Here is a 71,196-nt window from a genome sequence, read left to right as displayed (position 1 = left end):
GTGTGCCTAACAGTGCCCGGGACTCAGGCCAGCTCCGCCTCGCCCCCGCTGACCTTGGCGCCTGGCTGGCTGGGCCACTATAGTCCCGGACCTTCCCGGAGCCCAAAGATCCCGGTGGGGAGGCGCCCCGAGGATGTCCATCCTGGGCTCCCTGGGTCGTGGAAGTCCTTACAGTCCCCAACTCGGAGTTAGGGAGGGCAGGCGCAGGGGCATGCTCATGTTTGGGTCCTGTTTGGCGCCCCCAGGGGCGTCCCCCTCCCCACACGTGGGCAGCAGGCCTACCACCTCGCCTGGCTGGGCAGCTGGACTCCGTGCAGGAATGGGCCTTTGTTCTTTTTTATCAGGCAGTCTCCACCTCCGGGAATGTTTGAGCCACTGGTGGTTTAAGGAGGGTTCTGTGCCATCCAGATGCCCCTCCTGACATGGTGCTCTCTGAAGGAGGGAGCAGGTCAGGAAGCCACACATGCTATTTCCCCTGGGAATACCAGTGTCTTGCCCCTGTGTGGGACCCGAGTTTTAAGAGAGAGCTGAAGCTCGAGGCACCCAGAGGTAGGGGACACCCACTCCTGCCAGAGTAAGAGGCATCCAGGAGGTAGCTTCCATCAGGGGAGTGACCTGGTGGAAAGATGCACAGAACTCTGATGATTGTGGCTGTCAAACAACATCTTTAGAAAAAACCCAAGAACTTCAGATTTAAGCATTAAGTGGAACACAGTGATTGGGTGACAGCCCCCTTACTCTGGAGACTGACACATCCATGGGACCCCCACTGGAGCTACCTGCCTGAGCAAACAGCTATAAGCCCTTAGCTTACAGTTCACCCTTGGCAGTGGTGATTCCTTGGAAAGAAGGCTGCCCCTGCCTCCTGGGGGTCCACGGGGTGCCCACACAGCAGGGCTATATTATTTTTGTCTCCTCTTATCCCTGGAGATCAGTTCAATTCATGTCTAGTAAACATAAACCAAGAGACTCTCTCTTTAAGAAGACTGCAGATATAACTAAAGATCAAGGTCAGATTTTCATCTTACAAATGCAGCTGCTGCTGCAGAGGTGGTGCTGACCCCAGGCCCATGGGGACTCAACTCACAAAGACTCATGTTAGCAAACACTCTAACAGCATGTCACCCTCAGGGCCAGGGAGAGAGGCTCAGCACGTGTTCTCTCTGCCTCCTGAGGCTGGGCCTGGGAGAAGTCTCTGGGACAGAGGCCAGGGGGCTCATCCCATCAGCATGGCCAAGGGCATTCCTTGAGGCAAACAGAGGCCCATGAGCCAGGTTCTCTGTGACTCAGGAAACCCTTCGATGCCTCTGCGCTTTGAAAGGGGAGTTTAATCTCACTCAGGCCCTTTGCTAATGCTGGGACCACAGCTGTCTTCGGAGGAGACCCCACAGCTGCATCCTTCCTTATGTCCCCTTGGTGACCAGCTCTCCTGCTACCTGCAGTCTGTTCCTGCCTGGATGCTGTCCTGCCCTTTCCAGAGGCCCCCTGCTTGCACTGCCCTTCTGGGTCCCATCCTTCTCCTAGGGAGCAAGACTTTCCCTCCAGCCCCCAGCTGTCCTCACTCACCACCCTGGGGGCCTTATCCCTGTTTACCCCAAGCCCATAGGCTGTCACCAGGCCACAACAACCCTCACCCTCTGCTCTCAGGGTTGGGTAGGGCCTCTCTCCTACCAGAGCCATCCTGGCAGCCCTCAGACTGGCAGCGCCTACCCCAAAGCTGGCAGCCCCCAACAGAGCAAGGAACCACTCCCACCACCGGCTCCCGTCTGGCCCCTCTTTTCCCTCCATTGAAATAAACACAACCTGAAGGAACTCCTTGTTATTACCCCGGGCAGCAGGGAAGACAGCTGCCAAAGGAACGTCTCCAAAGCACCAGAGCAGGAAAGAATTTCACAGGGTTTGGGGATGGAGGCTTCTGAGAACCAGGGCAGAACTTCTGAGGATGGAAACAGGAGCAGCGTTCTAAGCATCTGTCCTGTAGGGTTTAGCAAAATGGAACGACTGACAGGAGCAAGAACAAAGGCCCCCTGAAGCTTCCTTGAGAAGGTAGGAGTGACTATTCCTCAGAAACTCTGCATAGAATTCCCAGCTGGGGTGAACAGAGCTTGGGGAAAATGCTGTGAGAACAGGGGGATTTGAGAGAGTTCAGGAGAATACAGTCTTTCACCTCACACACACGCCTCCCATGTCCTGTGTGCTCTCAAGATGGCGGCGTTGCCGGGGCTTCCTGTGCCCTTGGGATTCACAGGAACAAAGTCTGATCTCAGCAGAGAGCCATGCAGGACTTTCAGCGGCCTTCAGATTTGAGCCTGTGAATCAGACAGTCACCAGGTCACCCCAAATCCATAGCTTGCTCACACCGAGGGAAGGACCATGAGGTTGGTTGGGTAAGGAGGGCTTGTTCATGATGTCTCTGTGGGCTTTACAGAAGACTTTGAGGCCATTAACACACAGATCCTTCCACTCAGTGTTGGACAGGCTGAGAAATCCCCTAAGAATCTAAGAGTCAGCCTGAAAGGTAGGGGCAGGAGGGGGGAGCCCACTTGGATGGTGCTCATGGTTCCCTCCCCCTCACTAACCCTGCTGTTCCATGGTTAATTGACTCACTCCAACCCCAGCCTCCTCTCTAATGGAGCCCTCACTGTCAGACTGCAATGACTCAAGTCCTGGAAAGCACCAAGGCAGCTGTTCACCCAAGAGGGGCAAGGGTAGAGGTGGGAGTGATGGCCCACCCAGTGGCCAGGGCAGCAGCCACCCAGCTGCTGGTTAACTCAAAGGCCACTGCTGGCTCCAGGGAGGCCTTCTCCCAGGACTTCCCAGGCTTTCCCTGGATGAAGGTCCCTATTTAAAACTTTAAAAATATGGGGCTGGCCCAGTGGCGTAGTGGTTAAGTTTGCATGCTCTGCTTTGGTGGCCCAGGGTTTGCCAGTTCGGATCCTGGGCGTGGACCTACACACCACTCATCAAAACATCCTGTGGCAGCATCTCACATACAAAATAGAGGAAGATTGGCGAACATGTCAGCTCAGGGACAATATTCCTCACTAAAAAAAAGAAATTTAAAAAATAAAAAATAAAATCACAGATTGGCCCCCTACCCAAGACACATATAATAATAGTAGGTGTGCTTCTAGTACCTGTTAATAGAGAACACCAAAATCTATAGAAACCTACTCTGAGTTCAATAGTCTTTTTAAACGACATTGTATTACAGGCATCACAAACACAGCCATACATATGTGAAAAATAACACTAAAGAGTACATAGGTGCTTGGGCCACAGATAGACACTCAGATCCAGTCCCCAGGGTCCTCATGGTGGGAACCACAGGTGTATGAAATCAGAGAGTCCTCCAATTCTCCAGGGAGAGCTGGATTTGGCAGTGTACACATGGGCACACACCTCTGCTTCTAGCTAGAACTGGCTCAGAGGATCAGGCTGTAAGGTCCGTGGGGGTCCACGTGATCTCTAAGACCCTCTATGAACCCTTAGATCTCAACGGTGACGAGGCTGAGGCCAGGACTTTCCAGTAACTTCTGAGTCAGTGGTTCCCAAACCTGGCTGTCCATAGAACCCTCTAAACAGTTTCTTAAATATGCAGATTCCTGTATCCACCTCAGAGCAACTGGAGCAGACTCTCCAGGGCTTGGGCCCAGGGCTGTATTTATTAAAACTTCCCAAGTCCAGGCAGCACATGAAAAGAAAACTACGTCAATCCCATATATGTATCCAAAAGCCAAAATCTCAAATTAATTATGGCACGTATAAAGAACATTACACCATTACTCTGTTGGATCCTGCTGAAATTAGGAATTATTCCCTTTCCGGGTGAAGCTTCACTTTGATTCCTTTGGTCTCAGGGAGGCAAAGTTTCAAGACACCAGGAGATGGAGACCAGCTAAAGGGCTGCCCACCCCCAGGCACATCTCCACCAATGGTGTGATTTCTCCCAAGGCTGAATGTCCTGGACTCCGGAGCTCATGGCTCACTTGGTCAAGATTGGACACAGAGGGGCTTGTCTGCAATCCATAGCCAGGCCCTGAAGGCATGACCAGGTGGGTGGGGTGTTCTGAGTGCTGCTTCTATCCCTTTAAGCAAAAATCACATGTCTGGATCACAGCCTGGCTTGGCTCCTCCCTCCTTTGGGACCTGAAGCGTGCAACTCTTCACTGAACAATAAGCAAGATATTTGCACCCTTATGTTCATTGCCGAATTATTCACAATGGCCAAGACATAGAAACAACCTAAGTGCCCATCAACAGATGAACAGATAAAGAAAGTGTGGTAGATATATACAATGGAATACTACTCAGCCACAGAAAAAGATGAAATCTTACCATTTGAGACATCATGGATGGACCTTGAGAGTATTATGCTAAGTGAAATAAGTCAGACGGAGAAAGCCAAATACCATATGATCTCACTCATAAGTGGAAGAGAAAACAACAAACAAACACATAGATAAAGAGATTAGATTGCTGGTTACCAGAGGGGAAGGGGAGAGCCGGAGGGCAAAATGAGCAAATGGGCACATGTGTACAGTGACAGATGGTAATTTGTCTTTGGGTGGTGAACACGATGACGTCTACACAGAAATCAAAATATAATGATGTACACGTGAAATTTATATAATGTTATTAACCAATGTTAACACCATAAAAATAAATAAATAATAAAAGCTAAAAAAAGATAAAAAAGAGAAAAGCAAGCCCAATCTCCAAAGACTGGTGAGACAAGGAAGCACGCAGACCTGCACGATGTTGCTCCCTGGGGTTATCTTCCAGGAAGGGGCTCACAGATTCTGGTGAAACTTGCCTGAGAACATGGGCCCTGGTTTATTCTCTCTGTCTGCTCCCCAAGAAGGAGAAATTGTCACATGCTGGAGTTAGGGTGTCCAGAAGGCTGCCAGAACAATGGCTCCAGGATTGGTTCTACAACAGTCTATCAATGTAATTTAGCAGAGTAAGAGTTTAAAAGGGGAAAACCTTCAGATCTCTCCAAGAGAGGCCAGAAAAACTGATCAAGGTCATACCTACTCTGGATAAAATCTCTTGGCAAACTAGGGGTAGAAGAGAACTTCCTTACTGTGATAAATGGTAATGACCAGAGTAAACCTGGGACTTAATGGTGAAACCTTAGGAACATTCCTTCCACTCAAGGATGGAACGGGACACGCATGCCTGCTCCTCCACCACTCGGTTCTGTCCTGGGGGCTGACCAGCAAAGAAGACAAGAGGAGGAACAGGAAGGGACAAAGCAGTTTCCATTTACAGTGGACCTGATTGTCCACCTAGATAATCCAAGACCAATGGACAGACTCTTAGAGTGAACACAAGCGAGGCTCAAGGTGGCAAGACACAGGGGAGCTCATAGGAAATCATCAGGTGGCCAGTGCCCCAGAGCGGCCAGTGAGAAAAAGTAACATAACTCTTTTCCAACCGTGATGGCAACACAAATTATAAAGAACACAGGAACACATGGAGCAAAGAATGTGCAAGATTTTTAAGGAGAAAACAGTAAATCTCTACTGAAGGATGAAAAACATCTTGATCAAAAGGAGACGCATGACATTCATGGATGGGAAGACTCGGTAGGCTGTTGTGTACATGGATCTGGAGCTTGGGAGACAGGTAGGTGATAAATGGACTTATGGGTCACTGGCATGGGTCTGAGTGATTTCTCCAAGGAAGAACGTGGACACAGTGGGGAAGAGAAGATGGACCCAGATGGAGTGCTGAAGGTCACCAAGCCAGAGAAACAGCGGGGAGAGCAGGACAGTGTGAGGTCACTGAAGCCCAGGAAGGAAGCCGTGTCAAGGAGGGAGGCCCAACGGCATCAAGTGCTGGGAGGTCAGGAGGATAAGGGTAGATTGGGGCTCACTGTACCTGGTAAAGAGGAGTTAATTAGTGACCTGGGAAGGAGCAGTTTTCTGTGGAATGGTGGGATCAGAAGCCAGATTGCAGTGGATTGAAAATAAAAAGGAGTTCCTTGGTGGGGGGCAAATATGGCAGATTAAACATACATATCTACTTTAGTGCTTTCTTAAAACTACACTCAAATCATAGTAAAGGTTGTTTTTAAAAAGCATAAACCTACAAGGACAGGAATAACGAGAGGAAAAAACCAAGAAAATTTTGAAAGCTGGAAATCAGGTGGAGGACTATAACTAGGTTTTCAGACTGAAAAGCCCGCTGGATCCTGAGGAGGCATTAGGGAAAGCCAACCCAGTCTGTAAGACAGAATCCTCAAATGGCTCAGGAATTATTGACACCACAGAGCTCAGAGGTGGGGCTGGAGAAGGAGTCTCAAATAAGAATGGTAGGAAGATCTGTTTCCTAAGAATAAGATCCCTCACATTCATTCCTCCACCCAGCATAGCTGGGAGATTTCTCTGGAGAGAGTGAATCAAGTCCTGCCCCCAGGCCCCAGCTCCACAACCCTCTGAACTGGGGGACACTTCAGCCTGCACCAAATGAGGAGGCGCAGGGCAGGCCACTGAACACAGGGGCATCCAGAAACGTCCGTGCTGGATGCTCTCCTTCTGGGATCCCACAAGGGAGGCCACCAGCCTTTCCCCTTGAGGCTGGAGAGTGGAAGACGCTGCTCTGGGGAATCTGACCAGGCAAGAGCAAAGACTTATAGACAGTGATATTAGAGATTCCTTCACTAAACAGCCCATCCAGATCACCCCACAGTGATGCTCCAGGAAAGCCCACCCTTGCACTCAGAACTTCCAGGCAGCTTTTAGACCCCACTTTAAATATGAGCTGTCACACAAAGAAAGCTCCAGGTCCAGATTAATTCAACCAAACATTTAAAGAATGAAATAATACCAATCTTACTCAAACACAGAAAATGGAAAAGGAGGGGAAACTTCCCAACTCATTCTATGTGGCCAGCATACTCTAAAACCAAAACTAGGCAAATACATAACAAGACAAGAAAACTAAAGACCAATACCCTTATGAACCGAAACACAAAAATCGTTTTTTTTTTTTTTTTTTTTTTTTGTGAGGAAGATTGTCCCTGAGCTAACTTGTGTTGCCAATCTTCCTCTTTTTGCTTAAAGGGAGATTATCCCTGAGCTAACATCCCTGCCAGTCTTCCTGTATTTTTTGTATGATGCCTCCACAGCGTGGCTTTATGAGTGGTGTGTAGGTCCGTGCCTAGGATCTGAACCCGCAAACCCAGGCTGCCAAAGAAGAACACATGAACTTAACCCCTATGCCACCAGCCTGGCCCCCAACATGAAAATCTTTGGCAAAATATTAGAAAATTGAATCCAGCAAAATGTATTCCTAATAAAAACATTAGGAATACACCAGAAATAAGTGGAATTCTTCTTATGAATGCAAAGTTAGTTTAACATTAAAAAATCAAGTGATGCAATTCACCGTATTAACAGAATTAAAAAAAAACACACATGATCATCTCAACAGATACAGAAAAAGTATTTGACAAAATTTGGGAAAATTCAACAACTGTTCATGGTAAAATCTCTCAGAAAAGTAAAAATAGAAGGAAATTTCCTCAACCTGATAAAGACTATCTGTGAAAAACCTGCAACAAGTATCATATTTAATGTTAAAAGACAGAATGGTTTGTCTCTAAGATTGGAAACAAAACAAGAATGCTCACTCTCACCACATTTATTCAACTGGTCCTAGCCAGTGTAATAAGGCAAGGAAAAGAAATAAAAGGCATCCAGATTGAAAAGGAAAAAGCAAAACTGTCTTTGTTTGCAGATGATCTGATTGTATATGTATAAAATCCTAAGGAATCTATGAAAAACTACTAGAACTAATAAATGAGTTTAGCAAGATCATACAAGATCACTATACAAAAATCAATTATATTTTATATATAGCATCAAACATTTAAACAATAAAATTAAAAACAATATCATTTGCTATACTACAGAAAAGGAAGAAAATTAACAATATGTACAAGATATGTATCTAGAAAACAAAACAATGCTAAGAGATTTAATAAATAGAGATATAGACCACATTTAAAGACTAGGAGACTCAATATTGCTAAGATGTCAGTTCTCCCCAAATGGATCTGCAGATTCAATGCAATCCCAATCTTAGACCCGTCAGGCTTTTTTGCTGAAATTGACAAAAAATTTGTATGGAAATGTAAGGGACCTGGAAGAGTGAAAACAATTTTGAAAAAGAAGAACAAAGGGGGTTTACAATACCTGATGTTAAGACTTATTATAAAGGTACGATAATCAAAACAATATGGTATTGGTAAAAGGATAGAAACAGAGATAGGTAAAGACATCCAGAAATCGACCTACACATATATAATCAACTGATTCTTGACAACAGCTTCAAGGTAGTTCAATGAGGAAAAGGATGGTCTTTTCAAAATTTAGTGCTAGAACTCTTGGATATTCAAATGGAAAAAATGAATTTCGACCTTACTTTAGACTACATACCAAAATTAACTCAAAATGGATCGTAAACCTAAATATAAAAGTAAGTGTTTGTGGTGACTTCATAGAACATAACTACTGAAGATAATGAAAATCAAATATATATCTGATAGACATACGCACACACACACACAAACGCATATATATAGAGAGAGAACACCTAATAGAAGATGTGCAAAAGATTTCAACACACAGTTCACAAAAGAAGACATACAAATGGCCAATAAGCACATGAAAAGTAGTCTGACATCATTAGTTATTAGGTAAATGCATATTAAAATCTCAGTGGGATACCACTATTCACCCAGGAGAATGGCTAAAATTTGAAAAGACTGACCATATCAAGTGTTGGTGAAGATGTGGAGGAACAAGAACTCTCATACATTTCTGTGGGAGTGTAAAATGTACAATCATTTTGGAAAACAACTAGGTTTTTACCCAAGAATGAAGAAAACATGAGTCCACACAAAGACAAGGCTTTATTCATAATAGCTCAAGCTGAACCAACCCAAATGTCCATTGACAGATGAATGGATAAACAAATTATGACATTCACACGGTGGGATACTAGGAAAATAGAGCAATAGGAAGAATGAACTGCTGAGGACTCAACAACATGGGTGAATTTCATACAGTTCATGCTGAGCAGGAGAAGCCATGAACAGAAGAGTAGATTCTGTAAGGTTCCATTTATATGAACCTCTAGAAATGACAAATCTCCTCTATAGTGACAGAAAGCAGATTAGTGGTTGCCTGGGGCTGAGAGGTGGGAGTGGCAGGGATTGATTGGAAGGGGCCCAAGAGAACTTTTCTGTGGGATGAAAATGCTCTATATTTTGATTGTGGTGATTGTTACATGGGTGTATAGTTGGTCAGACTTATCAAAATGTATGTGCAACATGGGGACATTTTATTATATGTGATTATACCAGAATAAAGTTGGTTTAAAAATATGAGCTAACAACTAAAGACTAACAAACATCTCAAGAGTGCCTCTAATATGAAATAGAGAGACCTCACAAACAGAAAAGACAACTTGGGGAAAAAAAGAGATTATAAAGGGAGAAGATAGCGTCCACTAAAGTATTAATATCCTGAGAGGGAAAAAGAAGATAACAGATCCACAAAGCAAGAGAAGATCAACTTAAAAAGGAAAATCAGAGCACAAAACAAAGCTCTTGAAAATTAAAAAAAAAAATAAAGCAACAGTAAAAATGAAAAACTCAATAGAAGTGTTAGATGATAAATGTGAGGTTCCTCCCAGAAAATAGAGCAAAATGACAGAGATGGAAAATGGGAAAGCAAAGAAGCTTAGAGCACCAGTTCAGAAATTCTAATACCCAAATAACAGAAGCTCTGAAAAAGTACAGAATAAAAGAGAGGAGAGGAAATTATCAAAAAAAAATAACAACTCTGGAATCTTGACTGTAACAGAGCAATGCTTTCCACATATGGCAGGGAAATTATTTTTAACCCAAATTCTATACCCAGCTAAACTATCAATTGAGGGTAAAGGTAGAATAAAACATTTTCACACGAGAATAGTCTAAAAAGCAATCACCTCAATTCCCATTAAACTATTTCCTAGGAAATTACTAGAGCATGTGCTCCCCAAAATGCAGGCATGAACCAAACAAGGGGCAAGGACTGTATGGACTACAGGAAACCGCAGAGCAACGTGGGGGAGAGGAGAGAACACTCAGGCGGATGATGAGGGAATGGGTGGGGACCAGGTGTTGAGGGCAACCTGCACAAACTAGAAGGCTCTGGGAGATACTTCTTCAGGAGGGGGAAACTGATAGAATATCTGACCTGTCTGACAATCCTGAGACATATTGAGAAGACAACCACAGTATTCAGGTTGAGTTAATGATATATACATAGAAAAAATACACTCTTCCCCATTAAAAATAAACACAAAACAGAAAACCACAGACAATTATTAACCATATGGAAAATAAAACAGCAACAAGAACAAAACCTTAAAAGAAAGGAAAGGAGTCATGGCACATTAAGTGGCTTATCTCTGAGCAGGCATGGAGCCGACTGGGAAGTCTGACTGTGAGGGGAGAAAGGCAGGATTCAGGGAGGGACTTCTTTTTGGTTTGGTTTGATTTGAGTTGTCGTTAGTTTCCTGTATTTTGGTTTTTGCTGTTTCTTTGTTGATCTGTTTTGGTTGGTGTTGGTGTTGGCATTGTCTTGAGGAGGGAGATGTTTGAGAATATGCTGTTGGGGGAGCCTCAGCAGGGAGCAGGGCAGCCACTGAATGTTGGGGCTGGGGGAATGTTGGAAGGAGCCCTGAGGTCCAGGAGTGTGGGGGAGCACTGGCCTAGGGCAGGTGGAGGGGCCCCACGTGATGGGAGGGTGGAGGGAGGTCTGTAGTGTGGGAGGGATGGGGCAGGAAGAAGGAGCCAAGGAGGGACAAGGCAAGGGAAGGTCCTCTGATGGGCTTCCTTTTTTAATTTTTAGAAGTGGGAGGTGAGGGCACTTGCTATGCTGGAGGGGGTGACCAATAGGGGCTTGAGGAGAAAGGTTAATTTCAAATTATGCTTCAGGCCATGGATGGGTCTCCATTGCTGGCTGAGGGCCTGCTGAGGTTGGAGGCAGGGAGGGCGGTGGCCAGATGCACCAGCTCTGCAAGTCACAGTGTTCTCAGCACCCCGGGTAGGAGGACGGAAAGAGAGAGAACCATCTCTCCTCGACCAGAGAGGACGGAAGGGTCCCTGGTGCCCACTCTCTGGGCAGGTGACAGGAGAACAGTCTTGCACATTGTCTGGGTCCAAGTGGTGATGTGGAGGCCCCAAGGGAGCCAGAAATCAGGACACCAAACCCACATGTGCCCGTGTGGTGCTGCCCAAGAAAGGAAAGGGCCTTTGTACATCCTTGTCCCGTGCCCCTCTCCCAGACACCTGACACCTCACGGACCCTGACGGCCTCTGCAGCCACATCTGCTCCTTCTCACAGCTGTCTGTGAAAAAACTTCTCTGGACCTGAAGAGATAGAGTTTGCTTAAGCAAGCCGGGGGCTTCTCACCGCACCTCACAGATTAGGGGAGAGTTCATTCCCTGTAGGTTTGTTCTCCCATCCCAGCAGGAAGAATGTGATCACTGAGAGGAAAGTTTCGAGGTGGAAAGAGCAGGATACTGGTGCCTGAAACACCACCATTAAAGCCTTCCTTGAGGAGTTTTGAGGGTCTCCTCCTAAAATGAAAGCATCTTCGGGAGCAGTGGCCCTTTTAAGCCCCAAAGGTGAACTAGGGCAGCTGAGAACCTGTATCCAGGCAGGCCTGGGGTGAGGGAGTGGGGGAAACAAGTGCCCAAGAGATGCAAAGAATATGGGGGATGCATTAGTCTGTGTGACACTTCCACAAGGATGGCTCCATCCCTGCCTGGGCTCTGGGTCGGCCTGCCCTGGTTCAAGATTTGACTCAGCCGCTTTGCAGTGTCCATAGATGGACATTGTTCACTGTTAAGAACTTGATCCTCATCTGCATGTTGGAAACGATAACAGGATTGTTGTAGGACTGTTGTGCAGTGACAGCAGAGAACATGTGGGGAGCTCTTAGCTTCAGTCACACTGAGAATGCACGCTGGCCACTGGGGACCCTCACGTGTAACACAGCTGAGCAGATGGTGAGGGGCTTTCTCGATCCCTCCATCACCCCTCTCCCGCCACCTTCCTGTCTAGTGAGCCCAAAACCCTCGCCCCTTCCATTACAGCAGGGTGCTGTGCCACAGCATGGAGGGCACCCTATCAGGAGATCCCCCAAATAGGTCAAACATCCTTCACTTCTTAGCATCAGGGGCCAGAAAACTGCAGGACTCAGGTGAGTGGAGTGAAGGGCAGGGCAGCCCTAGCAGAGCATCTGACCAACAGGCCGGCTCTGGGCAGTGTCTCGTCATGCATTCCTGTCACTGTTTGCCCAGGGCAGGGCACAGGCCGCGACGGGGGCCAAGCCCTGCTTATAGAAGTGAGAGGTCCTGGAAATATGCTCTTTGTCCTGCAGTTCCCCTGCTGGCTGTCCCTTCCTGGCCTGGGTGACAGGAATGAGTCCTAGGAGGGGCCCTCGGGGCCAATTCCCTTCCTCCTCCCTCTGCCACAGCCCATCCTGGGGGCTGCACAGAGCCCCTCAGTCCTGCTAGCCTCACTCTTTCCTGTTGGGGTGGGTGTAGGGGAGCATCTGCAGAGAACCCGTCAGGGCCTCTGCCTGGGAGGTGGGGGGGGGGGTGCTCGCAGGCCTAAGGAGCAGAGGCTGGGGATGTAGGGAACCAGGATACCCAGGAGCAGGAGCCGGCTGGGTATGGGTACAGCTCCCTGGAGGATGTGGCATGCCAGCTGGGCAGGGTTTAGGCCCATAGATGACATTGTTGTCATCCTCACCATCATCTTCATCATCATCATTGACATTCATAGCACACTGCAGGCAGAGTGCGCTGGGTGATTTGTGTAGGATGTTTGGGGACAGCCGTGCCCCACACTGTAGCCATTGGTGGATGTGTGTCCTGTGTGATCCACAAGATTGTCATCAGTCTAACCCCAACACTGAAGGCCACAGGGTCTCCCCATGGGCTGCAGAGTCTGGACATTGGATCCTCACACTCATGGGGTGGCTGTTTTCACCCCCGGCCATGTCATCAGTGCAGGTTACTGATTCAGCCCCTGTCTCTGTTGGGCCTCATGCAGGTGGCAGAAAGCAGTGGGGTATCTTAAAAGAGGAGGGCACAATGCCCTGAGGTCCATCCATGTTGTTGCAAATGGCAGGATATCCTTCTTTTTATAGCTGAACAGTATTCCACTGTATGTATAGATACACCACATTTTCTTTATCCATTCTTCCGTCCGTGGACACTTAGGTTGTTTCCAGGTCTTGGCTATTGTGAAAAATGCTGCAGTGAACATGGGGGTGCAGTTATCTCTTCAGGATAGTGATTTCCTTATGATAAGTGAGTCAGACAGAGAAAGACAAATGCTGTGTGAGCTCACTGATGTGTGGAATTAAAAAAAAAACAAGCAAACAAACTCATAGAAACAGAGATCAGGTTTGTGGTTGCCAGAGGCAGGGGCTGGGGGGTCCGGGGGAGAATTGGGTGAAGGGGATCAAAAGGTACAAACTTCCAGTTATAAGATAAACAAGTTCAGGGATGTAATGTACAACTTGATGACTGTAGCTGACAATGCTGCTCTGTATATTTGAAAGTGGCCAAGAGAGTAGGTCTTAAAAGTTCTCATCAGAAACAAAAAAAATTTTGTGACTATGTGAGGGGATGGATGTTAACTAGACTCATTGTGGTGATTATTTCACAATATACACATGCACCAAATCATTCATGTTGTACACCTTAAACTTACACAATGTTATATGACAATTACATCTCAATAAAACCAGGGAGAAGAAAGGAGCACAGCAGGGGCAGGAAGCTGAGGGGGGCGGCGGGCAGAGGAGGGTGCCCGAGGCCGAGTGCCAGCTCCAACACCAACCTGCCAGGTGCTCTACGTGTGTCTCTTGCCTCTGGGGCCTCCTGTTCTTCGTGGGTAACTTCCCTGCCCCCTCTCAGCATGGCTGTCCCCCGAGGGGTTGAGGCTGCTCAGGCCTGGCTACTCAGGCCCAGGTGACTGAAGGCCCGAAGGGTCTGGTCAGATGACCCTGACCCTCTCGGGCCCTCACAATGCACTTCACTTAGTGCTCAGAGGGCTCTGGCAGAAACGGCCTCCTTCCGGGCCGGCCCCGTGGCTTAGCAGTTAAGTGCATGCTCTCCGCTGCTGGTGGCTGGGGTTCGGATCCCGGGTGCGCACCGACGCACCGCTTCTCCAGCCATGCTGAGGCCGCATCCCACATACAGCAACCAGAAGGATGTGCAGCTGTGACATACAACTGTCTACTGGGGCTTTGGGGGAAAAAAAGGAGGAGGATTGGCAATAGATGTTAGCTCAGAGCCAGTCATCCTCAGCAAAAGGAGGAGGATTAGCATGGATGTTAGCTCAGGGCTGATCTTCCTCACAAAAAAAGAAAAACAAAAAAACAAAAAAAGAAATGGCCTGCTTCCCAAGGGACTGAAGTTTGGTTTACTGGATGGGCTATTTTAACCTCTGTCATGGATGATTAAACTTTCAGTTCTGTGAGGAAAAGAAAAACTATCAATCAAGTTTACAACAATGTCAGGAACGTGTTTAATGAATACTGAACACAAAGGGCATAACCATCAACTGCCTAGGGTAGAAACTTCAGGATCATTCTAGACCTTTCCCTCCTTCATTCCCATCATGGTGACTGCAGCTGGCACCTCCTCAACCTTTCTCAGCCCCAGAGGCTTACCTGAACCAAGTCCTTGAGTCCTCCCAACAACCCATAAGGAAGGATAAATATTCCCATTCTGTAGACAAGGGAACTGAGCTGAGAGAGGCCACACTCGGGCTGGCTCAGGGATCCGTCAGAGCCCTGTCCACTGGCTCTCAGTTCACCAACATCTGGTCAAGTCCATCCCACTCCCCAGCCAGCCCGTCTGCCTGTCCCCCCGCTGCTGCCCAGACCCTCAGTGTCTCTCACCTGGACAGCTGCCACTGTCCCACAGGGAGTCCCCGCAGGTCCCCCTGGGTAACGCCAGGCTGCAGCCTCGCTCTCAGGGGCACCCGGGCCTCACAAGCTCCTGAGACCTCCCCTCCCCACCCTGCCTGGCTGGATCACCCCCCTGCTCTGCCTAGGAAAGCCCTCCCTGCCTTCTCTGCCTGGCAAAGTCCCCCTCAACCGGGACACACCTCCCAGGAGGGCGGGGCCCCTGGCTGGGTTTTCCCGACACTGCTTGTGTGCCTTTTGGAATCTTCAGGATCGTCTGTCAGTGTTGTCAGTGTTGTGGATGTGAAGGACTTCCTTGGCATGTCTGTGCCTCCTGCTCCCAGAGAGACGGCGACTCTGTCACGGTGAGATGTGGCACATGAGAGGTAACTTCAGTGCTCTGGAGCCAGACCCCTGGAAATGGAATCACCCCTACTTGCTGTGTGACCTTGGGTAAACCATTTAACCTCTCTGTGCCTCATATTCCTCATCTGAATGGTATCCACCACACGCAGTTGTCACAGGGACTAAGAGAAGAAGGAAAGCACTTCCAGCAGCACCGGCACCCAGTGTTGTTGGCAGTCCCGTCCCTGGTGTCTGCCTCCTAGCAGGCTCTCGGTGACAGTGTGTTGGCTGAAGGAAGTCCTGGGGGCTGAGCCCTCTGCGTGGACCACACCTCTCAGGGTCCATCTGTAGAGCCTGCACTGGGATTGTCCCCGTGTTCCCTGTGGGGGAAGACAGAGGTCCCAGCTAGGAGCCCGGGGTCTGCCTCCAGCGCCCCAGCTCTTAGAGGCTGCCATGACCGGGTGTGACGGACACAGAACACAGGCCTCTGAATCACACCGAGAGTGGGGAAAATCACTTTAAATCTGTTTTTCCTAATTGTGTTATTTTAAATGCTCTGGGTGGATGCCCACATGCGTAGAGACACTTGGCTGGGTCAGAGGCTCTTTCTCCCCTGAAAGTCCCCATTGTGACCCCGAACTGGCCCCGAGTGATTCCCGGAACAACAGCCCTTGTGTGAGCCCTGAAGGCCTGCTCACTCCGCCCATGGCTGGCAGTGCGAGCCCTCTGCTGTCTCTTTAAGGTCAGCATAAGGAGGCCTCAAATCCCCCATTCGGGCTGCTGCTGGGGTTCTGATAAGAGGTGCTTTTTAGAATTTGGTTCTAGAACGTCAGTGAAGCTCAGCTCCTATAAACTGTGTCCTCTCCAGGAGGAGGGCAGATCCAGTGGGACCAACTGTGAGCAGAACAGGGGTCATGGGGCTGGTTCCCAGAGGAGGACTGTGTGTGGATGAAGCCCCTCCCAGGCCCCCCTGCCCTGCACTGGGAAGGCCACCAGGAGAATGCCCCCAGGAGGGGCCCCAGAGCCCCACGAAGCAAGGAGGCCACAGCCACGGAAGTCACAGGAGAGAGCCTCCCACATGTCCCGGGTGGACGTGACCCACAGCTGCCTCTGCTGTGGCCTCCCCTGATGCCACCCTCAGCACATGTTTGTGGGGACCGTGGTCTGTCCTGTCCTGCAAGCTGTGGCTCTTGGTCACATCAGAGACATCAGCTTCTTCTTCATCCTTTCTCAGGCCCAGGGGGTCATTTAGCTCTTTGTCCCAGGAGCTTAAAAACCCCCAGTTACTCACCTTCTTTACAAAGGCATCAGCAGCACTGGGGGCGCCTCTGGCTTTGTGGGGGCTGCAAAGTGGAACTCAGCAGCTGCACGAACTGGCATTGTGGTGACTTTGCAGCTGAGAGCAGCCAGCCCCTTTCAATAAGGACCTGGACTCGGCCACGTGGCCTGCTGCAGACCCGGCCAGTGGTCTGGGGCTGTCCAAAATGCCCGGCTTCATCTCCCTCTGAAGCCCCTGCCCACTGGCATCAGGGCCACTACAGGGTCTCCTCTCACTGTCACTTCCTGAGAGGTCAGGGGACAGACCCGCATGAGGACAGATCTGGGCACCCTGGGCAGTAAGCAGGCACAGGGCCCCAGGGACAGAAGGAGCAGCCCTAAGTCCAGCTCTAGGTCTCCCAGCTGAGTCTGTTTCCTCACCAGTAAAAAGACGGTCATGGCCATCTCCTGTGCCCACGGGGAGGATGACAGGAGGCTATAGAGATGGAAAGTGCTTACCTAGTGCCTGGCCCAAGGCAAGAGCTCCAAAAATGGCAGTAGGATGGTGACACAGGTGCAGATGTGGGTCCTTTGGGCTGTCGTGTTTGGGTGTTGGTGCTGCCTGACCTTTGGTCCAACTCAGGGCCACCAGGTAGGCAACATCTAAGGATTGTCCCACCTGCCCTTGGGGTGGCACAAACTATGCCTCAGAGGTTCCTTCCTGCCCAAGACCCAGAGGCAGAGAAGTAAGGCATGCTGGCCACAAGAAGCTTTGGGGACCAGACACCATCCCACACCTCCAGGGACCAATGGACCCAGAACACAATAGGTGCTCAGTTGCTGCCCATTCTCAGTGGTCTGATACCTTTTCGCTATTGCCCAGCAGGCTTTTTAAATGCCCCCTTCCCCAGCCCCTTCCTCCCAGGGCACGAGGGCTTCCAGGGGAGCAGAGCCCCAGGAGGAGGCCCGCCCATCAGCCAGCACTTGTACTTGCAAACCCTTCCTAAGGAGCTGGATGCAGACAGAGCTGAGCAATGAGATGCATGAGCACGGGATCTGGACCAGGGTGTGTTGAGGGGGCGAGGGTGGTCTGGGTGAAGGAAAAGCAAGACCAGGGGAGGGCATTTTTTGAAGCTGCCCATCCCAGTAACATCCAAGGTGAACGCGAGGCAAATCAAATGCCAAATGAAACTGCAAATTCCACAATGACTCGGGCTGGAGGAAGGAGAGTCAAATCAGAGCATCATCTGCAAAGCCTTAGACTAATAAGGGTTTTATCCTTAAACTGATTTGCAACCGAAAAAGAGGAAACAGAGAAAGACCATATCAAAGTTTATTTAAAGAGAATGATTAAAATTTCAAAACATTGAGAAACTCTTGGGAAACTCAACTAAGCCTTTGGTTTCTTATTTTGGATGGGGGTCAAAAATGTGCCTTTAAGGCAGGGGGCCGGCCCCGAGGAGTAGCAGTTAAGTGCCCGCGCTCCGCTACTGGCGGCCTGGGTTCGGATCCCGGGCACGCACAGAGGCACCGCTAGTCAAGCGATGCTGTGGCTGCGTCCCATATAAAGTGGAGGAAGATGGGCACAGATGTTAGCCCAGGGCCAGTCTTCCTCAGCAAAAAGAGGACGATTCCATGGATGTTAGCTCAGGGCTGATCTTCCTCAAAAAAAATGTGCGTCTAAAGGGTAAAAGGGCACATATGTATGGTGATGAATAAAAACTAGACTATTGTATTGGTGGTGAACACTATGCAGTCTATATAGAAGTCGAAATATAATGATGTGCACCTGAAATTTACACAATAGTATAAGCCAATATGATCCCAACAAAATAATTAGCAATTAAAAAAAAAAAATGTACCTCTGTCAGCATCATGGTGTGGCTCCCTGGAATGCGATCAGGCAGTTTTTTTTGAAAAAATGAGACTTCCTTCAATCAACACTTGATTGCACATTTTGTGAAACAAGTGACAAATTTCCTATCATTTCTTAATTTGTACTTTAATTTTTCAGGATAAAGCCCCAATGAAACCTTTGCTTCTAATTTACTATGAAGCTTTTTACTTAAATTGTGTTTATGTGGACTCACTAAAAGTAGCCCTTTTCTGGTACAATTATCCTGGGATAACAGAGGACCTCCTGGAGATACCACTGAGACCCAAGTTAGTCATGGGTCCCCAAGGTGGATGGGAAGGAAATGTCACCCAGTGAAACCTCTGCCTGAGGCTTGAAGCTTTGTCCTCATGGTCACTCCCCAGAGGTCAGCCAGCCCCTGCCCGTCCACCTCCACAGCTGGGGGCTGAAGGTTTCTGAGGCCCCTGTTCTAGAGTCCAGCTCTGGAATGTCATGGGTTCTTTGAGGGAAGGATGAAGGAGCACTTGATACCAGGAGCTGACTTTCAGGGTTCGTGACTGAGCGCCCCTTCCTTATCTCCTCTTCTTTCACCCAGACATCTCACCCCGAAACATGGCACTTATCACTGTCACCTCACTTCCTGTCACTCTGTACTCTGGTCCCCTTCCTCTCCTCTGGAGTGGCCCAAGGAAATCCTAAAAACAGTTTATTCCCCACATCACTAACTGGAACAGAACACACAGCCCACTGCCCAGAACATTTCTGATCAGCTTCACAGAGTGAGAAGAAACTTCTGCACCTTGTTTTCTTGTGGCTTGAGGATTTTCAAATCGAGCACAGATCCCTTTGTCTTGTAGGAAAAAGAAGGGGAACCCCCAGGCTGGTATTTGGCAAGTTTCCAGAGAAGGTGAAGCCATCTGACGCCCCCAGTAGCGGGGAGGGTGGGAGACCGAGTGCTGGGCTCCCTGAGTGCAGTGGCTGAGCACAGACAGCTGTCATCTGAACTGCCATTTGATGCCGCCTCTGGAGATTCCATCTAAGCCAAAGGATTCCCCAGAAAGAAACTGAAATGATGGTGTTCCTGAGGATACTGAGGACACAAAAACAAAACCCAAAAAACACCCCACAAAAGTATTGAACATAAAGGCACTTTATAAAGTAGTTCAAAGGTTTGTCATCTTCTACCACAGACATCTGCAAATATTTGTTGGGTGAGTTTTATCCTTATAACATGTAGAATATCCATGAAGACTTAAAACATGAGATGGCTACTCAAAAGAGCCTGTGGAAAATTCCAGTAGAGAGTTCTCAAGATCCGGTCCAGGGATCAGCAGGGGATCTTTGTTTCGTGGTCTCTCAGGTCACAGTCCCCACTTCTCACCCCACCACCCCATCACAAATAGGAAATGACCCTGAAAGACAGCTCAGTAGTTGGAGGTTAAATGCAGCAAGCCCCCAACCCCGACAGGAGGGGACACGGGAGAGTCAACATAACACCCACGAGAAACAGAGCGTTGCTTTTTTGTTTTTGGTTTCTTTTTCCCACCATTGAGAGCATTTCTGCATTCTAAAAAGTTATGCTGGAAGGTAGGCTGATCAGTTACCATCGTCTGGGTTTTCAGCTAAAGTTGCTCTATTGCTTTATGAAGACTTCCATCTGATCAAAGAAAATACAGCATGGACCACGTACAGCAAAGTGGCTACATAGGAAAACACCTGAAATCAAGATAAATGACCATTAACAGGAATGCATGGGAAGAGGGCAAGGCATAGGTCATACACTGGGTCAGCCACACGCATCGCGCTCAACGCCAGACCTGGAGTGTGTGGACCGCCACTGCTTCCCATCACTCATGCCGACATCCTCTCTGGCTGAGCCCAGATGTGACCCCAGAATGCTTTCAGCACAGAGCTCCAGGTACCCTAATGATCAACTGGACATGGAGTGCAAGGTCAACTATCTGCCATCTCACGTCGTTATGCTGGTGCCACCCAATTGGAAATGGGGGCCAAAAAAGCCCCCAGGTGAGTATCAACTGCTCTCCATGGGAAATTGTCTTCCTCCACACCAGTAAGAGCAGAGTCCACCAGCTGTGATCCCAGCGGCCTCGGTGAGGACAATATGAACAGATGGGTTTGCTGGCTCTGGTTAAGGTCTCGAAGCTGCCTGGACATCCTCAGACCCCTCTCAGAATTTTGTTCTGGATTCTTAATTTCACAGGCACGGGCAAGGGATCCAGGCTCACAGGACTGAGGGACAGGGACAGGGAGGAGGATTTTGAGCTTTTGCAGAAAGGAGCGGGCTGACTGAGAAAGACGCTGGGAAGATCCAGTCAGCAGTTTTTGGCGCTGGGAACAAAGGCCCTGGACATATGGCAAATGGTCACTCTGTGGCCTGTCAAGCCCCTGACGTGTTGTGTCATGTGGGCACCATCTATTCAAAAGGCTTGCCTGCCCCCAAGTCCAATATCTGCACCTGTGACCTTGGCGTAGGGTCAAGAGTTTCCAGCCCAGGCACCACATTTAGGGCGGCTACACTTCCGTGACCCTTGAAAATGTCCATAAACACCAGCCGTCCCCGAGCCTGCTCTCTCCCTGCCCCACACATGGGTGAACCCTTCACCCTCATTGGCCAGAGGCAATGAGTAAGCCAAGTTATTTAATAACAAATTTAAGAGAACTCATCCGAGAACTCTGAAGGACCCTGGCTGAAAGGAGCAGTCACACAGGAGTGAGCAGCCCCCCGAAAAACACCTCTCCCCGTCAGGTGGGAGCAGTTTACTGTCTGAGCTGTTCCAGACCCCGTGAGAATCCTTGGGAGAGGCACCTCAGAAGCCTTCACAGGAACAGGAAACAGAGACTTATTTTCCAAGTGATGGCAAGAAATGGCACCTTGGGGACATTGACAGCCAGGGACCTGAAAGGACATCCTTATGCTTTCAGAAACCCCTCTCCTTACACGGCTGTCCTTATTGCCCACCACTGTTAAGATCCAAAAACCTCCAGCTTTCTGCAGAAATTTCCAGCTACCCTCAGTCAGTTCCCACCAATCTCAGGGATCCCTTCGGGGCAGACTCTCTGCTGCCAGCAAAGGAGGGGATAGAAGCTCAGCTTTTGAGGCAGGTCCCCATCAGGAACCACAGAAGGTGAGAGGAGGCCAGATGCTTCCAAAGGCCAGGGGTGTGTGGGAGAAGGTCTTGAGACGCCTCCCACACCCTGGACTGGCCATCCCCGAGACCACGGGAAGGGCATGTGATGGTTGGGCAGGGTCTGGGGTTAAATCCCGAGTAATCATGACTCCTCCTCCCCTGTGCACTGACACAATTGATATTGTGAATAGAAAGGCGAGACTTCACAGTGAACCGGGCTCATATTTCACCTTGGTGGTTTCAGCCCAGCGCCCTTGCCTGCTGAGAACATCGTGATTCTTGATTCTGGCACTCCTGACTGTGCCTGGGCATGCTCATGTTTCTCCAACTCAACTAACAAACGGGGGAACACGATCAATGGTGGACTGGATAAAGAGACGCTGGTGTAGTCATGAATGGAATACTCCACAGCAACCAGAATAAACACTGTACATCTCCACCCAACAGTGGGGCTGACCCTCACACACCTACGGTGGAGAGAAAGAAGCCAGACGTAAAGGAATACACACTGTGTAATTCCATTCACATGAAGTTCAAAAGCGGGCAAAACTGAACTAGGCAGCTAGAAATCAGGTCTGTGGTCATCCGTGGTGTGGGTGCACAGTGATGGCGGCAGAACAAGAAGGGGATTTCTGGGAGCTGTTCATGATGTTCTCTTTCTTAATCCGGATGCTTGTTACACAGAGGGGTTTGCTTTATGGAAACTCATCAAGTTGTGCACTTGCATCCTTCTCACTTCTCTGGATGCGTGTTGCATTTTGATAAAAAGTAAAAGAGAAGTCAGAACACAGTGGAGCCCAGTGGTTCTCAGCTAGAGATCTGTCCAGTGAGTAAGGGCATTAATTCAGCCCATCTGGGTTGTTCCATCAAGTGCTGACCCACTAGCCACATTCCATCTACATTTCATTACCGTTGTCTGCAATAATTTTTGGAAATTATTCTCAAATGTCTTGCTGATGTCTGTTCAGAGAGAAGGCTGGGGTTGAGATAGGGGTATGTATAGGCTCTCTAGGTGAGGGGGAGATGAAACAGTCATTTGAAGGATGGCAGAGGAGGTGATTAACAGCCTCCCAAGGGATGGGAGAGCAAGCTAGGGGCTGCCTGGCTGTGCTACTGTTTAGAAACCAGCCATCTTGGGAGATGAGCCAATTTGGGAGACATTCCCACACTGTGGGACATTTGAGCGGGGTTCAGGGACCATGAGGTGGCCATGTTGATGGACCTAGGGAGTAGGCTGGGAGCATAAGAGGAGCATGTGTGTTCCTCGGAGCAGGGGACAGGCCCACATGGACCAGTAGACAGGCTTTGAGGAACTTCTGCAAAGTGTTTTTTCTCTCAGCCTCTGCTCTGTCATTTCGAAAATGGGAGGATGGCATAGCTTTGGTGCCTGTAGCTGACATTCTGTGATCTGTCATTATGTTTGACCTCCAGGTTTTCATAATTCATAAGATGACCTCTAGAAATCTGAGGAGCACTATTTCTGAAATTTTTTCTAATTTTTTAAACAATATCCATGGCTAGAAATACATTTGATATGGTGAGTTAGCATACTGGTGCATGCCCACCCATGCATAGCAGTGGAGAAAAGTTTTATGAAAAAATGCATTCTCTTCCTCCTGTCATTGGAACCCATTCCATCAAAGAGAAAATCCAGGTCATGACCTCACATGACCTCACCTACTAACTCATCTGGCCCTGCAGTTGGAGAACGTTCCTTTTAGAGCTCAGACACCTGCACACAACATGCCCCCCAGTCACACACAGTGGGCACCCCTCTTTCTTCTGCTGATGAGGCCAATGAGGTTCAAGCCCCTGTTCCACCCAGTGCTCCCTGTGAGGCCTCGGGAAGAAGCTGTTTAATATCTCTGCAGTCCTCAAGGGAAACAGACAGGAATTACGATCTCATTTCACAGATGAGCAAGTCGAGGCCCAGAGAGCACAAGGGACCTGCACAGGGAATTGGTGGAGACGTGACCTCAAGCCCCTCCTCCTCCCACAGGTTCTCAGAGCTGTGGGGCAGGAGACACCGTCATGAAGAGCTGAGGGCCTAATCACAGCAGCAAACACCCACAGCTGGGGGTCTGCACATACTGGGCCCAAAAGGCCTCCCCACAGCCCCAGCCCCAGAGCCAGGGCCCGGGGAGACACTGGCCACTCGATTTTCCAGCCCAGGCCTCAGTGCTCCCTGCCCAACTGTGTGATTCCACGGAAGACCACTCAGGGAGAGCCAGGAGACCCAAGTGGCCAGACTCACTGCTCCAAACTGGTGCTGAGTGTGGGTGACAGAGCACCTGGCCTGGACACCAGCCCTACCAATTCCTGGTGATCTGGAGCAGGTTATCCATGCTCTTGGTGCCCTGGCTCTCCATCTGTGAAATGGGGATGATAACAGCGCCAGCATCCCAGGGCTGTTGTGAGGGTTCAATAGGATTGTTCATGGAGAGCTCAGACAGTGCCGGGCACTCAGCACTCATGTCTCCTCACACATCTGCCCTCCTCAAAGCCCACCCAGGCACGGACCCCCGGGCTAGCCCAGGCCTGGGCAGTACGGTACTGACCAGATGACGAAGGGAGTCTTGGGCACTTCCCATCCCTTCTCTGGGGCTTTGTTTCTTGATAAATGGGGGGAAAGTCTCTTTCATTGAAAAGTTAGTGAACTAAAAAAACATTGGAGAGCTCGGGCAGCCTTCCGCTAAGACCCTCTATCATTGGGCATTGGGAGCTATGAACAAGGGCAGGTTGACTGGGGGACTCACCACAGCAGAGATGTTTTCATGGTAATGTTTGTATGTGATGCCATTTCTCATGAAAATGGTGGTCAAAGCTTCCAGGACAGAGGCGCTGAGGTAAAACAGGGCAGCAGTACAGTGGTAGGCTGCATCCTGCAGGATCAGAAAGGGCCATGAGAGAGAAGGGGAGCCCAGACATGGAGATGTGGGGCAGCTGTGGTCCCAGCAGGGCCCATCCAGTCCACCTGTCCCCACTGGAAATGGCTCAGGGTACTTTGTCATGTTCTGCTTCTTCCTTTGACTCCCTCACCCCATCCACCATCACCAGCCCCCACCCCCCTCCTCACAGAGGTCATCTGCCCAGCTGAGTTTATTCTTGCTGGTTTGGGGGCCAGAGTAAGGACTTCAGTGGAGAAGGGACGCTGCTTTCCCTTGAGGGGGGATCAAGTAGGGGGCGCAGTTTGGGATTGCATAGGTAGAAATTTGTTCTGGACCTGAGGAGTGTCTTCCATGGTCACAGTCCTGGTTAGGATGTGCCCTTGGTGATCAGTGCAGGTGAAAGAGGCCCAGAACATTTCCATTGTTGTTTTGTGGTTGTTCGTTTTTTGTGGGGGAGGTGGAAGGCTCCAGGTATGTTTACAAGCAAAAAGTACTAGAATGCGGTTTTGAGTAGCTGTAATTTGGAGGTGACTTCACAAGTCTAAGTAGGAGAACTTCTGAGAGTGAGAGGCCCGGCCAAATGGCCCCGACCCCCTTCCAGGGGACAAGGGGCAGGGGTCCATGTGTAAGTTTCACCCTCTTCATGGGCCTCAAGGCAGAATTTACACAGAACAGAGACCCCAGGCCATCTCTATCCCCCACCAAGCCCCTCTCTGGTGAGCCGGCTTTAGAAGGCTGTGACTGGGAGCTGGGCAGTAAGCAGGGCCTCACATGGGCAGCCAAGGCCAGTCCCCAGGACCCTGCTCCCCCAAGATGGAACCCAGCCCTCCTGGACGACAGGAGGTGCCGACAGGCCCTGGCAGGTGCAGGCGGGATGGGAGGGGGGTTGAGCTGCTGGTCATCCGTGAACAAGGCCGTCCTGCAGGAGGAGGCAGAGCAGCCCCAACGGGATCAGACAGCGACAGCCACCCTCTGCCCTCACCTCCTCCTGACCTTGCTGCAGGAGCCCTGGGCTGCTGTGCACACTCGGAGCTGAAGGCCTGGCCAGCTCAGCCTTGGAACGCGGGTGGGAGACGTCTACAGGGCAGCCTCACCCAGCGCTGGAGAAGCCAGCCTCCCAGGGCAGAGGGTCCAATACTACCCACCCCCTCAAACATCCAGGGCTGAGACTCACCAGGGCGATCCAGGAAGTCTCCCCACCATGGGCGCCAATTATGTAGAGGAAGAGCAGGGCAGTGGTGCTGATGAAACAGAACACAGACACGAACATCACCCAGCCCTGGGCAAGGGGGAAGGGCACCAGGGATGAGGCGATGAGGATCCACACCAGGCCCCCAAAGACCTGCAGAGGGAAGGAGGGCAGGGGTGAGCATTGGACCAGGAGAGCTCACGCCCAGGAAGGGCCAGACCCAGAGGTCACACTGGGGCATGGGGGGCAGAAAAACAGAAAGGAGGCAGAGAACAGCGGTGGGCATTTTCCTCACCAAAAATGACTCTTTCATCCCCCAAGGCTCTAGCCTGGATCTCCAATCTCAGTCTTTCTCAATCCTCTGCTTGCCTGCTTTTATTCACTTTTAAATATAATTTTTTACTTTTAATTTAATAAGCACATAGATCACATTTATATGCCAGGCACTGTCCTAACCACTTTACAAATATTAACTCAGTTAGTCCTCACACAACCTTATGAGCAAGGTACTGACCCATCTGTCAGATGGGGAAACTGAGGTACGTGGAAGTTAAGTAATTCTTCATCCCAAGAAAGGATTTATGCCATCCAGTATTATCATTAGAATGGCTAACTCTGAGATTATATCTTTCATGGCATTTTTCATATAAAAATATCCTTTCTTGTATGAAATGGTAGTGACCAGAAGATTCTTTTGGTCTTTTCTTGGCAAAATAAATTAGCCACACTATGTCACTAGCATTTTTTTTTTTAAATTGACCTCTAAATCCCAAGTCCAGGAAGTGCTCTGAGTGCTGGAGTTGGGGCTGGACAGAGGGCCCAGGTCAGCCCGGTCTCCTTGGGTGGCAGAGAATGGGCATGGGAGAAGCACTCCCCCATCATTACCCAGAAGACACCCCAGTTGACGCTCACAGGGTCAGTGATCCCCAATCAAAGGGGAGAGTAAGGACAGACGTGGGGTCATAACACCCCTCAGTGCCACAGTCCCGCTCCCCCTGTGGACAAGCACACCTCAAGCTGGGATTCTCTGCACTTCTCTCCCCTTCTCCTTGTCCCTCTTCATCCCAGTGACATCAGTTCAGCCTCATCCACTGTCCCCACCCGGATAAGGACTGTGTTGGGAGTGGGCTGGGACACAGGTGGAGACGGCTTTGCAGTCAGAGGTTCCAAGGTACTGTGACACTTGGCACCATCCTCCTGAGCATCTGGGGGCTGAGGACAGGCTGATCCCCCTGTCCTACATCCCCTGTGGTGTGAACTCAAGTGGTACGTTGTCCTCGTCTCCTGTACCTGCTGCCCACCTGCTGGGTGAGAGGTTCCACTGTCCTCACAGGTGTTCTCCGAGCCTGTGAGCTGAGAAGCATCAGGAGAGAATCACATCTGGGTAGAAAAGTCAGTGCAATGAAGAATCTGGAGTTATCAAAAGTGAGTTGGGCCTCAAGAATCAGATCTGGGCATCTCTGAGCAGATGACTTCCTCTACTGACGAATCTGATATTGCCTGAAGGAAGGCACATGACAGAACCAGTGGGACACACTTTACGACTTATAGTAATTAGAGCAAAATCAGTTAAATACAAATCCTCTGACTGCCATAGAGTAAGATGTGTGTGTCGACCTCATCCATAGTCGCCTTTAAGATCAAACAGGTTACTTGGCCTTTTCCATAACAGGCACTGACAAAGGGACTTGAGCGTGCCGATGGCTGAGACAGATTTGGATGTAGGAGGCAGCAGAGTGTGGCATGGAGAAGAGGGAGGATTGCATGCCCATCTCGTGGTCAGAGGTAAACGCCTGGGACACACTTCTCCTAAGTGTTGTTTGCCTGGTCAACCACTGAGCATCCAAAGAGGGTCAATCTGATTTAGGTCTCCGTTCACGTGCTCTCAGAGAGCCCTACGTTCTCCTTTTGCAGCATTCAGCACATGACAGGTGTATCTGGTTTGTGACAAAAGGGCACTGCCCCTGACCAGGTGAGGGAGGGGGTGAGGGTCCCCCTGCTCACGGCTGATCTGGGGTGTGGGACACAGGGAAGGCCTGTCCAGCATGCGTCAGTGTCCGAGTTAGTTACCTGGCCTTCAGGGTCTCCTGTGAGAGGGCTGTGCCTAAACACGTGACTGATGGACCAAATCCCAAAGGAACAGTTGGCCTTGCACGTGGAGGGGAGCCCTCCGTTATGGAATCTCGCGTGGGACCCCGCGGGCTGGAGAAGGTAGTATGAGGCCAACAGACATGGCATTGAGGGGCACTGAAAGCCATATCAGGAAAACGGTTCTCTTTGTCTCTGTCTCGCAGGTTTTCTGACTAAGGCAGGGAGAAGGGCTCAGGTGGAGCCAGGTGTCTGGACTCCCCTAGAACAGGTGCTCCAAGAACGGGCAGGCAAAGGTGATCTGTAGAAGGGCAGTGTTTTTATTTTTGAGGCAGTGATAGAGTTATTTTAGAAAAAAAATTAACTGTAGAATACATAGGAGGTAAATGAATGCACAGGTGGTGCCTGGAAATGCTAAAATCTGAGAAGGCGGCTCTCAGAGCCTGGTCTGCAGACTCAGCTCACTGCATCTCCTTCAGCTGGATTCCTCCCGTGTGGCCCGGTCAGGAACCAAAGGCAGGATAAGTGAGGGGAGGTCAGAGCAGTCACCACCCTGAGTGTCGCCATGGAGTCCTGAGTGTGCACTAGCGAGTGTGGCCCCAGCTCTGGGCTGAGCTTCCAGCCCCCAGTGCAGAGGGAAGCTTCCAGGTCAATCCCGACTCTCCACCTGCTGTGGGCGTGTGCTCTCACAGTGTGATGAAGACTGTGTGCCAGCTCCCTAGGAATGCTCTCTCTCTCTCTCTCACACACACACACACACACACACACACACACACACACACACACACACACACTGTTATGCAGCTTCCCAGGGTCTATGGAAGAATCTCTGTCCACAGGAGCAAAGCCCCCCTGTGCCCCATCCCAGCTCTGCCCCCTGGTACCTCAGGACCCTGTCCCCCCTCTGGGTGCACCACCTTGCAAAGGTCCTTATAAAATCATGGTGACTTATTTCTTTGTATGGTTTATCTATAGCACTAAGTTTCACAGTAAGATGGTTGGGAGAAATTCTCTCTCTTTTAGACAGCTCTAATGAGAGATAATTCACATACTACACAGCTCACCCATTTAAAGGGACAACTCAATGGTTTTAGGATATTCACAGATGTGTGTAACCATTGTCTCCAGAGCCAATTTAGGACATTTTCATCACCTCAAAAGAAACCCTGTGCCCTTTAGCTAAGGGTCCCCTCTCCCTCCCATCCCTAAGTGACCACTAATCTGCTTTCTGTCTCTATAGATCCCCCTGTTCTCAACTTTCACATGAGTTGAATCACATAATAAAAGGTGGACTTGGGTGACGGGCTTCTTTCATTTAGCATAACGTCTTTCAAGGTGACAAATTCTCCCTCACCGGGATTTTTACAAAATATCTCTACCCTCACAGCACACTCCCCTGGCCATTCTCACCCACCATTTGGGGGACACTGAGTGAATGTGTCTCATCTCTCTGGAGCCTCCAACAGGAAAGAGCTGAGGAACCCCTGGTGCCCAGGGACGTTCTCATAGGAAACATGTCCCCAGGCCCCATCTGTCCCAGAAACATATTTTAAGTGACACATCATGTGAAGGGAATGTCCTCAGCACAGATGAAATGATTAAACCCAGGGGGTTTTGCTCCCAGGAGATGGGCTGTGGGCCTGCTCTCTCCTCCTCACAGCCCTGCCCAGCAGGTGCCCAGGGGAGAAATGCAGGGTGACCTGCACAGGGGACCATCTGGGAGGGGGGCTGAGTTGGGTGCAGAACAACCCTGAGAGAGGACGGGGGGAGAAGGAAAAAAGAGGAGGCTGAGAATAGGGAGATTCTGTTCCCCGCTAGACGTCTGTGAAGTGCCCTGGACACAGGCCCCGCTGCTGTGAGAATTCCAGTGCAGATGCGTGTCGGAAGGGGTAACAGCTGTGACGGCTGTGCAGGTGTGCAGGCTCCAGTCCTCCCGGCACATGCCAGCTCCCACAGCACCTGCACCACACAGCGTCTGCACGGGCTGGAGGCACACGTGAGCCCTTGAGAGGGGCTCTCCTCTGAATGTGCTGGAGGAGGCTGGAGCACGTGACTCAGCCTCTTGGGCCTCGGATCCCTCATCTGTAAATGGCAATTTCCAGCTGTCTCCCCACATCGTGGGCTGGTGCAAACGGGCTGAAACTACGCATGTGAGTGTGAAGCTTCTGGCATGGTGCCCAGCGCCACCCAACAACTGGGGTAAGACACTGCCCACCCAGGAGCCGACAGCCCGGTGGAGACAGATGCAGAGGCAGCCAGTTACAATGTAGGGTGATCTCCAGCCCCGAGGGGGCAAAGCAGGCTGGACTGGGGCACGGCCCCATCGGGTCTGGAGGGGAGAAGTGGCTGTAGCTGGTTGACCTGGCCAAAGGGTCAGGAAGGAGCTCTCCAGGGCAGGAGGGAATACACGCCGCGTCCAGAGGAGCTGAAGCACAGTGAGGGCTCAGAAGGCCGGGGAGCACCTCCGCGCACGAGGTGGGGGACAAGGAGCAGCAGGAGATGGGGCTCGAGGGAGGGAGAGCTGGAGACAGCACTGGCTGTGGGGCCAGTGTGAAGGCCTCCGAGGCCCCGCTCAGGGGAAAGCCGGGACTCAGCGTGAATCGTGGACACAGCTTGTGCCTGCCGCGCTCCCCCACTCAGTGTGCAGAGAGCAGCAGAGCGCGGGCGTTGCGCCCACCCCCGGGAGAGAAGGCCTCCTGGGCAGGAAGCAGTCCACCCACCCTGGCCTCAGGACCCCACTGGACAGATAATGTCAAGAGCAAAGGGGTAGGTGAGGGTCAAGCATTTCCCTTCGTACAGAAAATTCTAAGCGGCTCCCAGCTTCCAGGTGACAGATGCTCAGAGGCGACCATCTTGACAACGTCAGGCACACAGGTGGAGGCGTGGCCTCAGTTTCCCTTCATCTCTGTCTACAGTACAGGCCAGACTTCCCACGACCCCCTGCCTGCCCCTCGGTCACTGTCCTCCACACTAGAGAGGGTGCAGCTGGCTAGGGTGCTCTCAGAGAAAGATCTCTAACTTGGTGGTCTGTGGGTCACTAGGTTGGAGCTCTCTCTCTGGGCCCCAGGTCCCCAAACTGGGAAATGGGGGTGGGGCCTGCGCTAATGCTCTATGGCTCTCAGCCCTCAGTCTACACCAGGATCACCCAAGACACCTGGAAAAACACCAATGCCCAGGTCTCAGGCTCAGGGTCTGACTAGACTGGAGAGAAGCAGAGTCATAGGACAAGGGACAGACAGCCCGGGCTCTTTGCCAAAGGCCTGGGAATGTGTTTCCACAACACAAGACTGTGGATGATGTTCTGGTAACTCCCAGAAAACAGAAGAAGAAACGCCTGCTGTCTCCATGCCCTGCCCTGCTCTCCAGCGACGCTGCCCAGACGCCTTTCTAGGTCCTGCCTGGGCTCTGGATGCAAAGTTCTCTCTCCTCTCCTCTCCTCTCCACTCCTCTCCTCTCCTCTCTTCTCCTCTCCTTAAGCTTCAATTTCTGTCTTACCTTGAACGTGAGACTTGCTCAAGCTTGGGTGTCCTCTAGATGCTGGGTCACAGCCTCAGTGTCTGTGAATGGGGTGGAGATGGGGACCTGAGGGCCCACTCATCCTGGTGTTTCAGGACTGGAAACTGTTCATCTTTAAATCAGTCCAGTTTTGGACGCTGAGCAGAGTTGAAGTTCTCTAAGAACTAAGAATATTGTATAAAACTAGACAAAATATTTCCAAAGACTTAAAAGTGTTTACATCCGTGGTCTACATGATCAAATTATTTTTGTGAAAAAAATTTCCTCAGGAGATAGTCTTAGGGGGATCTCTCGTGTAATCTCAGAGAAGGTTCTCTCTTTTTCTTTCTGAATTAATCTACTGGAGGCAGGCGAGAGTGGTTAAGGGTATAGACTTTAGAGGCAGAATTACCGAGTTTGAGTCAGCTCTTACTTACTCGCTGGGTGGCCTGTTGTCCCTGGGCAAGTTACTTAACCTCTCTCTTCCCTACATGAAACATGCTGATAACAACAGTGCCCACATCACGGGGTTGGGCCTGAGTGCCTGGCACATTGTGGGCACTCTAAATGCTCGCTGTAACAACTGTCATGTGAGGAGGCAAAGCCTCACCTGTAACCACGTGAAAACCTCAGGAGGTCTAGGATCTCCACATGCACAAGCCTCCCCTCCAAACCTTGGTGGGACCCAGGATTTAAAAATAACTTCAAAAGCATCAAAAAGAGAAAAACCTATGATCTCCCAGAAACCAAAGCTGAAGAAAATGTGTGTGCCTCCACAGAAGGAAACACAAAGAACATAAAAATACGAGAAAGTCTTCCTACAAACAGTGAGCCTCAGTCACAAAAGGGGGAGAGGAATCCTCTGGCACATTCTTGAGATTAGTACAGCGTGCCCATTGCTTGTGTGGGGCTGAAGATGCTCGGCATCCACAGTTGTCCAGTGTTTTTGCTGCAGGACGTGGATAGTTGAGGTCGGTGCACAGGAATTGCCCAAATTCTCTGGATATTTCTCTGGGGCTCCATTTTGCTCTGTCAGAGTCCCCACAAGCAGACTCTCTTCCAGTAACAAGTCAAGACGTGACCCACAGAGGACTTCCCACACACACATCTGGTTGTGCGGCCCCTCAGAGCCCAGCGTCAGATTCCCAACAGCTCCAAGGGCATGGTGTGTGCCCTGAAGGCGCATGTGACAGGAATTTGAGCCTTGAACTCTTGAGAAGTAAAGGAATCTGGCCACAGACACAGGCTGTGCACCCAACACTCAGCCGTCCTGCCACTTAGGTCAGGTGGGCAAAATCATCTCTCCAGGGAAGAAAAGAAAAGATGGCCACACCTGCTGAGACTCGTCCCAGCTGCCGTGAGCTCGGAGCCCTCTGCTGCTCTCCCAAGGCCACCAGGACTGCAGCCCCGGTTCTGCTGCTGGAAGTGTTTACACCTGCTGACCTCTTCCAGCAGTCAGGGGTCACTGCCATGCCAGGAGGGCGTGTGCTGTGGGGACTGACCAGCATAGTGACTGTGTGCTCAGGGAGGGGCTCAACAGTCAGCTCTAAGGGGTGTGTGTGTGTGTGTGTGTGTGTGTGCGCGTGTGAGAGAGTGTGTGTGTGTGTGTGTGTGTGCAGAGGCGGATTGAGGATGAGCTACGGCAGAGAAGGGAAACACCATCAAGGTGAAGTCAAGAGGACATAAGCACCAGGGGGCAGGAGGATGCACAGAGAGGGAGGTCAGAGGAGAAAGACCAAGACTCCGACACACTGAAGCCTCCCGGAGACCCCAGAGAACGGGGCTGAGAGGGAGGCGGGGGACTGAGAGGCAGGGGTAGCAGGAGGCCAACACAGAGGGGCTTCTGCCAGCTCCTCTAGTTCCTGTGTGACCCCCACCCCCTTGTACGGAGGACTCAGCTCTCAGCAAGTCAGAGGAGAGGCGTCATTCACTTGCTCACTCACTCACCCACTCATTCATTCATTCATTCATTCACTTATCTAACAGACTCTGAGAGTGACAATGACCATGGCCAGCACTGAGGCAGGAACATCCAGGGAGACAGACTTTATCCAAAGACACACACTAATAAATGGAGCCCCTCTCTCTCTTCCTGTCTCTCTCTTCCCGTCCTGCCACCAGGCCCCCCAGGAGCAGCTCTGGGTCCACCAAGGGCAGAGTCAGGTCCTGGTGAAAGTGTCGGGGCCCAGCGAGGGTGAACACCAGCTCACACCTCTGCCCAGGACAGGGAGCCCAGATATCTGCACAGGATCCCCCACTCTGACCCCATGGTGAGGCGTCTGGGGGGAGTCAGAAGATTCTTGTGTGGGGACCCCTTCCTCTTTCCCAGTTATTGGGAGTCTGAGCTCTGAGGCTACTCCAAAGGTGAACACCAGGAGAGGTGTTGAGGCCACCTGACTCAGTTTACCTATGCCTGTTGCTCTGTCCTCCTGGCCCCTCAGCAGCAGGCTCCTTCCTTCCAGGGGACCTATTGTGCCATCATACCTCCCAAGGCCAGCTTAGATAGTGTCCTTTCATCTACACTGAAGGCAAGACCAGGACTCAGGGGGCCTGGTGTCTGTTTGTAAAGAGGGGGATGGAGATTTGGGATTCAAAGAGAGAGGAGGGGAGTTCAGGTCTGTAGCTGATATTACCAGGGCGAGTGTGAACTGGGAAAGGCCCTGTTCAGGCCTGCACCCCCACTTCCCTGAAGTCCCTGGGGCGATCTTCTCTCCACAGTACCCACTATGCCTCTGCTCCCCAGCGCTGGCCGTGAGCATGATGAACAATCCATGACCAGTATCACCCTCCCGCACGAGGCAGAGGACGGTCACCAGCTCCTGAGTGGAGGAAAGCTCCTCCAGATCCACAAAGCTGGGAGCTCTCACACAGGCTTGTCCTGGTCTAGATGGAAATTTTTCCTACCACGCCTGTACCCCGCTGGCTTGACTCAGGAGGATAAACAGAAACAAGGAGGTTCTGGGTAAAATACAGGTAAGCCACCTAAAGAGACAAAATCTGTGGAAATGTAGACCAGACGGGAGAGGCTTCGGTGCAAGAAAAACAAAAGATATTGATGGGAGTCACCAAATAGGTCACTAAGGTCATCAGCCAACAAAACAGGCGTCCTCCTGCCAACAGTGAGAAGAAATCCCCATCAATGACCCGGTGCTTCTCTGAGGTTCCCGGGGGTCTCCCTGGGGAATTGGTGGTGACTGTCAGTTTCACCCTCTGTCTGTCCTTGGGCTCAAGGACTCTCTTGTGGCCCCTGTCCTACCACTGCTCACTGAGAACAAATGTGTCAGAGGGCACGGTCTGTGAGGGGACATCAGCGGACTCAGGGTCCAGGTGGGAGACAGACCATAAGCAGGGGCCTGCAGGACAGGAAATGGGTGTCCTCCAGGTGGGCTCCCAGGTGGAGGTGATGGGTATGCCAGGCCTGAAGGACAGAGGACTTAGCCCCCTCATTGTCACCTGCACCAAAGGAGCACCACAAATGGAGACCAGAGAAGACTGTGGGGCTGGTTCTGGAAAGACTCTTAAGACATAAAAGCTGGGTGCTTCCTTCCTGCCAGATCCCTGAATCCACCTCTGCCTGTCTTATCACCAAGCAGCTGCAGGGCAGGGCGGAGGCTGGGGGAGGTGGGGCACAATTTTGTGCAGAGGCTGCCCTCTCCCTGCACCAGTGCCCGCCCAGACGGTGAAGCACTTACAACGAAGACAGATCAGTTCTGAAAGGTTTAATCCCGGGCCCACTGGTGACTGGCTCCTTTGCCTTGGGGCAGATGCAGCACTTTGCTCTGCACTCAGGATTCACAGAGCTTTCCCCACCCATCCTGGCACCAGGCTGGCAGGGCGGTGCAGGAGAGGCTCAGGAAGTCCCACGCCCAAGGCAGAAGGCAGGACAGGATCAGACAGCCCTCTCTTCCCTTTGGCCATCCCATCGGGCTGACCAGGGGTAGCTCCGAGCAGAGGAGCCACTGGGAAAGCCCTACAGAGGGTGGTGTCTGTGCAGTAGTTGGAGACCGCAGGGACAAGTCACATGTCCCCTCCACAGCCCTGCCCACCCCAAATCTCACTCTCCCCTGCCTCATGCACCCTGCCCGGGAAGGGCATCTAAGGTCATAGGTGGTGAGGGATCGCCTCACAGAACCTCCTGCAGTTGCCCCCTTATAGCACGGATTGGCCAGTGGATCTCGGGGCAGGGGTTTGACTTATTCGTAAATTAATGATAATTGCACCTAATAGCTATTGAGCAGGAGTGTGTGCACCACGTTGTTTGAAGAGCTTTGTGTACATTAAACTCACTTATTCCTCATAGCAAGCCTTGAGGTGGGTGCTATTACAGCCCCATTTCATTGATGCAGAAACTGAGGCGCAGTGGCCTGCTCACATTCCACAGCTGCTGAGGGCCGGCTCTGACAGGCTGCCCATGGAGTCAGGTCAGGACATCCCTGCCTGTGTCAGGTACCCAAGGAGACCCACAGGCCGTTCACCATAAAATCTCCCGGTGTAGGGTCAGCTTTGGAAATGGCCATGAGAATAGTAACATGGGGGGAGAGGAGACTAGCCCCTTAGCCGTCATCCTGCTCCCAGCCGCCCTGGGTCTAGAGGAGAGGAGATCACAAAGGAGGAGGCGATGGGAGGCAGGCTCCCCTCCCAGCCCTCCACTGGCTCAACAGGCCCCGTTCCTTCAGAGGAAAGAACACCAAGGTTTGTGTTTAAGACCAAAACACAAGAAAAGCTCAGAACCCTGAAGGGCATGGCTCCCTCTTCAGCAGACACAGGGCTGTGGTCCTCATCCCCGGGTCCATCAACACGACCTTTGTCACCCCCACCCCGACCCCTACTAACAGGGTAGGGACGTGGGCTTCACCTTCTGTCCTTCCTCCTTTGCTCCTTTCCTGGAGTGACCCCCCCCCAAAGCCTGTACCCTGGGCCCTCTAAGGGCCTCCTTCAAAGTTGGACCCAGGAGTTTCAGGGGTCGTCCCCCTCCTCCTCCTCTCCTGCCCCTCCCCTCACAGCCCAGCTGCCTTCTAACAGGAGCGGGGCTCTGGTGTGGAGTTTCAGGTCAGCTGAGACTGGCTGAGTGGCCCTGGGCCTTCCTCCTCCCCCTGCCTGTGCCTCTCAGTGTGTGACGGCTGCTGACAAGGCTTTCCTTTAGTTCCTACACAGTTTCTCAGGCCCTAGGGCCTTGGGGCATTGAAGTGATTCAACACAGGCTTGTTTGCCCCAGTGTGGGCAGAACAGTAGCTATTACTGAGCTGGGACTGGTGAGAGCCTGGAGCGGAGAACCAAGGCCAGTAGGTCACCCTAGGAAGTCATTATGCTGCTGGTGCCCAGCAGGAGCCGACCAGGAACCAAACCTTCCACCAGAATCTAGAAGGCAGGTCAGGGCTCCATGATGCAGACAATCCAAGGACCTGCTCCGTGCTCCCGGGAACAGTCTGAAACCTGTGAGGAGTTGGCCTGCACCTCCCCATGGCATTAGTGCTTCAGGGACGAGGGGGCCCCTCACCCACTGTCCCCATCCATCAGCACCGAGGAGAACCCCTGCTGGGCTATCCCATCAGCCCTGCCCTTGATGGCCTTTGGTCCAAAACACTATTTCCAGGGCCTGGTACTTAAGAGGCCAGGGGGGAGCCCCAGACGGGCTGTGTCACAGGTGGAAGCCAGGGCTCAGCTCTGAATCCATCAGGAGTCAGCCCCCAGCCCCCAGCCCGTCTAGACTGGCTGGCCCATCCCACATCAAGGCAGGCCCCAGGGGGCCCCAGTCCCCAACTCCAGCCCCCCACCCCAGCCAATCCCTCAGAGAAGGTGCCTGAGCCCAGAGCAAAGCCAAGCCCTTCCTGAGGCTGCAGAAGTGGCCTTGGCCAGCAGCCCAGTGCACTCTCTTCTCTCCGTGTGCCTGCAGGTGCCAACAGTCAGCCTTTGTCCCTGGCCCCACCTGAGCATGAGCTCTCCCCTGCCATGGCATCTGGGGTCCTCCTGCTCTCTCCTGGAAGCACTGGGACAGAGAGGGGTCCTCGTACCACCCCCACATTACGCCACCTGTGTCATATGGAGGAGTGACTCATGGAAAGCTTAAAAGCAATCTTTCTCAGTGGAGCCTGGTTGTGCTGACATATGCATGACCCCCCAGAGTCCCCATCACCACACTTAGCAGCTTCCAGAGAACTGCTCAGTCACTGACTGCTTGATCAGAGCAGGCCTCTGGTTCTAGAAAAACCGGAACAGTCACTTCTCAACTCCAAGAACAAACACCTTAGAGACCTCTACCTGTAATTCCCCCTCCCTTTAGAGAGGGGGAAAGGAGAAAACCCGGCAGTATCCTTAGCCCCTTCTAAACAGCTGCAGAGAGGGGCCCCCAACACAAGAAGATGACACAGGGCCAGGGGTCAGTGGGCACACCAGGGAAGGCCAGCCTCAGCCCCCACTCTCTGGTGAGTGTATGAGGGGTCCCATGCTGGGGCAGCACAGAAAGGGTGCCTGCCCTGAACCCGGGAGAACCTCAGGGCACCTGGCTCCCTGCCCCAGCCTCTCACTGAGAACTGTCCCCACTATCCTGTCCCCCCATAACAACATCGAGGGGGTAGGTTAGCCTACCAATGACTACTCCAAATTTCAGTGACTCGATGGGGGCTGTACAGTGTTTATCAAATACAGATTCCTGGGCCGCCCTGGACCTAGTGACTCAGAACCTCCAGGGTGTGTATTTGATAAGCAGCCCAGGGTGGTGTGAGCTCCCCAGTGGCTCTGAGCTGTCCTTTCACTCCCTGGGGGGAGAGAAGGGAACCAGGCCTTGCCCAGGGCTCCCAGGTGGGCGGGGCACCTGTTCACAGTCCTTCTGCTGTGGGCAGAAGTTCATCCCGGGTGTCTGGGTGAGTGCAGAGACCTGGAAGTGATCTGCTGTCACTGCAAGAAGCAGTGACTAGCTGCCCCCCTCTCTGAGCCTCAGTTTCCTCCCAGCGCTGGAAAGTCAGGTCTTGGACTCTACATGTCTCATCTCCCAGGAGTCCTCATGGGGCCTTCTCAATGGAGCAGAATGTGGACCACCCACCAGAAAGCTGCTCCATCATCCTTCCCGCCCACCCCACTGCCCAATCCTGGCTCTGGGGCCGCTGTTCCCCAGACAGGTGAACATCTAGGACAGGTCCCAGGACTTGTTTGGTCACCTCAAATAATAAAAAGTCCCCAGGCACTTTGGGTCACAGACACAGGCTCATTTTAGTAACTACTATGTCCAGTTCACTGTAAGAATGGAACCTGCAAACCGACTCTAGGTGGCTCCCCCCCACGCCCACCCCAAAAAGTGCACCCTAAAAGCGTTCCCTCCCACAGGTGCCTCTACTTCTCTGTGTCCTCAAGCTCCTGAGAGGTACATGCAAGGAGGGGACGTCTGCCCCTGGAGAGGTGGGTGGCACTTCTAGCAGGCTCTTCCCAAAGAAACATTCTCTCTGAGTTCCCAGCCGTTCTCTCTGTGGATCCATTCCTTTTATTGGCTGAGGAGGAGGGAGCTGGGTTAATGATTTCATAGCTCCCTTTCAGGCATTTCCCTCCCAAATTCTGACAGTGGGGTGGGGGAGGGTATCTCCTGGTGCTTCGTGAGAGAAGTTTCCTCTTGGGGCCCTGGCCAGAACTGAGACAAAAAGCATCCTATGTTAACATCCTGTTTTGTGAATGGTGGCCGGAGTGTCATGAAGCCCCCAGCTTAGAGGAGGAGGAAGAAAAAACAGACACTGTGGTTCCAAAAGGAAAGTCCCCCTTGGGTGGGGACAGGGGAGGAGGCCAGAAGCAGAGCCCTGGGTGCAGTTGTTGGGGAGGGGAGACACTGGACACTCCACCAGGGCCTGTATGGGGGTGCACCTGTGACCCCACTGCCTGCAACAGCAGCATCGCCTGTGGGGTTTTGGGGGTGCTCAGAGAGGCAGGGTCACACCCTTGGTTGGGCTGCCTTCTACTTCCTGTGGGGACCCTGCAGCTTTCAGGGGTCAGGAGCTCTGGGGTAGGGGTGTGGGCCAGGGTAAGGTGACCATGCCCTGCCCTGAGCCATCGCCCTTTCCCTGTTCCTGTGGGCAGTGTCCCTGCCTTGGGAGGGGAGTGGACCCCATCCTGTGGGCCCTGGAGGCCAAAGGTTTGACACCTGCCCATCCCAGGCAAATGCAAGGTCGGGCATGAAAATAGGAACTCGGAGTAATCAACTTGCTGGACGACAGATTTAAAAACAAATCAAGCGTTTCACACCCATTGGACTAACAGAAAATTACAAAGCCTGACGCTACCAAGTGTGGCAAGGATGAGGAACAATGGGATCTTTCATCCACTGCTGGTGGGAATCGGGAAGGCCCAGGTTTAACCTGAAACTTATATAATTTGGGGACCTTCTTTAAAAAGAACAAAAAACGAGTCTGAGTCTTGGAAGGGGCCTGAGCAAGTGGGGGTCTTGAGCTTAAGCTTCATAAGCTTCCCAGTGACTCCGCTCCTGGGCTGTGTAAATTGGAATAACGCTTTTGGACAGCAATGTGGTAGCATCTGGGAAAATGGAGATATGCATTCCCCATGACCCAGCAAGTCAAATCCTCTGTGTGTTCCCACAAGAAATTCCCAACATGTGACCAAAGAGACAAATACAAGAATGTTCTTTGGCAATGCTGTCTGCAATAGCAAAAAGCCACAAATTGGAGATAGCCAAAATGTCCCTCAACAGAAGAATGGATAAACAGCATCAATGTGTATATAAACCTCAAAAGAACGTTGCATGAAAAGCATGTTGCAGAAGGATACATACAGGATGATACTATTTCCATAAAGCGTGAGGACACATAACACAGTGCCGCGTATAGTTCACAGGCAGTCAGGTGTGCAGGGAATGTCTGAACCCTGCTTGGGAGTCAGGAACACACTAACCCAGGGGCGTCCTGAGGATGGAGGGAGGAGAGTAAGACAGCGGAGAATCCAGGGGCTTAGATGCACCTGAAAACCTTTATTTCCTTGATACTAAAAGTGAATAAGGCAAAATATTAAGATTTGACAAAGTTGAGTGATAATTATATGGGTGCCTATTAAAGTATTGTATATACTTTTCTGTAATATTTAAAATATATCTTAATTTGTTTTTTTAAAAATTGAAGTGAAGTTTGGCAAACATAAAACCAACCATTTTAACTTGACCATTTTAATGGTATTTAATACATTCACAATGTTGTGCAACCACCACCTCTATCTAATTCCAAATCATTTTCATCACCCCAAAAGGAAACTCCGTACCCATTAAGCAGTTACTCCCCATTTCCCCCTCCTCTCAGCCACTGGACAACCACCAGTTTTTGTTTGTCTCTCTGGATTTACCTATTCTGGAAATTTTATATAAATAGAACCATACAATATGGACCTCTGTGTCTGGCTTCTTTTACTCAGCACAATGTTTTCAACTTTGTGGTCTGTCTCAGTACTTCATTCCTTCCTACGGCTGAGTAATACTCCACTGTGTGAATATATCACAGTTTGTCCATTCCTCCGTTGATGGGACACTTCAGCTGTTTCCACCTGTTGGTTATCGTGAACAGTGCTGCTATGAACACGCGTGTACACGTACCTATTCAGGTCCCCGCCTTCAATTCTGTAGGTTATAAACCCAGGTGTGGAATTGCTGGGTCATATGATAATTTTTTTGAGGAACCATCAAACTCTTTTCAACAGCAGAAGAACCATTTTACATTCCCACCACCAATGTATGAGGGCCCCAATTTCTCCACACTCTGGTCTGCACTTGCTATTTTCCAGTTTTTTGATAAGAGTCATCCTAGTTTCATGTGAAAGGGTACCTCATTGTGGTTTTGATTTCATTTTCCTAACGATTAATGTTGATGATCTTTTTGATGTTGAGTTTCTTTTCATGTGCTTATTGGCCATCTGTATATTTTCTTTGGAGAAATGTCTATTCAAGTCCTTTGCCCATTTTCTAACTGGCTTGTTTATCTTTTTGTTGTTGTGTTGTAATAGTCCATAATTTAAAAAAACTCTCCCAGGGTGGCCAGTGCCTCCTCGGGCCCTTCAAGTCTCTGTTCTTTTACACACCAAAGCACATCCCGCTTCCCATGTACAATCTGTGCAGAGGAAAACTTAAAGGAATGGTGTCTGCTTTTTTTCCTGTTCTCCCAGGCATCCCGGGACCCATCCCCAATCTAGAGAGGAAGAAAGAGTTTGGAGGTGACAACTGAGGTGTCCAGCATCTCTCAGGAAGTAGGAGGGAGAAGGTCTGCGTCTGGAGAGCAGGAGCTGAGGGGGAGGAGTAAAAACAACTTCTATGACAGCTGAGAGCAAAGTGGTCTGGGCAAGGGAGAACTATTTCTTGTAGAAGCCTCTACTATTACAGGTCACAAAACCGCCCTGGAGGAGTAAACTTCCACTACTCCATGGCTCTGAGATTTCCCACACCCCTGCTCTCTCCTTTCACTTGGTAGGATGGGTGGGATCCTTCCATCCCCTCCCCCACAGATCACCCTGCCTGGCTGGGCTGTTCCTACCCCCAGGAGCACTCCTTCCCCTAGGCTGGGATGCCAAGAGGAGTCAGCGGGCACTGGGAGGCTGTCCCCTCTGTGAAGCCAGGCCCTCCACACCTGCTGCCACCTGAGCCAGCTCTTGTGAGGGCAGGAGAAGGAGGTGCACCTGAGTCTTTCGCATGAAGCCCTGCTAACGCCCTCTCTCGTGATTCTTGTCACAATGCTCCCTGAACAGCTACAAAGGCAGAGGAAGCCACTCATTAGGGCAACTGAAGAGACACTAGGAAGACTTCTTGTTGCTTCAAAATCTCTCTGCCCCATCACACCTCACCATCAGCCATCATCTCTTTTGGTCATGAAACTCTGCCTTTGTAAATACAGTGGCCTCTGAAGGAACACCCACTACTTACTCCCAGGTCATGCGCACTGTGTGCTCATCTTCAGAAATCAGCCTTGGACAAGCACAGGCCAAATGCTGAATAGATGCACCCAGAGGAGCCATTTGGGGAAAGAATGTTCCAGTGGGTGCAAGACCCTCCCCACTCTGGGCCTGATTGTCCCTATCCAGAAATGGTGGTAGTGGTGTCCAGGGTTTCTTCTAGATGTCACTCCTTGATTCTGGCTAGCCCCAGGACTTAAAGTCACTATGGGTACATGCAGGTGTGAGCTCAACTCAACTCTCACAAATGCAGTGATTTGGTGCCACCCCACAACCTCGGTCCCTTAGCCCTTTCCCCAAACTGTCCATGGATGACAGAACCTGCTCCTTTGCTGTTCACACCCTCCGCCTCCAGTCAGGCCATAAGAAGCTGGAGTCCCTTTTTAAACAGTCAGATTTGGACAAGCTCTTTTCCAGCCAACTCTTCTGTGGGATGCAGGGAAGGGAGGTGCAGGAAAGGAGTCTCCGCAGCTGCAAGGCTCTGCACCCACAGTATACACACAGCACATCCTCTCCCAGCTGAGGGCCTGTGGCCCCTGGGGAGTTTATGCTGAGGGTGGTCTGAAGCGTGGAGACACAGTGAGCACTTTACCAGGAGCCCAGGGTAGGAAGCGCTTTCCCGCTGCCACCTGCACTGCTGTGTGGCTCCAGCCTAAGGAGGGACCAATGTCAGGTATGGAGGCCTTCCCATTTCTCAAGGTCAGCCAAGGCAGAGGACAGCTCTCACCAGCCCCCTCCCTCCCCTCACTCCACACACAGGGTGGAATGACTGTGGTGCAGCAAATGGTGGCCTGTTTTATTATTTTTCCAGATCAAAGTTGTTGCAAATACGTTCTCTCGCCAGAAACTTTCAATGGTCAGAAGAGAATCATCTGGATTCAGCTCCTCCTACACCAACCCAATCCCCAAACCTCGGTTGGTGATGCTCAGGTTTCTTTTGCTGATTTTTGTAAACGAAATCCTAACCCTGGAGAGAGCTGGGCGCCTCTACAAGGACATCGCTCTCCAATAAGGGCTTCCTCTGCGCGGCCCGTGTGAACCGGGTGGGGAGCGCACCTTTGGAACCAGCGTGACGAATGGACCCTGGCCCGCTTCCAACATCTGCCCCATGCTGCGAGTTTGGTTTTTCCGCCTAAGTCCTGGAGACTGTTTCCCCCACTGTAGTTGGTCTAGAAGGGGCCAAACGGCTGGGGTGGGGGGAGACTGTCCTTATCCTGGCCCAGCTATCCCGATGCTCCCGGGACCCCACAACTTGTGGATCTGGTCCAGTCGGCTGTGCGGAGCCCCCGCTACAGCGCGCGGCACAGCCCATCCCGCCCCCGCCCCAGCTCCGGCGCCAGCTACTCACAAACTCAAAGATGAACAGCAAGTCGGGGAAGGTGGTGAAGACAGCGAAGCCGCTGGGCAGGGTGCTGCCACTCGATGCCGCTGTGGGGGCCATGCCGGCGTGCTGGCGTCGGCCTGGGGACAGGACGCGCGGCTCGCCTCCCGGCTGACCTCTCGCTTGCTCGGCGGAGCCCAGTGGCCCCGGCGCCCGCCGGCTTGCGGGTTAAGAGCGGAGGCGCCCGGGGCGCAGGAGGGAGGAGCCCGGGACACCGCCACGCCCCGTCAGAGCTGGCCGTGCGCGCCCCAAGGGACCCGGCCAGAGTGCCTAGGGCGCCGCCCTGAACCACCCTGAGGGCGCCCAGCGGGCGTGCCGGGCTGGAGACGGGGACCTGACTCCTGCGTCCCACCTCCGGGTGCCATCTCCCGTGGGGAGCAGGAAAAAGACACTTTGACGAAGCGTGTCGCACGCTTTGAACTCTTCGCAGGGGATCACCATCCCTTAAAAACGATAACCATCAGTAACTAGGCTCTCCAAACTCCCCACCCTGTCAATCCTCAGGTCACCATTGCTATAGCTATTCTTAGGTTGCGTCTTCATCTTTCCACTGGGTGGGTTAGTATATGTGACGTCCGCATTCAGGCTCACGGTGGGACGAGGTCCTACTTCTGGCCGCAGCTGCAGGCTGGGGTTTGCAGGGGCGGCGTTGAGACCACCTCTGACCACCACCCCTTCTCCCCGCGCCTTTGGAGTCCGGCGCCAGGAACCTTGCACCCGGGGTCCGCTCCACTGCGTGCTGGAGCTTCCAGTTTGTCTGTTTGAGGGTAGGAGGTTTCTCTCGGCCCTGTCAGCCCCAGAGGAGGGGTGGTGGTGGTGCTGGGGCAGATCTGCATGGAAGCCAAGAGACAGGAAGGGCCCTCCTTGAGCAGATCTATGCCCTCTCTCAGAGGGGGCAGCTCTGCGCCTCTGCCGTGCCATGACTCCTCCTCCCCATGTCCTATGACTACCTGTTGCTGCTGGGTTTTTGTTTTCTGGACCACGATTTCTTTATTCTTTTTTTAAAATTATTTTATTGAGGTCATGTTGGCTTATAACATTGCATAATTCCAGATGTACATTATTATGTAACAGTTTCTGTGTAGACTGCATTGTGCTCACCACCAATAGTCTAGTTTTCATCTGTCACCATACATATGTGGCCCTTTACCCTATTCGCCCTCCATTTACCCCTTCCCCTCTGGTAACCACTAATCTGTTCTCCTTATCTATGTGTTTGTTTATCTGCACGTATTAGTGAAGTCGTGCAGTATTTGTCTTTCTCTCTCTGAGTTGTTTCACTTAGCATTATACCCTCAAAGTCCATCCATGTTGTTGATTTTGTCTTTTTTATGGCTGAGTAGTATTCCATTGTGTGTATACACCACATCTTTATCCAATCATCCATTGTCAGGCACTTGGGTTGCTTCCACATCTTGGCTATTGTAAATAATGCTGTGATGAACATACGGGTGCATATATCTTTTTGAATTAGTGTTTTCGTGTTCTTTGGATAAATACCCAGTAGTGGAATAGCTGTATCATATGGTATATCTATTTTTAATTTTTTGAGAAATCTCCATACTGTTTTCCAAAGTGGCTGCACCAGTTTGCAGTCCCACCAGCACTACATAAGGATTCCCTTTTCTCCACATCTGCTCCAACATTTATTTCTTGTCTTGTTAATTATAGCCAATCTCATGGGTGTGAGGTGGTATCTCATTGTAGTTTTGATTTGCATTTTCCTACTAATTAGAGATGTTGAACATCTTTTCATATGCCTGTTGCCCATCTCTATATTTTCTTTGGAAAAATGACTGTTCATATCCTCTGCCTATTTCTTGATCAGGATGTTCATTTTTTTGTTGTTGAGTAGTATGTGTTTTTATATATTTTGGAAATTAACCACTTGTCAGATACACGATTTGCAAATATTTTCTCCCAGTTAGTGTGTTGTCTTTTCATTTTGTGGATTCCTTGCATAAGCTTTTTAGTCTGATGTAGTCCCATTTGTTTATTTTTTCTTTTGTTTCCCCTGCCTGAGTAGACATGGTATTCAAAAAGATACTGCTAAAACTGACGTCAAAGAGTGTACTGCCTATGTTTTCTTCTACGAGTTTTATGATTTCAGGTCTTACATTCAAGTCTTTAATACATTTTGAGTCAATTTTGGTGTATGGTGAAAGATAATGGTCTACTTTCATTCTTTTGCACATGGCTGTCCGGTTTTCACAACACCATTTATTGAAGAGACTTTCCTTTCTCCATTGTATGTTCTTGGCTCCTTTGTTGAATATTAGCTGTCCATAGATTTGTGGTATCACACTCTCGGAATTCAAAATATACTACAAAGCTATAGTAATCAAAACAGCACAGTACTGGCAGAAAAACAGACACACAGATCCATGGAACAAAATTGACAGCTCTTTATTCTTTTTTGACTGTATTTTTAACAAGTATCACACTTTGGTAGTTTGCCTGTTTATTTTAATTTACATACTATTACTGAGTTTTCTCTTACAAGTCCTAAAGCTAAAAATTGGCCCACAGTCCAGTGCCTGCCCCCAGGTCAGACTCCCCAGAACTACTGTGGCTTCACCCACAGCCATAGCGGGGCAACAGCCCCCCTCTCTCCATTGGGACCCTCACCTTTTCCCCTCTACACAGCTCTTTTTCCTTCCCAGTCCCTATGGAGAAAAGTAAATTCCTGGACACATTACCAAAAAAAAAAAAAGATCCATGCCCATGAACTGTCCATTCTGCCCACTTATGGAGAGGGACCAGGCATTTGAAATGAGAAAATCCCACTGCACCTCTGTGAGCCTCTGCGGGGCTGCTGGCCTTGGTGGCCTGAGACCCAGGGAGTCCATCTCCTCCCTCCTCCTGAGGAAACTCTAGTGGGGACGAGCCACAAGCCATGCTCAAGTAAATCCATCCAAAGCTGTTCGGCAATTTCTGTGTCAGTATTCACTAATTAAAACACACAAAGGTCTTCTCACCTCTTAATAATCTCTTCTCCCGGCCTTGAGGTTTTTTGTTGGTTTGTTTGTTTTTTGGTTGGGTTTTCTGCTGTTTCAAACCTGTGTTGCTAAATTCCTCAGGCTGGGCTGTGACTCTGGGGAGAAGGCACAGCCCCCTGGTGTAGCCCATGAAGCTGAGCGGCCCCAACCCTCCTTTGAGAAGGCCTAAGAGGGCACACAGGACTTAGGAAGGTCCCTTTCTCTGTGACCCTCATCTCACCTCAATCCTTTGCTCGATGTTCCTCTTCCTGACCACACTCCACCCTCTGCAGGGCAGCCCCACCCCACCCCACCCGCTTGTCTCCTTCCTGCCATATCACGTCCTCGGTGCCCAGCCAAGACCCCAGCCCACGCACGGTGCTCAGTACATATCATCCACTGCCAGGATGGACCCAGCCTTGTCCGTGCTTGACTGCCTGAGGAGGAAGTGGAATGACTCTGTGTGAACGGAGAGTATTGTCAGTAGAGACGGGTGTGTCTTCATGTCACAGAGCTTCCCCAGGGTGCTCTGGGCCACCAGCTGATGATTTAGGTGGTTCATATGTATAGGGAGACCAGGACCACACTTTGGCTTCCAGCAGGATATGAAAACACAACCTCAGCCGATAGTAACTCATTGCAGTGTCCTCGGTCTTCCTAGCTGCATAGTGGGTGTGACTGTAGGGGTCAGTCTGGGGTGGGTCTGGGGCTTCTGTCAAAATAATAACATGGTCTAGGGTGGGTTTCTACAAAGTAGGAACTAGAAAGCGACATTTGCTGTGCCAGCCTGATACTAGAAGAGGTCATCTCCAGTTTGTGTGTTCAGAGGAGAGAATTGGGTGTGGGACAAGAGATTAAGGGAGAGAGACCTGTTCAGGGAAAGATTCCTGGGGCAGGTCTTGCCAGTAAATAATAGTAGGTGTGATTTATTTTGGGGTCTGTAGAATGACTCCCATTTTACTTATGAGGTGATGGAGGCTCAGAAAGGTTGAGTAGCTGCCGAAGGCCACACGGCTGTGAGTGGTGGAGCTCGGCCTTGACCCTGAGTGATGCTGTGCCCCCAAAGCTGCAAGCGCTTGATTAAGACCATGCTTAATGGAGGGATGATGGATAAGGAAGTCGTGGTATATATATACAGTGGAACATTATTCAGCCATAAGAAATGAGAAAATCCAACCATTCCCAACAACATGGATGGACCTTGAAGACATTATGCGAAGTGAAATAAGTCAGGCAGAGAAAGACAAATACTGTATGATCTCATTTATGTGTAGAATCTAAAGAAACAAAAAACAACCACAAAAAAACCCACCCAACTCATAGAAAAAGAGATCAGACACGTGGTTCCCAGAGCAGGGGGCTGGGGGAGGGGGGATTAGAGGAGAGTGGTTACAAGGTACAAACTTCTGGTTATAAGATGAACAAGGACCAGGGATGTAACGTGCAGCAGGGTGACCACAGTGAACACTGCTGGATGAGACACAGGAAAGTTGTCAAGAGAGAAGATCCTGAGAGCTCTCACCACAAGGAGAAGTTTTTTTTCTTTTCTTTTTATTGTATCTATATGAGATGACAGATGTTCACCAAACCTACTGTGGCAATCATTTCACGTATATGTAAATCAAACCATCATGCTGTACACTTTAAACTAATATAGTGATGCCTGTCAATTATTTCTCAATAAATCTATGAAAGGATTCAAACAATATAAAAATGAAAAAAACATGCTGAAGATGGACAATTGCAATCAAATGGCATGTTCCGTGCAGACCGTCGGCAGCCACCCAAATCCAGTCTTTGTGCTAATCTCAAATGTGGTGCTGGGCACTGGATCCCTGAGGCATCTCTGCCCAGCTGACAGGGCTCTGGACCTTTCCTCTCCTGACTGGGGACACAAGGTCGGAGGTCATCATCCCCATTTATGGACGGGGAAGCTGGGTGAAGGCCCGAGTTCAGAGAGCTACCCTGGGCCAGCGCTGACCCAGAGGGAATGTATTTGTTTAACAATCTCCCGCAGCCCTGGATTTCCACTCCTGGCAGGAAGCAACAGGGCACCTACTGGTCTGATGGTCTAACAGCAGTCCCAGCTGCCTTGACCCTAGGAGGGCAGAGAGGAGACAGCACTGCTGAGGGCCTACTAAGTGCCGGGCCCCACCATAGGCACTTTGTCTACATGACCTCATTAACCCCATAGAGCCTTTCTGGTAGCTGTCACCCCACCCTACAGGCTCAGATGGGGAGGGAATGTGCCCAGGCCACATGGAGGACATCCAGACCTCTTGACTCCAGAAGGCAGGCTGTCCCCACTGCCCCTGTGCCTACTGCATAAAGTCCACTCACTTGAAACCAGAGGTGGTGAGTTTGCTCACCAGGAGCTGTCCTGTGATGGGCCGACAGGGCACCTGTGCCCTACTCCATCCAGTGACAATAAGCCACCATGTGTGACCATTCTCACTTGTTCTCAACCTCTTCTAGGCTCATGTCTCTAGTCCCAGGGAGACTCGGCACTTCCTCATGAGAGAGTCATCACCAAGCTCGAGACCTGAGCACGCAGCAGGGGCTGGTGGTGTCTGGTGTCTCAGGGACAGGAACAGAGGGGGAGGGTCTGCGAGTAGGGGAGACAGAGTCCCTGCTCCCAGGCCAGCTCCATCCAGAAGGGACAGCACATCAGAGTCAGTAGACACCTGGGCTGGGCCTGCACTGGGCGCTTTCCCATCTCTGCAGCCAGACGCTGAGAGGCGGCACACGGCCAGTCATCCCCCACCCAGGTCGGGGTGGGGACAGGCCCCCATTTCTGAGCACCTCTGGGTGCACTGAAGCTGTAGCAGCAACAGAGGCCCCTGCCCTCGATGCCCCATCAGTGCCAGTGCAGTGAGAGCCGGGCAGTGGGAGCAGGGCAGACGGGATCCCTGCCTTTTTGAAGCTTATCATGGGGGTCAGGAGACAGGACCAATCACACACCCGCATAATAAATGTGTAATGAGGTCTGGTGCTGGAAGTAGCCCCAAGAGCATCCACCTGCACAGCCTGGCTTGGCCTAGGGGTCGGGGAGATTGTGGGAGGAGGTGACCCCTGAGTGAGTGAGCAGTGGTTAACTAGGGGGAGGGAGAGAGCCTCCCCTACAGAGAAGCAGCCTGCGCCAGGCCCCAGGCCATCTCCTGGAGGAGCACCAGGCCCTGCTCCCCACACTGCAGGGCTGCAGTGTAAATAAGGAAATCCAGCAGAGAGTCAGAGGCGCTCGGGGAGGGGTGGGAGGGAGAACGTGGGCAGCCACGGGAGCCCAGGGCAGAAGGAAATGGGCACAGGCAGTGAGTTCTGGAAGAAGACAGGGCCGATGCCCACAGGGCAGTCTGAGGAAGGCCTGTGCAGAGAAGAGGGAGAAGGGACATACCAGGCCAGGAGAGCAGCATGGGTGAGTCCCAGAGGCCAGAGAGCCTTTGATCTCTGTGGGGAGCAGGGGGGATCCTGGGGCAGAGCTGGAAAGGCCAAGGGCAGACTGGGCTCAGGAGAAAGAGGCAAAATTCAAAGAGTATAAAGCATCCATCAAGCTTAGTCATTTCCCCTCTTTGGCCTTGAGAGTAATGGCTCATTCTCTCTGCCCCAGAGAGGGGCCGGACCCTGCACCTCTGCATGAGAGCTCATGACCTGCCCAGTGAGGTGCACCTGGAATTTGGCCCAAGATGCCTGAAACATGAGAGGCACAGAGCAGGGCTGGGCCAGTGGGTCCTCGGAATGCAGCCTCAGCAGGTTGGGCCTGGGCTACCTGCTCCTGAGTTAAGCACGTTCCTTCCAGGTTTCACCCACAACACCCTTCAGAGAGCCTTTGCCACACAGAGAGCTTCTTAGACTGGGAAGCAGTCTTTGAGTGAATATCAGAATTTAGCAGATGCATCCTGGAACAGCCTTGGCCCCAGTCTTTCACTCTCAAACTCATTCTTCTACCTGGGGCTTCCTCCAAAGGCCTCCCCATGGGACTGACCCCTCATGGATGACGAGGAGCCCACTTTCTAGAGAAGCCACCTGCCCTCCAGTCATTGAGAGAGTGAGGGGAACCTTTAACCTCCTACTACTGGGCTACTGCGCTAGGGAGCCCTGTCTGGATATCTGTTCTTCTCCTTAGCATTTCTGTTTTCTGTTGGAGATGATATGCTTACACTTAGATTACATAGCACTGGAAGTTGTACTAATGCCCCGATTCTTCCAAATCAAAGCTAATATTTTCATGTCTGCATACTATCTTTTAGAACTCGTGGAGAGGCAGACTTGTTACCTCTCTGAGCTTCTATTTCCATGTAGTGACTTGTTCATTCATTCAGCTCCAAAGGCACCATCTGAGTACCACGTCCAAGCTGTCTGAGCACAGGTACCAGGCCAGAAAGGGAGGTGCCTGTGGGATCGTTGGTGGTGGAGGTGAGGCCACTGATCCTGCCAGCATTCCAGGGTGGGGACCATGGAGGTCCTTGCCAAGGTCAGTGTGAGGTCCTCTCTGGGGGAAGAGAGGGGACTCCAGCATGTTTCCACGTGTCTTCAGTCTTCAGGACGCTTGGTCAGTGCCGAGAGCTTGGAACAGTGCCAAAAGAAACAGGTGTCCAGGGACCAGCCCAGAGGTCTCTGAATTGACCTTCGAGCCTGGAGATCTGGAACAGCATGAGATCAGAAAACACAGTAAAATCAGAGAACCTCAACCAAATAGAGTAGGAAATTTGGTGCAAAGAAGAATGGAATGTTCTTGTGGAGAGTAGTAGGGACTTGCTGATTCATCTCTCAGTGCCCAGTGCTTGTCACAGTGCCTGGTCCATGGGAGGGGCAGTGAGTGTTTGTTGAAGGACAAGGAGAGAAAGTGGAGGAAAGGGAGAGAAAGAAAGAAGGAAAGGAAAAGGAAGCATGCAGACAGGCTTCTGGAAAGCTGAGGAACCCTCAGACTCCACTGGGAACGTGTTCCGTTGGTTTCCTGAACTTGCCAACCGTGAAACAAGGTGTGTCCTTTGGGTGAATTTATTCCTGTCATGACAAACAGACCTGTTTTTCCAGCTGTGGGGACTAAAGGAAGAGGAAAGAAAAGCTCTTGGCTGCCCTGCATCTTGGGTTTTGACTCAGAGCAGCCAAACCCTTGGAAGGAAGGGAGGGGACCCATGGCTGCCTCACCTGGATGACAGCAGAGGAAGCTCCAGAGAAGTGCACCCCAGAGGTGTGCAGGAAACAGCCTGACTGAGGAGGGTGGACGGCAACCACAGCCTGTGGGGAGGAGGGCTGGACCCTTGTCTGACCAACTCAGCTGGTTTGGGAGCAGTGCTGACTATGCAGAGCTGACCATTGCATCATGGGAGATGATTCAGACTCCACATCACCTCCCAGACCCCATCACTTCTAGACTCATCTCCTCACAAACCGATCACCTTGCAGGCCCATGACCTCCCAGACCCCACCATTCCCTCAAACCATCACTTCCCAGACCACATCACTTCTCAGATCCAACATCTCCCCTTAACCCCTTAAATACCAGAGAGACCAGAATCCTAGCACTACCAGGTTCTTTGAGACATGACATCCTCTCCCTGCCTCCCCCACCTCTGATCAGTCGCTCAGAGGGAGCAGCTCTGTGGGAAAGGACAACCCATTCTCAACACGGCCTTGTGACCACATCCACTCAGCATAGGACAAGTCACCCAAACACACGACGTCTGTGTCCACACTGTGGGAGACCACGCCAGTGCTGGAAAAGGAGCAGTGGACACCCATGTGCTGACACGGACGATGGCCAGAATGGCATCTTTAGAGGTGAAAACAGGAAGTTGCAGACCAATGCATAAGGCATAATCAATGTTTTTCTTATAAGAAAATATGCCTGTAAATGCACAGATAAATAAGTACCTGGAAGGACAGAAGCCACACTTTTCCCAGTGGTTCCCTCTGGGGATGGGGATTAGTGGGTGAGGGAGATGTGGGGCTAAGGGCAGGAGAGAGATGTCACTTTCCCTTAAATAGTGGACATAGAATATTGAACTTGTGATTGGAAAACCCATTAAAGGAAAGGAAACCAGGCTCCAGCCTGCTGACCTGTGGAGGGTCCTCCACCCTGCCATGCCGGAACTCCTGCAGGAGGCAGAGCCCGCCTCCTGGCCCCTGGAGGCCCAACTGATGGACGCCCCAAGCACTTCGCTCCCTTGGGCTCCCTCAGGTCATCGGCTGTGACAGCCCTCTTGCCTTGGGTTCCTTCCCGAGGGAAGGAGCTGAGCATTGGGGCATCTGGTCATTCTGAACTTTCTCTTCTGGCGTTCTCTTCTGCACATCGCCTTCCACAGGGACAGCTACACACTGGGTCAGGGCTGCGCCTCTAATGTTATCACAATCCTCACCCTCCCTCTGGCCCCATGATGAATACACAACAGAGAACTTGAGAGCCCTCAGATTATAGACAGTGAACTTGGGACCTGGATTAAAAATCTCCCTTCTGCTGCTTACTCGCTGTGCAACTTCAGACAGACTATTTGATTTCTGTGCCTTGGTTTTCTCATCTATAAAATGGTGATAGTCATCCCTCTCTCGCTAGCTATTTGTGGATTCAAGGAGACAATGTGTGTCGAGTGCCCTTTGCAGGGCCTGCCATGAAGGAAACTTCAGAAGTGGAAGCTGCTATTCACAGATGCTCACAGAATTCCCCCAGGACTCATCACCGTCACTTGTGTGTGCCCTTTACCCTCAGAAGAGAAGTCTTCTCCTCTACTTGGACACAGATTCCATTAGAGAACATTCTGGCTCTTGCTCACACACCTGCGTCCCCCCTCATTTCCTGGCAGTCACCTCCCAGGCCTGAGGATGTTTCTGTCTCTTCCTCTTTCAGCAAGTGGAAGTTTCTGTTCTGGTCACTGCAGGAGCCACCAACCGTGAATTCCTGTAACTCAGAAGATGGGAAGGCCATGGGAGCCAACCCCACAGTCGGCAGCTGAGAACTAAACCAGAGAATGACCCGTGTGAGAGTCACCCCTGCCTGACTTGGAGCTCTTAACAGCGTGCTCATGGCCTTGCAATGCTAGGGAAGGAAAACCAATTCCAAAAGGCCCCAGAATTTTCATCAGGAGATAAAATCCCAGCCCCAGTAGGAACCTGCTCTTGGTGGACTCGCTTCTTCCGTGGTTCACCCCCATTGCTCCCACAGTGCCATCAGGGGACACCCAGAGCGGCAGCTGGATGCCTCCTCCCATGCCTCACCAGGCCTTAGTCACCCGGCCAGCCTGCTCTAGACATTTCACCCTCGAGTGACCTCTGGGGCCTGTGGTGGGTAGAGGGAAGCCTCCCAGCTCTGAAGTAGACACAGAAGCAGAATTGCCACTGGCAGCCCCTCGGGCTCTGCCCTGGGTCAGGCCTGGTTCCTGGGGTCCTGAGCAGCTGCCTTCAGCCCAGAAGGCTCCATGTTGCCTCCATGGAAACCTCTTGCCTCCTACTCCAGCACTGCCCACTCAGGGGGGCTGGGTCCTCTCACCCACCTACAACTGCGCCCGCTGGCCTCTGAGTCCTGCCCTGGGAGGTAGAGGAGGGGAGCATGACTACCTTCCCCTGCTCCTCACCCCTCTGCTTCCCCACCCCCCACATCCTGCTCACACCTTCCTGCCAGTGCCCATCCCCCACTACCATCTGTGGGAGCCCCTCCCAGCCCCCAGGAGCCCCCTCTACACCCAGACCAGGACCAGCTCAGTCACAGGTTCTCTTTCCCTCTCCAGGGATCTCTCGTAGTTCACAATATAGGTTCTCATCTTCCTTCTGGTGATAAGATGTGAGAATGTACATTGCTAATATATAAACAATACCTTGCTCCCTTTTACACAAGTGTTTCCATGTGCTCACTATTTTATGCATGTTATCTCATTAATTGACCAACAAATCTACTTAAGAATTTTTCTTATTGTGGTAAAATACACTTAATCTGAAACTTACCATCTTAACCATTTTTTTTTTTTGTGAGGAAGATCAGCCCTGAGCTAACATCCATGCTAATCCTCCTCTTTTTGCTGAGGAAGACCGGCCCTGAGCTAACACCTATTGCCAATCCTCCTCCTTTTTTTTTTTTCCCTTTTTCTTCCCAAGGCCCCAGTAGATAGTTGTATGTCACAGCTGCACATCCCTCTAGTTGCTGTATGTGGGACGCCACCTCAGCATGGCCGGACAAGCAGTGAGAAGGTGTGCACCTGGGATCCGAACCCGGGCAGCCAGTAGCGCAGCGCGCTTAATTAACGGGCAAGCCATGGGGTGGGCCCTACATCTTAACCATTTTTAAGGGTACAGTTCACTGGTATTAAATACATTCACATTGTTGTGCAACCATCACCACCATCCATCCCCATAACTCTTTTCATCTCGTAAAACTGAAACTCTATACCCCTTAAACAATAACTGCCCATTCTGCCCTCCCCCTTGCTCCTCACAACCCCCATTCTACTTTCTGTCTCTATGATTTTGAGTACTCAAGTACCTCATACAAGTGGAATCATATAGACTTTGCCTTTTTGTGACTGGCTTATTTCACTTAGCATAATGTCCTCAAGGTTCATCCATGTTGTAGCAGGTGTCAGAATTTCCTTCCTTTTTAAGGCTGAATAATATTCCATTGTAGGTATAGACCACATTTCGTTTATCTTCTCATCTGTCAAAGGACACTTGGGTTGCTTCCATGTTTTAACTATTGTGTATAATGCTGCTATGAATGTGGGTATACAAACATCTCTTCAAGACCCTGCTTTCAACTCTTTGGGGTATATACCCAGAAGTGGACTTGTTAGGTCATATGGTAGTTCTAATTTTAATTTTTTGAGGAACTACCATACTGTTTACCAGAGCAGCTAAACCTTTTTATCTTCCTATGTACAGTGCACAAGGTTCCTATTGCTCCACATCTTTGCCAACATTTATTATTTTTTTTATAGTAGCCATCCTAATGGTTGTGAGGTGGTATCTCATTAGAGTTTTGACTTGCATTTTCCTAATGATTAGTGACGTTGAGCATCTTCTCATGTGCTTATTAGTCATTTGTATATCTTCTTTGGAGAAATGTCTATTCGTGCCCTTTGCTCATTTTTGAATCAAGTTGTTTGTTTTTTGTTGTTGAGTTTTAGGAATTCTTTATATATTCTGGATATTAATCACTTATCAGATATATGATTTGCAAATATTTTCTCCCAGTCCCTGGGTTGCCTTTTCACTCTGTGGATACTCTGATGTAAAATTTTTTTTTCAATTTTCATGACGTCCAATTTGTCTATTTTTCTTTTATTGCCTGTGCCTTTGGTGTCGTGTCCAAGAAATCATTGCCAAATCCAGTGTCGTGAAGCTTTTGTCCTTTATTTTCTTCAAAGAGTTTTATGTCCCACATTTAGATCCTTATGCCTTTTGAGTTAATTTTTGTCTATGGTGTTAGGTAAGGGTCCAATTCATTCTTTTGCATGAGGATATCCAGTTTATCCAGCACCATTTGTTGAAAAGACTGTCCTCTCTCCATTAAATGGTCTTGGTACCCTTGTCAAAAATCATTAGACCATATAAGCCAGGGTTTATTTATGGGCTCCATATTCTACCTCATTGGTCTATATGTCTGGCTTTATGCCAATACGACACTACTTTGCTGTAGTAGTGAGTTTTGAAATCAGGAAGTGTGAGTCCTCTAGTTTTGTTCTTCTTCAAGATTGTTTTGGCTACTCAGGGTCCCTTGAGATTCCACAAGAATTTTAAGATAGGTTCTTATATATCTGCAAAAAATGTTATTGGGACTTTGATAGAAATTGCATGGAATCTGGAGATTGCTTTGTGTAGTACTGACATTTTAATAATATTAAGGCTTCTGATCTATGAACATGGGATTTCCATTTATGTCTTCTTTAATTTCTTTCACAATGTTTTGTAGTTTTCATTATACAAGTCTCTCATTTCCTTGTTCAATTCCTAATATTTTATTCTTTTTAATGCCATTGTAAATGGAATTTTATTTTATTTTTTTTAGCAATTTTTTTTGCTGGGAAAGATTTGCTCTGAGCTAACATCTATTGCCAATCTTCCTCTCTTCGTTTTTTTTTCCCTCCCCAAAGCCCCAGTACAGTTTTGCATATTCTAGTTGCAGGTCCTAGTTCTGCTATGTGAGCCACAGCCACAGTATGGCTACTGACAGATGAGTGGTGTGGTTTTGCACCTAGGAACCAAATCTGGGCTTTCAAAGTGGAGGGTGCCAAACTTTAACAACTAGGCCATCAGGGTTGGCTCTGGAATGTGTTTTGGAATTTCCTTTTCAGATTGTTCATTGTTCATGTAGGGAAATGCAAATGATTTTTGTGTGTTGGCTATGTATCCTGCTACTTTGCTAAATTCATTTATTAGTTCTTACAGTTTTTTGGTGAAATCTTTAGGATTTTCTACATATAAATTCATGCTATATATATATATTCAAATATAAACAACAAATATAATATAAATAAACAAATATAACTTTACTTGTTCCTTTCCAATTCAAATGCCTTTTTTTTCTATTTCTTGTCTAAATGCTCTGGCTAGAACTTCCAGTACTGTTGAATAGAAGCAGTGAAAGTGGGTATACTTATCTTGTTACTGATCTTAGAAGAAACACTTTCAGTGTTTCACCATTGAGTATAATGTTCACTGTGAGCTTTTCATATATGGCTTTTGCTATCTTGAGGCGGTTTCCTTCTGTTCCTAGTTTGTTGAGTGTTTTTATCAATACAGTGTGTTGAATTTCATCAAGTGCTTTTTCTGCATCAATTGAGATCATCAGATGGTTTTTTTCCTTCATTCTGTTGATGTGGCATATTACATTGATTTTCATGTTGAACCATCCTTACATTCCAGGAATAGATCCCACTTGGTTGTGTTGTATAATCCTTTTAATATGCTGCTGAATTCTGTGTTTTTCTGAGGATTTTTGCATCAAGGTTCAGAAGGGATATTGGTCTATAGTTTTCTTGTAGTGTCTTTGTCTGCCTTTGGTATCAGGGTAATGCTGACCTTATAAAATGGGTTTGGGAGTGTTTCTCCCTCTTTAATTTTTTGGAAAATTTGAGAAGGATTGGTATGTGTTCTTCTTTAAATATTTGGTAGAATTCACCAGAGACACGATCAGGTCCAGAACTTTTATTTGTTGGGTTATTTTTGATTACTGATTCAATCTCTGTACTAGTAAGAGGTCTACAGATATTCTATTTCTTTGTGACTTAGTCTTAGTAGGTTTTGTGCTTCTAGGAATTTGTCCAGTTCATCTGGGTTATCCAATTCATTGGTGTACAATTGTTCATAATACTCTCCTATAACCTTTTTTTATTTCTGTAGAATTGGTTGTAATATCTCCACTTTCATTTCTGATTTTAGTAATTTGAGTCTTCTCTCTTTTTCTCTTAGTCCATCTAGCTAAATGTTTGTCAATTTTGTTGAACATTTTGAAGAACCAACTCTTGGTTTCATTGATTTTCTCTGTTGTTTTTCTATTCTCTATTTTGTTTATCTCTGCTTTAATCTTGATTATTTCTTACTTTCTGCTAACTTTGAGTTTAGTCTGTTCTTTTTCTAGGTCCTTAAGTTGTAAATTAAGGTTGTTCATTTGAGATCTTTCTTGTTTTGTAACGTGTTTTTAGCTATACATTTCCCCATTAGCACCACTTTTGCTGCACCTCGTAATATTTGGTATGTTGTGTTTTAGTTTTCATTTATCTCTAAGTATTTTCTAATTTCTTTTTTGATTTCTTCTTTGGTCTACTGATTGTTTAAAAGTGTATTGTTTAATTTCAACAATTTGGTGAATCTTCCAGTTTTCCTTTTGTTATGATTTCTAACTCCATCCTGCTGTGGTCAGAGAAGATACATTATATAATATGTACCTCCTTAAATCTATTGAGACTTAACTTTAGGCCTAACATATGGTCTACCCTGAATAATGTCCTGTGTCTATGTGAGAAGAGTGTGTATTTTGTTGCTTTTGGGTACAGTGCGTGTTAGATCTGAGTGGTTTATTGTGTTATTTAAATCCTCTGTTTCTTTACTTACCTTCTCTCTGGTTGTTCTAGCCATCATTGTGAGTGGGGTATTGAAGGCTTCCCCAAGTCTTCCTTTGGAAGTTGCAAGTCTTCATGATTCCAGAGTTCCAAAATTGTTACATGAGACAGATTCTGCCAGTGCAGTTGTTGTCCAGGTGGGGAGACAGATTCCTGGTGCTTCCTACTCCTCCATCTTCCCAGAGTCCTCTGACCAACAGCTATACTATTTAAGTGGAAACTTTGTCACTTTTGTAAATGGAAAAACAGCATGATTTACCATGTATACAAAGGAGCTCTGAAAATAGATACTATGAAAACCAAACATCAGGATTACGTTCCAGAAGATTCTGTGGCCAAACCAAGGTCTCCACTGGGGCCTGAGAAAGTGTGGAGATGTGGCTCCAATGACAGCATGAGAAGGATGAGACCCGCTGGCCCTCAAGGTACAGCCTCATCTGCAGCTCCCTGTTGAGAGGGGTGAATTGACTCTCCCTCCCCCAGGGTACGGATCCTATCACTCCACATCTCCAACACCTACCATTGTCAAGTTCTTTAAATTTTGCTAATCCAAGGGGTCTGAGATGGTATTTATAGGTGTTCTTTATATTTTCAAGTACTAATCCTGTGACAGTTTTATTCTTTGCAAATGTCCTTCCCAATCTGTGACTTCTGGGAGAGAGGTTTGTTTGTTTTTAATGAAGTAGACTTTATCAGGGTTCTCTCTTATGGTTTGTGTTTTCTGTCTCTTAAGAAATTCTTCCCTATCCCAAGTTCATGGTTCTTTGTTTCTCATTTAGGACTTAATCCACATAGAATTGACATTTATGTGGGGTGAAGGTAGAGATGCAATTTCACTTTTTCAGATGATGCATCTTTGCCCCAGCAACATTCCCTGAATTGTCCAGACATCCCCCATTGCTCTTGAACCTGCCTTTAGAAGCCTGGGATATTTTGGACACGTGCACAATAACTTGGTAGCAGCAGTTGCCTCCTGGGAGGTCAAGTGGGTGGTTGGGGGAGAGAGGGGGAAAGAAAAATTATTTTTCCCCATTCACTATGCTGTACCCTTTAACCTAATCAAAAATAAAATGAATGATTTATTTAAAAAATTGAAAAGAGAATACTTTTCTCACCATAATTTGATGCTACTTACAACCTGAAATCCCCTGGCTCAAGTCCTCAGTTCTGAGTGAGGGAGGGAGTGTAAGGAGCACATTTACTCCTCTGAATGAAGAGATTGGCTCAAGTATGGGGCCCCTTGGGGAACTGTCAGGCTGCTCCCCACAGGCCAAGAACTGACTTAACAAATCCTCCCCTGAATTGTTCTTGGTTGATCTCGTTCTTAACAAGCAAAGGACAACAGGCTCCCTGGACTTTCCAAATAACTTGAAGACATCTCATGGAGCAACTCCTCAGGGACTTTCTAAGCTCTACTAAGATTGATATTCATTAATGATCAGTTTGGTACTAGAGTTTTCTGAGGCCCTAGTTCAGCATTTCCCTAAGAGATCTGTGCAGCAAGGAGTGTTAGGCTAAGGCGCCCACTGCAAGATCTGCACACACCCACGTGGGTATTTATAATTTTTACAATTTTGAGAAAGGTCACCATATCACAAGTGTTACCCTGAGTTTCTCATGGGTTTCAATCACTACTACACTTGTATTAATATAGCCTTAGAGTAACTTATGCTTTCTTTTGTTGATTGCTTTGTTCCTGTGTCGATGCATCATTTCTATTTTGTTATGGTCTTTGAGGTCACCTAGTTCTTCCTGCATTGGAAAGCAGGAAGCAGTCTGGTGGCCGGCGACCAAAAACCTTGCAACTCTTGGCTCAAAAGCCCACAAGGGGCCAGAAGGAAAGCCACTTCTTAGCTCCCTGCTCTGGGTTCTGTCTACCAGGGCATCCGGTAGAGAAAGATAATGAGTCAGGGTTGCTTTCATCAGCTGTGGCCTGGTCAACAGAGTTGACAGCATGGAGAAGAGAGCCCAGTTCTTGAACAAGCAGGAGTAGAACCTGGGGCTCTGCACAGGGCAGGGGGCAGAGCGGGACCAATGTGTAAAAAGGGTGGTGGGAAAGCAGGGCATACGGAGCCCTAGGAAGCAGAAGCGAGAGTGAATCTGGAAGGCACCTCTCTCCTGCTCTAATCCGGGCCTGAGGACACGCATCAGGCAGCATGATGTCCTCTCAACAGCTTCGCACCAAAGCCCGTGGAGTCTCCAAAAGATCTCACCCATCTGTCCATTTTCTCCCTCTCTCTCACCGCCCTGGTCCAAGCCTGAGGCCTCCCTGGCTGCGGCCACTGCGCAGCCTCCTTGCTGGTGTGGAGGAGCCTTCTGGAGCTATGCTCAGGGCACTTCAAGCCTGTGCTCACCACCTTCTGATGGCCTCTCCTCCACAGCACTGCCTGGTTCCCCCCACCCACTCCAGCCTCCTCTCATCTGTTCAGGCTGTTCAGGGTCTCACCTCCCCTCCTCTCCACTCCTCAGACAGAGGAAGGCTGTCCCCATGTCAGGGCCTTTGTGCTCTGTCTACCCAGAACTCCTTTGTGTGGCCCCCCATCTCTCCTTCCTACACCCTCTAGGGCAGCTCCTTCCCAGGCCTCTTAAGACACTTTATTCCCTCCAGCATATTTTCTACATTAATTATTTGTTAACCCAGGGAACAGGCCTGGGAGCTTTTCAATGAAAGAGCAATTTTAATCATCTTTCTATCCTTAAGGCCTGAAGCATACATGTTTGATAAACAAGTGAATGACTGAGTCTATGAATGAGTGAGTGAGGGAATGAATGACCGAATGAGTGAATGACCCTCCAGTCTAGCACTCTCCATGGGTCTTTTGGCTCAGTTGTTGTTTTGGCTGGTGACAGACAAGTCGGTGGGTCTTTGGGCTTCAGAGCTTGTATTAGCCAAACCCGAGGAATGGCACGTGGGCCTTAGCATTTGCCATGTTTGGTTGATACAGTGGCTCATGTGCAGGGTTTCAGTCTCTGGATTGCAAACCAATGGAAGCACCCAGACCAACAGTAATAAGACCAACAGTAACAGAATGGTGTATAGTTGGACTTGACAGGCTTTTGTTGTCTGCTGTTGATTTTATTCTGGCATGGATTATTACTACCAAGGAGGGGTTGTCTGGTTTTATCGTTATGGGGTATGGTGATATTGACTTACTAAGTGGAGGTTTTTTTTTTTTAATCTCTCTTTCTGGCCGTCCACACTGTTTGTGGGAACGGCCCTGAGGAAATGATTATAATTCCCCGGAAAGGATCAGAAGGAAAGCCCAGATTAATTATCCACCCCTCACAATGCAAATATTGAGGAAGGGGCTTTGGATGGTGGAAGTTTAGTCCCAAATGGGTCCAATACTAGTTGGGCAGGTGCCTGGCCCATGAGACATTCTATGGTTAATATGTCCCAGGCAAGTATGTGCCCTTGATCTGGCCTCCAGCCCTTATGGGATGGAGGCAGGATCAAAAATCCATTCAGATAAGGGGAGATGTTATCAAAGGGCCTCATGTATCATGAGTCTTCATAGGCGTGAAGGCAAGACATATCCCACTTTAGACATAGGAAAGGGGCAGTGAGAAGGTTTTTATAAAGTTAGTATGAGGTTGAGTCAACCAAGAAGCCTTGAATTAAGAGAGATTAAGGCCTGGGGCAACAGAGAGACTCATTTATGGGTTTATTTGTCCTTTTGTAACTTAAAAAGGAATTCTTTGAGGAGCCCACTAGGCCACTCAATTAAACTGGCTACCTGTGACCTATTGGGGAAAAGAAAGTTCTATCGAATGCCTTTTTTAAGAGCCCAGAATTGTGTATTCTGAGAATTGAAATGTGTGTATTGGTTACTATCAGTAATGTCTAAAGCTGGGACGGAGATAAAGAGTGTCGTGGCGAGGCCTCATAGTCTCGGCCTAGTATATGCAGAGACATGTGTAACCTTGATTTACATTTTGAGTGTCTGTGAAGCAAGAGATTCCTAGAGATTTTTTCCCTGAAGGGGACAACAATTAGGCAATGGCCCAACAGATTGTAAAAATATGCAGACGGCCGTTTGCTGGCCAGAACATCCAGGACTAAGATGACTGCCTGAAGTTTGGCCAGTTGTGCTGACCCTGGGGTAATGTCCTTTATCAGGGACATCTGGCTAAGAGACAGACGGCGGCAGCATTCCACCGAGCTCCGCCATTTTTATGATGTTTTTCAATGCCATTCGTATAGTCTGTGAACTCCCACTGCTGTTTACTCAGTAAATCCCAAGGGGTTCCCCAGATAACCAAGAGGTCTGGGGGAGGGTGACCTCCTCCAGCACCATGGCATCTAGCAACAGACTGAGGACAGGGGAGGCCACCCCCTCCTGCAGGTGCAATATGTCAGAGGGCCCAGGTTTGGCTCCATCCTATACCAAGGAGGCCCCCATAGCTGTAACAAGTTTGTGGGGTGCTGCTTTCATGACTCAAGGGCAGCTTGGTGCAGAGGGTCACAGGCTCAGGGTCTGAGAGAGCCTCTGTGTGCAGGAGAGCCCAGTATCTGGTCACCATTTGTGCTCTAATGTGTATGGCATGGAGCTGAGAAGGGCAGTCTCTTGCATCAGAAGCCCATGGGCAACTTCTGGGCAGCACAGGCAGCCCAGAGACCCCAGGAGGCCCGAGGGGAGGCTGTTATGGCCTCTGCAGTGAAGGAGTTTCTGAGAGCCCTAGCAGGAGGGCTGTTGATTTTCATCTGGACAGCTCCCAGAGCCTTTGTTGGTGAGAGCCCCATTGAAGGAGGGCTGATTTGTAAGAAGCAGCATCAGTGAGATTAAGTAGAATTTGTCAGTGAGGAATATGTTGCCCCCAGAACTCAAAAATGATTAACAAATGCTGGACTTGTGTGTCCTCAACGAGTGCATTAAACAAAATTCCTTGGTGGAGGGTGTCATCAATGGAACGTCACAGCTGCGCTCCTGGGCAAAGGGGGATGCAGTTAAGATCTTGCCTGGCCAAAGGCCAATCAGCACTCTTCTATTTTTTTGTTACATAACTTTTTAAAGTAGAGTTTAGATTTTCAATTAAGTCACATTATGGACTTTTGTTTCAATTTGATTATACATATGTGTATATATAAATGTATAATTTTATATATGTATTTTTTTTTAACCTCCTTCTGCCTCCCCATATCCAGGATTCCATTTTTTTTTGGACAGGAGGCTTCCAGAAGCCTAAAGCCATGTTTTAGTTTTTGTCTCTGATAACTGACACTGCAAGCCTTCTAGGAGGTTACAGGCAAAGGAGCAGGGCCTCGCCTCCCAGAGATTCGAGTTTGCTCTTAGGAGAGAGAGCAGCCTCTCCTTGGACAGCACAGTTAGCCCCCGTCTGAGGGATCAGGCCCTCTGCGTGTGGACATGTGGGGCCCTTACTCAGGCCCGAGCACACTGGCTGGGGCCCTGCAGTATTGAAGCAGCTGGGTAACTTCTGCAGGTGCTAGGGGTGCAGGAGGGTGTAACTCACAACACCCCTGAGGATCTGGGGGCAGGAAGTGTGCAGGTGACAGCAGCCAGGTGTGAGCAGCCAAGAGACAGGTAGCCTGCTACCCCCACCTGAGCAACATTCACAGTGAGACCCAGGAGCCATTTCCCCACCACAGGGGAGGCCAACCAACACCTTCTTCCACAGGGGTCGCCCAAAACACACCAGGGTTCTGCCCCAAATAATAATAAAGACAAATGACACTGAAGCAGTGCCCTAAAGTGGGCCTCACCGGAGCTGGTATGCAGTCCCCAGAGTTGGGCCAATTAGCACCACTCATTTGGAATATCCCCACACTGAGGAAATTTGGGTCAGGAGAGTGGTGACCACTGGCAGACACAGCAGTGGGCAACAAGACCAACACACAAGCTCTGTGCCAAGCCCTCTGCCGTGGTCTGGACCAACTAACAAACCAAGAGCCATCGTTGGAGCCAGAGGTCACGGCCACACCATCCTGTCACAGCACCAATTGTTTCATGAGATTTAAAGGTTCCTTTGATGGTGGACACAATACAAAGACTCTTAGATGAAAGACACACTCTTTGTTACTTACAGCTCCAAACCAGGGCAAGCTGCCAGGCAGGGCCACACAGGGGCTTGTCCCCAGGGACAGGGGAGCAGGCAGCTGGAGCTGGAGGGGCAGCCTGTGTGTGGGGAGTGCCCCCAGGAGGAGAGTGAGCCGGCGGGGGCCCTGGGAGGCTTCACAGCAGCAAGAGGGTCGGGGGGAGGCTCCCAGAGGAGGAGGGGATTGGCTTGTCTGAGTGATTCCCTGGGCTGGCAGGGAACCGACACCTGCTGCTCAGGGATAAACAGGAACTGTGCCTGGGCCCCTTGATAAGGAGGGTGGTTTGGCCAGGAGCCCACGTAGGTACGCCATTCAAGTCCCTCCCAGTTTCACGAGATGTAAGGCAGCGCATGATGTGGGGCCTTAGTTTTAGGCTTTACACCACAGTGGGGTGCTCTGCAGTGTGGCTTTTTTATGTTCTTGGATCTTATTTGTGAAGATATGATGCTTGGAGCTGCGGCAGCCTCCTTGAGATGATGAGGGAAAAGCCATGGATATAACAGAGAAACTGACCTAGGACCTGACTATGGTTGAGCTACTGAATAAATCCACCCTGGAGGGACTGTGCCTCTGATCTTTTCACTATGTGAGATATGGCACTAGATTCCATACAGTTTAAGCCACTTTGGGTCGGGGATTCTGTTCCCTGCACTCAGAAGCAGCCAGATTAATTGTTCAGATGGCATGATTCCAGGCATTTTAGGGGCCCTGGCTCTACAATGCCAAGGGGTTTAGAGCAGTTGGAGGTTCCCTCTGCGTCTCTCTATTTATGCAAAAAGTCCAACAAACCCAAAGTCCACAAGGGGCTGCCCAGCCCTGGAGAGTCCGGGTGCAGTCCTCCAGGAAGAACACCCCACCTCTGATTCAGGATCAGTGAGGCTGAGGTGAGTCACAGGCCAGCCCAGCAGTGGGGGTCAGTGAGTCACACTTAACCAGATCAGAGGAAGCTGTAGAAGAGGGGCGTGTCCCCTCCTCTGTTGTCACTAGTGACCTGAAGACCTGAGGAGAAGGTCTAAGTGCTGACCACAATGAGGCCACGGTCTTGGTACCAATGACCTGGTACCTTGGTACCACAGGGGGGCACTGCACCCAGGAGGTAAGGGAGCCCCTGGAAGGGGGGAGGCCCCGGAGCCTGTCCCAGGGCCAGAGAACACTCACTGGTGGGCTGTGTGGTGTTGGGGGCTCTCTCTTGCAGCTGATGACTTCTAGGCAAGGTCATTGGTGCAAGGAGCTGTGTGACAGGTTTCCGTTGGTGGCTGGAGCCATCTCCCACCTGGCTTCTGAGAATTAGAGGGTGGAAGTGGCCAGTTGTTGGCCATGTATTGAGTGCCAAGGGCTCTTTACCCATGACCGCTGATCTTCACAACCATCCTTATGAACAGAGAAAGTCATGCTCAGAGAGGCCAAGTGACTTCCCTAAACTCACACACCAAGGAGGTGAGGGAGCCTGATCTGTCCCAGGTCTGTCCCGGAATGCAGAGCCCGCTCTTCCCCCTGCCACCATCTTGGGAATCCAAAGCCTTGGGCAGTTGCTGTAGTGGCCAGCGTGGTGACAAGGACAGGTGGGGCTGTTACCTCCTCCCTGAGCCTCAGTCTGTCATCAGTGAAGTGGGGGTGGTGCTGCTGTCATAAGAGTAGAGAGGGATGTGTGGGGCCTGGCACAGAGCAGCCCTTGACCACTGCATGACTGGCCTCCTGGTGGACTGCCTCTTTTAAATTTACCTCCATCCCTTTGAGGAAAAAGAGGCGATGGAGCTGATGATGGTGTGATGGAGTCAAGCCCCAGGCCTTCAAGACAATCACAGATGACCCCATCGTCTCATCCTCCTCGCTGCAAAGTCCAAGGTGCAGAGGCCCTTGTCCTCACAGCCCCCATCGTGCTGGGAGCTGGAGGTACACAGGTGGCTGTGCACACACAGGGGTGGGGCCACCAGTGTGCTCCAGGATTTACAGCCTGGAGAGAGACTTTGGAATTTAATCTTTGCTTCCATCACTCTGCAGCCGGAACAGGACTGGTCAACACCGGTCCCTGCTGGACTGGGCAGTGGGTCACTGGGTGCTTCCAATACTCTGTCCAAGACCAACTGGCAGGTGCGGAGCCCCGGGAGACCATGGCAGGACTCACTGCCTGACTGGGGGGAGCGGGGCCCCAGCCCCTGCAGTTCTGCAGGCTCCGACAGCATTGAGCCTGGTGGACATGGGAAGGCCTATTCTAACTCCTGGCTTCCTGGAGTGGAGGGTGTGGTGGTTGTGGGGTGGGGACAAAGAGGGTCTAAGGCATGGGTGGGTGCTGTGAGGCCTGCTGGGCACTGGGTCACAGAGCATGAGTGCAAGTCCACTCTGCCACCTGGACGCTGTGGCTAGTTACTTCCCTCCCCAAGCCTCAGTCTCCTCACTTGTGCAGTAGGTACACTCATGGTAACTCTCCCTGGGGTTGCTGAGGGATTCAGTGAGTCTTTCGTACCTCAAGCTCATCCCCTGTGAGTGGCTAATAAAAGAGAGCCTCAGGCACGAGTTGTGATCCAGAACGCCTTCCCATTCTCCCCGCTCTGTATCATCCACCCAGCCTGCATTCCCACCCCTGGGCCTTCCCCGTGTCCTGGCCCAGGATGGCCCCTCCTCCCCACCCCCAAACCCTGCTCCTCCTGCAAGCTCCTCCTGAGTCTTCCTGCCCCCAGGAGCCTCAGGGCACAGACTGGAGACACTCATCTGAGACACTGCTTTGCCCGCAGTGGGAGCCGAATGCAGCAGTGTGGAGTGGAAGAGGACTGTCTCCTGACTGAAGGAAGCCCCCGTGTGGCCCCGTCTCCTGGCCTGTGTGGTCTTCTGGACGTGCTCCTGCTTTCTGCTCTTCAGGCCACTGCTCAGCATGATCTCGCCCCCAGCCATGTCCCCTCCCCCCACACTCATCCCCCACGAAGCCTTCAGCTGTCAAGGTGCTATGGCCTGAACTATGTTCCTCCCAAAATTCCTATGTTGAAGCCCTAAGCCCCACTGTGATGGTGTTTGGAGGGGGGCCTTTGGGATGTGATTAGGTTTAGATGAGGTCATGAGAGTGGGGCCCTCATGATGGGATTAGTCTCCTTACAAGAAGGAAAGAGAGACCAGAGCTCCCTCTCTCCACCACGTAAGGACAGAGAGACAAGGCAGCGTCTGCAAGCCAGGAAGAGAGCCCTCACCAAGAACAGAATCTGCTGGCACCTTGATCTCGGACTTCCCAGCCTCCAGAACTGTGAGAAATAAAAGTCTGCTGTTTAAGCACCCAGTCGATGGTATCTGTGACAGCAGCCTGAGATGACTAATCCACAGGGGAGAATCCCCACCCTTTGATTTCCGCTGTAAAACACACCACCGCTGAGCGCCCCATGTGCTCTGGGCAGCAGCCACTGTGCTGAGGCTGATGGAGATGAGCCCACATCAGCTCCATCAGGAAGTCTGCTGGAACGCCCATTGTAAGGACAGGAAACGGAGGCACAGAGAGGTGGAGTAACTCACCTGACATCACACAGCTGGAAAGTTGGGATTTGCACCTGGTTCTGTTGGCCTCCAGAGTCCATGGTCTTAACCACAGGGCGAGATTCTGCCCCAAACCAGAGAAGTTGCCTCTGGGTCTTAGTAATTCAAATGTAAAATTGTTATTTGTACACTCACAGTTTGCAAAATTTACACAAAACATACCTATGTGAGCCCATTAGCAGGGTCCCCTCCCGGGGCCATGGAAGGGCCCAGAAGCTGAGGCTTCACAGCTTCACTGCAAATCCTCCCCTGCTCCTGGTCTAGCTCTCCAAATCTTACAAATAACTGAAGAATGGATTTATTAAATAGCAAGATACATGATGGACTTTGAAATTATAGCCTAGATAATGAAAATTTAAGCAATATATAAAAATTGTGACTCCTCGGGAGAAATCAGGTCTTATCTGGACTTTCCCTGTTTCCATCACGGCTTCTTTTCATTCTTTTTATTGCATCTCTGTCCACAGTGCTTTCGGCTTTGGGGTCCCTCTGGTCCCTCTGACCAGCCCCTCAGGAGGCCTCCTCCATGGTACCTCTCATTGTCCTGGAGGGAGGTGTTTGGTGTGGGACATGTTAGGCAGAGGTTACTCTGCTTTACAGTTTTAACATCCAAGTCATCAAACTCACAAACTCAAAACATAGTTGTTACTTAAGCATTCAATTCCAGCCAACAAATTTTTAAATTTGACATTTTTATTTTACATATTTAGCAATCATTTTAAAGGTCTCTTATTTCTTGATAATTAAATTCCCTTAAGCCTTTAAAATTGTATTTGTAAATGTAATAGTTTCTCTTTTTCTTTTAAGTATTCCAATTACTTGATTTATATTAACCTTCGTGAATATTTAACTAACTAATAAATCTAATAAATTAAATTTGAAACACTGTGTGTTAAAGTTCTCTGAAATATTCTAACAATGTTGATAAATTTAGAATGTTCTAATTTAAAACGACAAACCTCAATTGATGACACATTGTAAACCAATCAAAATTTTTATTCTACTAGGCCAAATTCTTTTAAACTTGACAAGACACCTACGATGTGAAATATTTACAAATTTACTTGTAAAATTATTATTCTAGGTTTAACTCTCAGCTGTGTAGGAGGCAAGATGTATAGAACAGAGACCAGAGCGCCTTCTCAGAGCAGAACCATCTGTACGTGAGTGAGCACAGCATCCTGACGTCACGGGCGTGAACGCGCACGCGTTTGCTGGTTGATGAATCCAAGAAAGGGCTTGGAGGTGGCCCTGCAGCAGCGCTGCCTTAGGAGACTCTTAGGAGCTTTTGCAGGGACTGAGAGGGAAGGTCTCCTGGGAACCCCAGGCACGCTGTGCCCCGGCTCTCCTCACCATTATCGCAGCCTTTCCTCTCAAATAAACCTCGTTCCTGGACAGTGTGGAGTTGTGTTCTGTCCTGGGGCAACCACCTGCAGAATTCCAATCAAGGTGGTGAAAACCGGTTACAGGACTCCTAACAGCTCACTCACGTCGCGGGATAAAAGGCTGAGAAATGAGAAAGAGCTTGTTGGGGGCCAGGGCTGATCCCCAGGGGGAGGGAGAGGGTAGGATCTGCTTGTGTCCAGTCAAGGGCTGTAAGGAGCTGCTTGAAGAGTTTAACCTGTGACCCCGCAGTCTGAGGGCCATGGGGGCTGGTCTCAGATTCAAGCTCGAAAATCCAGGAGTGAGCGACAGGCTGGCTGGAGCCCAGTGGGTCACGGCAGAGGACGCCGGAAAGGTTTGCCGTGGACCAGACATGCCAGACAGCGAGGGGGGCCTGAGGAGCTTTTAGCCCCTGTGGGAAGAGGACGGCACTGAGGGGCTGGAGGTGAGGCTGGCAGGTGAGGCAGGTGGACAGAGCCACGTCCTCCCTCATTCAGGGCCTGCGGGCCAAAGGGGACAGCAAAGCACCTGGGGGGAACGGGAATGTCCACAGAAGTCATGGAAACTCCTGTCTGAGGAAGAGGCAGCCTCCCACCTCTGCCAGTGTCCCCTGACCCCACAGGACCCACCTGGTAAAATCTGCCCCCTGCCGTTCCTCCCTCTTTCCTGGTTCACCCTGGAAGGGTCAGACACTGCACTGGCAAGAAGGGGCCTGAAGCAGAGTGGAGAAGCCCCCCGTGCCCCTTCCTGGGCTGCGGCAGGCTGGGGCTGTGGGGGTGGGCTCGAGTGGGGAGAAGGGGCTCAAGGTGGGATCCAGTCTCCGTCACCTAAGAACCACCTGACGACCTGCCCTCCTTTGCCTCCAGGACAAGAACCAGCCCCAAAGAGTGAGTTAGAGGGACGGAAGGAAATTCAAGTGCAGCTGCTCTCCGATGGCTTTGCACATGTCCCCGTGAACATCACAGGCTGCTGGGAGGGCCGGGCTGGGCGGGAAAAGTAGAGCCACTTCCCTCCTTCTCCCCCTGCCCCTTCAGACGCCCAGCAGAGTCCTTCCTGCCCCCTCCTGGTGAAGTCTCAGCTCCTCCGCTCACAGCAGCGCTGTCCCCCAGAGAGAGGACGGAGCCGCAGCTGTGCAGACCTGAGTGTCCGCGTTCCAGGAGCCACAATGGGGTAAGCAGACAGAACAGGCAGAATTAGTTTTCATAATTTTTTTATTTAGCCTAATATATGTAAAACATTATCATTTAAACATATAATTAATGTAAAAATTATTGAGACAGTTTACATTCTTTTTTTTTTTTCCATACTAAGTCTTTGAAATGCCGTGTGTATTCTGCACTCAACAGCACATTTCTATTCGGACCAGCATCATTTCCAGTGCTCAGTAGCCACCTGTGGCTCTGACATCAAGGATGGTTTGGTTTTCAGGTGTTAAAATATCCAGTCCAGTCTGGAACCAAAGCCACGAGCTTTTATCCCATTCACACGTCCCCCTCCCAGCCTGGGGTGTCCTTGGGCTTGGCCCCTGCAGGGAAGGTAGCTGGGGGGCTTTTCTCTCTTCCTCACTTCACCTCTTCTCTCACTTGAGAGCTGTTCTTTCTGGCCCCACCCCCACCCCCCTGCTGGGACCAGGGGGCAGAGGCCATTAGAGGACAAGGACAG

At 50.1% G+C, this 71,196-nt stretch overlaps 1 protein-coding gene across 1 annotated transcript; it reads right to left on the bottom strand.

Moving 5' to 3' along the window:
- Nucleotides 1-19,597: 19,597 nt before the first annotated feature.
- Nucleotides 19,598-43,696, bottom strand: LOC131400001 (myelin and lymphocyte protein). The gene is made up of 4 exons (XM_058534663.1): nt 43,529-43,696; nt 25,663-25,830; nt 24,357-24,482; nt 19,598-20,167 (listed from the first exon to the last, which is right to left on the bottom strand). The coding sequence occupies exons 1-4, from the start codon at nt 43,619-43,621 to the stop codon at nt 20,093-20,095; spliced, it is 462 nt and encodes a 153-aa protein (XP_058390646.1). The 5' UTR covers nt 43,622-43,696; the 3' UTR covers nt 19,598-20,092.
- Nucleotides 43,697-71,196: the final 27,500 nt, after the last annotated feature.

This window comes from Diceros bicornis, chromosome 40 (assembly GCF_020826845.1).
Source record: "Diceros bicornis minor isolate mBicDic1 chromosome 40, mDicBic1.mat.cur, whole genome shotgun sequence".
NCBI classification, from domain to species: Eukaryota; Metazoa; Chordata; class Mammalia; order Perissodactyla; family Rhinocerotidae; genus Diceros; species Diceros bicornis.
This window is presented reverse-complemented; position numbering and strand designations above follow the sequence as displayed.

Excerpts from the sequence above, each read along its gene's own strand:
- LOC131400001 (XM_058534663.1), bottom strand. The coding sequence starts at position 43,621 with ATGGCCCCCACAGCGGCATCGAGTGGCAGCACCCTGCCCAGCGGCTTC. Across the intron at positions 25,831-43,528 it reads TGCTGTTCATCTTTGAGTTT|GTCTTTGGGGGCCTGGTGTG; the intron begins GTGAGTAGCTGG and ends TTCCCTCTGCAG. Across the intron at positions 20,168-24,356 it reads ATGAAAACATCTCTGCTGTG|GTGTTTTCCTATGTAGCCAC; the intron begins GTGAGTCCCCCA and ends TCTTGATTTCAG.